This window comes from Callorhinchus milii, unplaced genomic scaffold (assembly GCF_018977255.1).
Source record: "Callorhinchus milii isolate IMCB2004 unplaced genomic scaffold, IMCB_Cmil_1.0 Scaffold31, whole genome shotgun sequence".
Classification (NCBI taxonomy): domain Eukaryota; kingdom Metazoa; phylum Chordata; class Chondrichthyes; order Chimaeriformes; family Callorhinchidae; genus Callorhinchus; species Callorhinchus milii.
Genome location: NW_024704772.1, coordinates 2,344,916 through 2,408,018, shown reverse-complemented (window position 1 = coordinate 2,408,018; position 63,103 = coordinate 2,344,916). Strand labels below are relative to the sequence as shown.

Below are 63,103 nucleotides of genomic sequence, written 5' to 3'. Positions count from 1 at the left end.
TACACCGTAAAGTGAATTGACTGAATATTTTCTGGGCGAAAAAAGCGTCTGAAAAAGCAACTTAAAGCAGAGTGAGTGACCAAAGAACGTCGGCAGTGTCAGCGTAGGTGGGAAGGAAAATAGGAAGGAGCTTCAATGCTGGTTGCAGCTGCTTTGATTCAGATTGAGTCCGGCCCTCCGCTAATGCAGCAGATCCAACTCATCAGGCTTTTGATATACGGTTCCATCAATGGTCAATCCTCCTCTGCAACTAATCCGTGAAAATGATCCTCTGGGATGAGCGAAATTTACATGCTGTGAAAACGTAGCGGATTAGATTGAAGTCAGCATTCCTTCAGAGTAATTTTAACAAGACGCAACACGATATGTTTGCGCCGACTTTCGACGTAGTGCAATTCCTTGGGGCTGATTGAAAGTCGTGTAAGCGCTCAGGAAAATGCAAATATAGCGCTGGAATGTACCCTTCATTTTTTTAACGTCGCCTCGAGTTTGTTTGAAGGGTTGAGAGGTGCTTTCAAGAGAACAGAGGGGTCGGAGGGGGTAATAATAATCCTCGCATTTGATACAGCGCCTTATCACATCTTCGAGACGTCTCAAAGCGCTTCACAGGATATACTGCAAAGTGAATTGACTGTGTATTTTGTGGGCGAAACACGGCAGCCAATTGCACACAGCTGTGTCGCACCGACAATCGTGGATTGAGTGTCCAATTACTTTTTTTTTGAAGGAATTATTACCCCCAGAGAAGCGATCCACCAATCGATTAACAACCGTAAACATGTGTGTGGAGTAAGGAAACTTGCCCAACGTTTCGTGCTGCCCAGGAATCGAACCCCGGTCCTCTCGCTTGCGAGGCGAGTGCTCTAATCACTCAGCTACAAGACTGCACATAATTCTCCTTGCATTTGAGGCATATCACGTTGAGGTCTCAAAGTGCATCACCCTGTTTCTGCAAAGGGTAGTAACTTGGTGTTTCTCACAAACTGCTATCTGGAGGATCACTGGTCAGGACACAAGGAGAAATTTCCCTCTGTAATAGTGCGGTGAGATCTATAACATCCACCTGAACAGGCAGATGGTGCAGCGTCTTGTTTGAAGGACGGCACCTCTGATAACACAGGGCTTACACCCCCACCACACACCCCCCCAATGTTGAATTGGAATGTCAGTGCAGACCGTGAGATCAAATGAAGTCCTGTAACTTGGTGGTGAGAGCACTCACCTCACAAGCGAGAGGACCCAGGTTCGTTGCCGCTTGTTAGTCAAGTGGGGGAATCTCTTTTCCGGGGCAAATAATCCCTTAAGAATAACTAACTAACTAAATAATTAGTCACTCAATCCAGTATGTGGGACGCTGCTATGTGGAATTGACTGCCGCGTTTTGCCCACAAAACGCACAATCAATTCACTTTGCAGTGTATTCTGTGAAGCGCTTTGAGACGTCTCAACGAACGTGACAAGGGGGTGCATCAAATGCGAGGATTATTATTATTATCATTAAACTTCTGTTTGGGGGAATTGAACCTCACAACCTTCTGACACAGAGCAGAGCAGAGAGCGTGATTAACAGACACATAATTCCAAGACGGAGGAGTGGAAGGGTTACACTGAACTCCAGAGATTAAATGTGACACAGGCAGTTTATCAGTACCTATTTACTGTAATAACATAATTATATGATCGAATGCAAAGCCTCCCAATCGCTTGGCTTGAGGCCAGTTTACGTTTTGCCTGTTCTCCCTGGGCAGGCTTAAATGCGGCTGCCAACAGTGAATCATCTATTGTTACGACTACGAAGCCTGCTAATTATTTCTTACAGCTCTTGCTTGCTGCGATAATGCAACTACGGGCCAACGCTCCAGATTTGCGGAGTCCCGTAGCTCAGTGGTTGGCGCGCTCGCCTTGCAAGCAAGTGGACCCGGGTTCGATTCCCGGGCAGGGCGAAACTTTAGGCACGTTTCCTTACTCCACACACACACACACACACATACACGCCTCTGTTTAGCAGTAAGTAGGAACCAGGTTGCTAGTCGATTGGCGGATTACTTTTCTGGGCGTAATAATCCCTTTAAAAACAATAATAATCCATGACTGTTTGGGGGACGCTGCTGTGCGCAATTGGCTGCTGCGTTTCGCCCCCAAAGCATACAGTCATTACACTTTACGGTATATTCGGTGAAGCGCCTTCAGACGTCTCGAAGACGCGGTAAAGCACTATATCAAATGCAAGGATTATTATTATGAACAACGTAAAATCTTGGGATTTGACCATTCGCCCCATTATGCCTATGCTGGGTCTCAGAAACAGCTTGGTTTCATCTCACTCCACAGTCCTTTAACCCCCACCCTCCCGCAAATCCCCCCGACCCCACCCCACCCCACCAACACCCCATTGCACTAACCCTCTTTACAGTTTTCCCTTTCAAATACTTGTCCAATTCCATTTGGAGGAACTATTGTATCTGGCCTTGGCCTTGAAGTGGTTTAATTGCAGTGTCAGACCTCGCTGCAGAGTTCCAAGAACTCGTTTGATAGGAAGCAACTATTCATAAATGGGTAGGTCTAAACTAACTATGTTTAACCCTTTGTGTGCTGGTATGTAGTCCAAGGTTGCTGGCAATCGTTCCATTGACTCAGGATATTTGGCCTCTCCCACTTTGCAGACAACCAGATTTTTTAACCTCGTGGTTGGCGCGCTCAATCCAAGACTGTTTGTGGGACGCTGCTGTACGGGATTGTCTGCCGCGTTTTGCCCACAAAACATACGGTCACTCCACTTCCCAGTGTGTCTTGTGAAGCGCTTTGAGAAGTCTCGACGACGCGATAAGGCGCTACGATCAAATGCAAGGATTACTGTGAGTCGATTGCCGGATCGCTTTCCGGGGTGGGGTAACAATCCCTCCGAAAAAAAGTATCGCCGCGTGCAAGGTTACAGCGGCGAAGAGAGAGAGAGAGAAAACACAGCGGCAACAGAAAGAGACGGGGAGAGTGGGCGTGAGATGCAACAGGGTAGTGGGGGCGGGTGGGGGGAGGGGGGTTAATGTGCTGCTGTGTGAAAATGGGTCACTGTGGGCTGTGTGAAACAGGAGCTGATCTGTGCATCTCTCTGGGGATTGAGCCTGACATCACAACCAGTAATTTCCATGGGGTGTGACAGACGAACCAGGTGCACTTTGCAATTCATTATTATTTAGTGAAATATCAGCGCTGCTGACCAGTGCCCTCGCCTCCGAGGCTCGAGAAACATCCAGTGGATCGTCTTCAAATCCGCGACTTTGTGGGGACGCTGCCGTGCGCAATTGGCTGCCGCGTTTCGCCCACAAAATACACAGCCGATTCACTTTACAGCGTGTCCTGCGAAGCGCTTTGAGGCGTCTCGAAGATATGATGAGGCGCTACATCAAATACAGGGATTAATGTTGATTATCTGGTTAGAAGTTAGCCACAAGCAAGCAGTAAGGAGAATTACTGTCCTGCCTATTGTCTCCTCTGTCTCCTCTCCTATCCCCTGTAACCCAGGCCTTGCCTAGTCTGTCCACCTCTCTGATCTCCTTTCCTCTCCACACTCCTATTTGAGCCTGCACTACCCTGCCCTCTCCGAGCAGAGATACAGAGGCAGGTACGAGACAGCAGCATTCACCCAATCATGTGTTTATACAATGCCATTTGCGTTTAAAGAGTAATACTAATAAACCTTGCATTTGATATAGCGCCTTATTAACTTGTTGAGACAACTAGCATTTATGTAGCGCCCCGTCATGCAGGGTAGCGTCCCAGATCGCTTGACAGTAGCGGATCACGACTCCAAGCCAGGGGGAGGGAGGTGGCCATGTTCGTGGTCGAAGAGGAAGTGGTCGGGCACAACCTGAAGATGGGGAAGGAGGGGGCAAGGCGGAGCGAAGCGATAGAGGGAGAGTGTTCTAGAGATTCGGGGCATAATGGCTGAAAGTGCGGCCACTGATGGTGGAACGGAGGGCACGAGGGACAGGCAGGAGGCCGGAGCCAGCCTGGCGGAGGCAACGGGGAATGAAGTGGGGAGTGAGCAGGTCGAAGAGCTAGGGAGGTGCTCGGGAGAAAAGGGATTTGAAGACGAGTGCGAGAGGCTCTTGAAACGAAATATAATGGTATTTTACATGAAAGGTGTTAAATGAATGCATGTTGTTGTTGGATGGGTTCATGTCATTTGTCCAAAGGCAGGTGAGAATGTGACTTCACTTTGTTCCCCCCCACCCAGTCCGCAAAAGGAGCATGATCTGCCGAGCTTTTCCGCTGCTCGTCCAGCTGGGACCACCCTACCTATTAGGGCTTTGGCTTACAGGGTTAACAGGAGCTGAGTGGGAGTAAGTCTCTTCATAGAGGTAATATAACCGAGTGGGAGGATTCCCTGTCCCCAGTGACTGGTCGGCCTTTCCAGGTCCTGCTGATGGGCTGGGCTGCAACCAACAGTGAGGGCCCTGGAATACTGTGGACCCTCCTGGCTCAGGAACCTGGCTAGAGACCGTCATAGAGCGGGGGGGGCGCGGGCGCGGGCTCGATTCCGAAAGGTACGTCACCTTGGAGCCAATTCAGCTTCGAGGAGACCCCGCTTACCTCCCACCCCCCACTCCGGCCTCCCCCACCCCCTAAGACTGATAGTCGGTCACTAGTTGGTCGTTCGACATCCGACAAGCTCGAGTCCGTCGCCCACACTGACATGTCAGACAGATAATTACAGGCCAATCTCCTGCTAATCGAGCCATCTGTCACCGCTGAAGAGTATTGATTGCCTGGCTCTCCAGCCCGCTGACAGTTTATGTGCCTCACTGTCATTACTGCATAAGATCGAGTGTCAGACAGGCATCAGGTGCCCAGGCCCTTGGCAGATGCTGTCTTGTTTGATCAGGGTGGGGGGAGGGGGGTTGGGGGAAGAGGGAGGGGGGGTGTGGGCAAAAGGGGAGGGGGATGGGACTGAGGTAGGGTGAGAATTTGACTCGTTCCAGTCCTTAATTACCTGCTGCGTAAAATAATTGCTTCCTTGTGTGCGCTCTTCAAATGGCAACTTCACACCCCTGAACCTGTGGCCATGGGGTCAGGAATATCATGGCCATGGGAAACATGGGAAGAGGACCTTGACCTAGGAACCCTGTGAACTTCCTGCTCAATTCCCTCCCCCAAGGCTCTCCATTCCCTTCTCCCAGCCTTTGGAACCCTCCCCCGGAGGAGTCATTGGGTTAGCGCTCTCGCCTCGCAAGCGAGAGAACCCGGGTTCAATTCCCGAGCAGGGCGAAACCTTAGTCTCCTTACTCCACACACGCCTCTGTTTAACTAGTAGTAAGTGGGAACCCCGTTGTTAATTGATTCGCGGATCATTTTCCAGGGGGTAATAATTGCTCCCCCAAAAAATAATATTTCGGTCACTGAATCCACGACTGTTTGTGGGACAATTGCTGTGCGCAATTGGCTGCCGCGTTTCACCCACAACATACACAAGTCAATCCACTTTACAGTATATCCTGTGAAGCACTTGATATCGCGTCTTTGAGACGCCTCAAAGACATAAGACGCTATATCAAATGCAAGGATTATTAGTTTTATTACTCTCCATTCCCTTCCCCCAGACCGCTTAATCTTCCTTCCTGGTAGTCCGTTCCAGTCATTATTTACCCTCCGCATAAAATAATTGCTTCCTTATGTTTGTTCTTCCATTTTTGCCCTTCACACTCCTGGACCTGTGCCCACTTATATCTGAGAATATTTCTCAATAACATGTTATATTACTTCTACGAAGTCTCTTTTCAAGACCAAAGTGCCCTGCCATATCCGTATATATTCCTCATAGCTCATCCATGTCACTGGGGGCAGGGAATTCTCCCACTCAGCTTCCATTGACCCTGCAAGCCAAAGCCCCAACGGATAAGGTGGTCCTAGCTGGACAAGCAGCGGGAAAGCTTGCCAGACAGCGATATCAATGTGGTTTTAGCCGGTTAGATTCCAGCATTTACCCTCAACGTACACTCCGGAATCTGTAGGTGGAAGGCATGGAAATCTCAGTTTGGATTGGAGTCTCATAAGCACGGTGATGGGTTTCCGCATGGGTCAGACACCCGGCTGACCAACACAAAAATCACTGGACTGTACAGATCAACAATAATATCTGGGGATATTAACGCAACTGAATTTGTTCTGGTATTGTGCACCATTGGATGGCGCTCTATCTCTCACCGGCTCACTCTACTGCTGATGTTCCCATCGGCTCGCATCTGGAGTCCTGCAGGCACTGTATCAAATGTATTATTGCTGTTGCACAAGCTGGAATGTGTGTTAGTCTCTGGTGGACATTCAAGTACATCGCCCTCTGTCGTCAATTAAGCGCTCCGAGACCCTGCCCCACATGAACGGCGGGCGCTGTGCGAATCCCCACTGTTTGTGGAGGATCTGCAGGTGATGATACTCAACTGGATTACCTGCAGAATCTAAGAGGGTAATAAAAATGGCAATCCTTGCCCTTGACACCTGTGTCATCGTTGAGACGTCTCAAAGCGCTTCACAGGATACGCGGTGAAGAGTAGTGATTTGTGTATTTTGTGGGCGAAACGCGGCAGCCCATTGCTCACAGCAGCGTCCCGCAAACAGTCGTGGATTGAGTGACCAAATAATTATAATCTTTTTTAAGGGATTGTTACCCCCGGAAAGCGATCGGCCAATCGACTAACAACCGGGTCCCCACTTACCGCTGGGGAAACACAGGCGTGTGCGTGTGTGCGTGTGTGTGTGGACTAAGGAAACTGGCCTCAGCCTTCGCCCTGCCGGAAATCGAATAGAGATGCTTTGCGATTGCTAACTTTCCTCTAACTCTCTCTATCGCTCCCTCGCTCAGATCTGGCCCGGGTCCAGTGAGGAAGAGCTTTATCCTGGCCCAGGATGGAGCAAGCCCACAGAAACCCTGGCCCCGGGCTGACGGCCTGACCTCGGTGATGCTCGTGGACCCTTGGCAAGCAAAGGGGATGTGCAGTCGGTAGCTCCTCAATCTGCAGGCTGGTCGAGGGGTGGAAATCGCTTAATCGCAGGACGGTAAGTTACGGATTTTATTGCCAAAGGCTTTCTGATCCCAGTGACTGTTCCGACCCATCACCGGCTCATGAATTAGATAAGACATCTGTTCGTGGGACACTGCCTTCGCGACGTCTCAAAGCGCTTCAGCGAATATACGGTGGAGTGGGGCGACTGCGGAGTTTGTGGGCCAAAACGCGGCAGCCAATTCCGCACAGCAGTCGTGGATTGAAATAGTAACAGCAATAATCCTCGCGTTTGACACGGCGCCCTTTTACCACACGTCGTCGAGACGTCTCAAAAGCGCTTCGCAGGACCCACCGCGTCTGCGTTGGGGGTTCGGTTCGAGTTCGGAGTCCTCGCTTTCTTGCGCGCGAGAGATTCTTTTTACAACTTAAAAGAACATTTTTATCTTCTATTCTCTACAGTGGTGGGGGGGGGGGGGGGAATGAGAAAAAAAATGTCTCTTTTGATGTGCAAACACACACACACACCCCTTTCCTTGGATGTTGAGAGCTTTTCACAGTATCTCCTCTCAGCTGAAATCGATCCGTTTCTATCTCATCTCTCTCTCTCTGTGTGTGTGTGTGTGTGTATTTGTCTGTCTCCCCACAACACAACAGCCACTTCTGAAGATGTGATCACACACACACACACAGGAGAGAGAGAGAGAGAGACGCCCTCTGTGTTTCCTCCAAAGCGATAGCACACAGGCAAAATAAGTCGAGACTATCTCACTCACTCTTTCTCAACCACAAACCACTTCACTCTACTGGGAGACACAGACAGAGAGAGAGAGAGAGAGAGACAGACACACACACACACACACACACAGACAGACACAGAGACAGACAGACACAGAGAGAAAGAGAGAGACAGACAGACACACAGAGAGAGAGACAGACACACACACAGAGACAGAGACACACACACAGAGACAGACAGACAGAGAGAGAGAGAGACAGACACACACACACACAGAGACAGACAGACACACAGAGAGAGAGAGGAGAAACAGACACACACACACACAGAGACAGACAGACACACACACACAGAGACAGACAGACAGACAGACAGAGAGAGAGAGGGAGCCCAGCCATCCAAACCAATTACCTGGGCTCAAACATGTCAGACAGACAGAGAACACCTTCCTAAAGGGATCGAGCAGAAAGAACAAACTTGTGGGGATTAACCTGAGCGAAAGGGAATGACTGAAGAAAGCAACTTGCAAGGTTTGCACACACACACAGACACAGACACACGCCCTCTGCTCAACCAGACACCGACACCACCACAGCCAGAGACCGATCTCTTTAAAAGCCACTCAGGTGAGCCCAAATACTTAGCAAATGCACATATTTTTTTTGGGTGCCTATCCATTGAGGCATTTGCTGTGTGAGTGTGAGTGTGTGTGTGTGTGTGTGACTTGTTGGCTGATGCTCCTACTGCTTGGATTTATTTTTTTGGAGCTGTTAAAAGCTTTTTTTCCCCCCCCCCCTTCTGTGTGTAAAAAAAACTGTGTGAGTTTCTAACCTATTTCGAGGTGTCTTTTGTATGGGTTGATAACCTGGGGGTTGTAGAGAGAGAGGGAGGGAGGGAGGGAGGAAGGGGGAGAGAAAGAGAAAGAATGAGAAGAGAGATAAAGAAAGAATGAGAGAGAGAGAGAGAGTGAAATAATTCTGACTTCACAAGTTTCCAAACTCCTGCTATTTGCAGTTTGCAAACTCACTTTTGCCCCAGGGATGGCTGTGGAATTATTTAAGTTGCTTTAAGTCATATTTCCACCCTTCCCTACCCAGTCACACCCCCCCCCCCATCCTCTCTCTCTTATACCCCCATTTCTTTCTCATTCCCCCACTTTCTCTCTCTCTATCCCTCTCTCGCTCCATCCCCTTCTCTCCCTTCCCTTCTCTCTATATAGACATCTGTCTCTTTCTCTCCCCCCTCTCTATTCCCCTCATCCCCCCTCTCTATCCTCCCCCTCTCTATCCTCCCCCCCTCTCCCTCTCTCTATCCCCTTACCCCCAAATATTTATGCCCTTGTGGTCAGATCAGTTTGAAGTTTGGGGAAAAATGTGGGGGGAGAGGAGGCGAATCATATATTTTATTTATGTCCCTGTAACAGTCTGCACTTGAGGGGTCAGTATCCCCTCTCTCGCCCCCCCGTTCCTTGTTTTTTCCCCCTTACAATAAACTTTTCATTGAGAGCAGAAGTTGGTCACAAACAAAAAGTGGAGAGAGAGAGAGGGAGAGAGATAAGAGAACGAGTTACTCCCCAATTAAAACACCTCCCCAACCCCCTCTTTCCCTCTTCACCTCCTCTCTCATCCCCTCTCCTCTCTCTATTCCCCTTTTCTCTCTCTCTCTTCCCCTCCTCTTGCTCTCCTTTCCCCTTTTTTTTCTCTCTCTCTCTCTCTCTCCCACCTCTCTCTCTCTCTCTCCCCCTTCTCTGCCTCTCTCTCTCTCTTCCCCTCCTCTCCCTCTCTCAAAAAAGAAACGCAACGTTTTGGGTTGGAAAGAGGCAGATTTGACTTTTCTGTCTGAACAGTGGGTGTGTGGATTGAATAAAAGGGGAGAAAGGGGGGGTGGGAGGGAGAGAGAGAGAGAGACTGAACAGGAAGCATAAACAGCTCTCTCTCTCTCTCTCTCTGTGATATGTGGGCAGTTGGATTTGCTATAGTACTGACATGTGTGGACTTTAACCCACGAAGTTTGCACAAGTCTCTTTTTTCCCCCCATATCACATCCCCACAACAACTTGTGTTCGCACGGCACCCTCCGCGCGGGGTCTCATAGCAGAGTGCTTGACAGCGGTGGAGCACGATGCCCAAGAGGAAGGGGCAAGGAGGCGGGGTGGTGGCGGCGGTGGCGGCGGCGGTGGTGGTGGGGGGGGTTGAGGGCGAATGTTACAGAGATTCGGGGCGTAGCGGCTGAAAGTGCGGTCGCCGACGGTGGAGGGCGAGGGATATGCAGGAGCAAGACAGCTTTAGTCTTGTTGTTTTTTTTAAAAAAATACCTTTTTAAAACGCACGGGTTTCGCCCACGACACACACACACACACACACACACAGTCATTCCACTTTACAATACATTCCGTGAGGCGTCCCTTGAGACGTCTCGACGACCTGCTCTCGCCAACCCGCGCCTGATACTTTCTGGAATTGGGTAAGCGGGATGGGTCCTTCCAGGGAAAGAGAGAAGAGAGAGAGAGAGAGAGAGAGAGAGAGAGAGAGGTCGAGAGAGAGAGAGAGAGAGCTCATTCCATTCCAACAATCTATCTCTGGGATTTCCATGTGTAGGTCGGATGCTTGGAATTCTCAGTTTAATTTGGAGACTCTAACGCAACGGTGAAGGGTCTCCGCATGTGTCGGACACCCGGCTGACCCCCAAAAAAACACACAGCAGTCGTTCCTTCAAAGTACCTGCGGGAAACCCAGCTTCGAAATTGGAAGCACCTTTTTTTTCCCCCCAGGTTGAAGGACAAGGGTACAAGTCACCGGTGGGAGACGTTGCACCCGGGTTCTAGATTGATTCCAGTCTGGGGTCTGGATCGACGTTTCAGAGGATTCAGACTTTAGTGAATTGTTGAATTCAGTCTGGACTGCGCAGCTGATTTTCTACAGTCCTGAAAAGTGACTTTATGGGACTAAACGACTTCATAACTGAAAGCTGTGCACAAGGAATCGAAGTGGGATTGATTTAGAACCAGGTAGATTATGGGTTTCGCCCACTAAAAACATACCGTCAATTCATTTTACAGTGTATCCTGCAAAGCGCTTTGAGGCGTCTCGAAGATGTGATAAGGTGCCGTGTCAAACACAAGGATTATTATTATTATTATTGCCAACTGCATCCACAGAGGCAGATCTCCATCTTGTTACACCATCTCTATCTGGGAATGGTCCTTAGACAGAGATCAGGATGGCGAAATCCGGGCTGAATTTTCCCGGGAGCGCTGAGTAAAGCCAATTATAGCCCCCCGGGTGCAATCAATTAGGTGGTCAGCCTGGTTCAGTTGGTAGCACTCTCGCCTCTGATTCAGAAGATTGCGGGTTAAAGCCATAGATCGGGACTTTGAGCTCTCAGTCTAAGCTGACGCTCGGTGTTAGGGGAATACTGTGTTGTTGGAGACGCTGTCCTTTGGATCAGACAGGAACCTGGTCCTGCTCCCTGTGCCTCAACACCTGAGACACAAACAGCTGTGGATTGAGTGACCGAACTATTATTTATTGATGTATTTATTTGAAAGGATTATTATTCCTCCCCCGGAAAGCGATCCGTCAATCGACTAACAACCGGGTTCCTACTTGTGTGCGTGCGCGTGTGTGTGCGTGCGCGTGTTTGGAGTAAGGAAAGTTGCCGAAGGTTAAATTCCGACCAGGAATCGAACCCGGGTCCTCTCGCTTGCGAGGCGAGCGCTCCAAGCACTTCGCCTCAGGACTCCGCAGATTGACTGCACTCGTCTAGGTGCACGATAACGTTCTCGTGCCATTATTTGAGAAAGGGTCATGATGTCCCAGCCAGCAATCCTCCAGATAAATTCATTATTGCCTTTGTGTGCTAAGGGCTACGATTGATTAATGACTGAGCCACAGCTGCTAACCTGTGCTACAGATGCAAATGGACTCGGTTCTGTTACCGAGGTATGAAGCTAAAACAAATACGACAGACCACACAATCGAAAGCTCGGTCACCAATCTACTTAGTACGTCCGTTCTGAGAAGAAAAGATTAGCATTTTTATCGCATCTGATCACGACCAAACATCTCAAAGCCCTAAACAGGTAATTACTGTCGAATCCAGCGACGTTTTTGAAGGTAATTTGCAGCGGCAGTGTGCAAGCACCAGGTTCCTGCACACAGCCATGTGGTCAATGATTAATTTATCTGCACACTGGGATAAACTCCCTACCCCTTTCCAATTGGAGTCCTGTAGCTCAGAGGTTAGAGCTCTCGCCTCGCAAGCGAAAGGACCCTGGTTTGATTCCCAGACAGGGCAAAACCTCAGGCAAGTTTCCTCACTCCACACACAGCCGATTGGCGGATCACTTTTCCAGGGGTAATGATCCCTTCCTAAAAAAAAAATGTGGTCACTTGTGGGGACGCTGCTGTGAGCAATTGGCTGCCGAGTTTCGCCCACAAAATACACAGTCAATTCACACTACAGTATATCCTGTGAAGTGCTTTGAGACGTCTCGAAGGAGTGATAAGGCGCCGTATCAAATACAACTGAATCGTGGGCTGATTCAAAGCTTAACTAAAGCCAGCGGGAGCAGGAGAATCTGGGAGCTGCTTGAATCCTGGCTTCGGATGAGTTGTTGACGGGGAATATTCATTCCCGTTGGAAGCATTTCTGTTCTCTTCAGTGAGACAGATGTCTTCGGGTTTACTGACTGGATGGCGGTGCAGGACGGAATAATAGCAATATTATTCACGGCTGTAAAGGCATGTTAAGGCGCTGTATCGAAAGCAAGGACTTTCAAAGCGCTCCGCAGGATTTTCTGCAAAGAGGAGTGACTGTGCATTTTGCGGGCGTAGGGCAGCAACCAATTACGCACAGGTGTCTCACAAGAGTCGTGGATTGCGTGACCAAATAATATTTTTTTAAAAGGGATAATTGCCCTTGGAAAACCGATCCGCCAATCGACTAACAGAGTTCCTACTTACTGCGAGGTAAACAGAGGTGTGGAGTAAGGAAACTTGCCCAAAGTTTCGCCCTGCCTGCCCGGGAATCGAACCCGGTTGCTCTCGCTTGCGGGGCGAGTGCTCTAAGCCATAAGCCATAAGACTCCTTGCATTTGATACAGTGCCTTCGAGACGTCTCAAAGCCCTTCGCAGGATTATACTGTAAATCGGAGTGACCCCGCGTATTTTATGGGCGAAACGCGGCAGCCAGTTTGATGTCCCACAAACAGCGATGGAGCAAATTGTCAGCCTGGACAGACACCAGGTGTCCAACAGCACCGAGGGACCTTTAACATCCACCTGCACCGGCTCAGACGGAGAGTGAGATTTTATGTCTCATCCAAAGGACTGCAATTGGCTTTTCCAGCAAAGGAATATAACTTGTTTGCTCCCCTCTCTCATATCCCACACCCCATAAAAAAACGTAACTTGGAGGTTGCATTCGACAGCTATGACTCAGGCACCTGGTTACCTTAGTGCGGTTACCGAAATAATAATAATATAATTATAATAATCCTTGCTTTCGTTATAGTGTCTTACCACATCGTCGAGACGTCTCAAAGCGCTTCGCAGGATATATTGTACAGGGAATTGACTGTATATTTTGTGGGTGAAACGCGGCAGCCAATTGCGCACAGCAGCGTCCCACAAACAAACTCAATCGAGTGGCCGCATTATTATTTCTTTGAAGAGATTATTATTACCCCTGGAAAAGCGATACGCCAATCGACTAACGACCGGGTTCCTACTTACTGCTGTAAACAGAGGTGTGTGTGTGGAGTGAGGAAACTTGCCTAAGGTTTCGTCCTGTCCAGGAATCAAACCTGGGTCCTCTCGCTCGCGAGGCAAGCGCTCTAACCCCTACGCCACAGGACTCCATAATCGAGCGAGTAAGGAGAGATGATTTCCACTGGTCAGCGAGTCAGTATCGAGAGGGAAATCGATTTAAGATAGACGACTAACAACTACACTCCACTGAAACGACGGGATTCTGGAGCAGGGAGGGAAGCTGTGAGCCGCGGATGCCGAGCTCGAGAAGCAATCACACGGAGCTGCTTTGCGTTACAGCCAGATCCGGGGGAAGTGGCGCGAGAGAGAGAGAGAGAGAGAGAGCGCGCGAGCGGCCACTTGTTTTCGTTCTCGTTCCTTGACGTTCTCCAGAGAACCTCGGGAGGACTCGAAGCAGGGGATTGGCTCCTGCTTGAACGAACGCAACGCGCGCGAGGGGATAAAGATTGTTTATAGCTGATCGATTCCCCAGGCACTGTGCAGAGCTGTGCGGAATCGGGCCGTGCCAGGAATGTTAAGCAGAGGGTGGCCCTGGATGTAAATCTTATTGCGTGGCACACGGCCACACACATTCCAGGTTAATGCCAGCACCGAGCTTTGCTACGTCAAGATCAGCTGGAGACGCAGCGAATGTAATAACAATAATAATCCTCGCCTTTGATACAGCGCCTCATCCCGTCTTCGAGACGTCTCAAAGCGCTTCACGGGATACGCCGTAAAGTCAGTTGATCGCGTAGTTCATCATTTCGCTAAACTCTCCCAAGAGCTTCTACGTGTCCGGTGCAGTGACTGTGTATCAGTCAGTTCAGTGTAGTGACTGTGTATTGGTGGGGAGCAAGTCCTTTGCAATGTTACAAGGGGAGTTCTGTGGCTCAGTGGTTAGAGAGCACTCGCCTCGCGGGTGAGAGGACCAGGTTCGGAGGGCGAAATGTTAGACAACTGTCCTTACTCCACACTCCTCTGTTTACCGGCAGTACGTAGGAACCCGGTTGTTAGTCGATTGGCGGATTGCTTTCCTGGGGGTTAATAATCCCTTCACATTTTTTAAAAAAAAATACTAATGTGACCACTCAATCCACGACTGGATGTGTGGGACGCTGCTGTGTGCAATTGGCTGCCATTTCTCGCCCACAAAAAAACACCCGCCCGCTTTACTTTGAGATGTCTGAACGATGTCATAAGGCGTTATATCAAATAACATAACGTAAGAAATGCAAGACGAGAAAAGGCCACGGTCCATCGAGTTCACCTTCCACTTTCCTGCACATATGTCCCAAACTATCTATGTCCAAGTTCAAGGATTATTATTATAACGGCACTGACGGTGTGTGTGTGTGTGTGTGTGTGTGCGCTGTGTCCGGTTACCTACATATGCTTCGTTTTGTTTTGATTCATTCTGCTAAGGTGACATCCCCAGAATAGTGCTGGATTGATTGTCAGCCTTCAGATGGGAAGGTACTTCCAACGTTCGTTACAGAACCCGATGACAATTTTAATAATAATAATTCTCGCATTTGACTCAGCGCCTTATCAGGTCTTCCAGACGCCTCGAAGCGCTTCACAGGATACACCGCGAAGTGCAGTGGCTGTGTAATTTGGCAAAATACTGAAAAGGTGAAAGCAGTTTCTCTTTTCCTCACATTCTTGGCCAACAATCCTTCAGTTTGTCATTCACCCAGTGGCTGCGCACAAGTTGGCTGCGGTGTTTGCCTATGAATACAATCACTGCACTTGATAGCAATTGTGGAATCCTGTAGCTCAGTGGTTAGAGCTCTCGCCTCGCAAGCGAGAGGACCCGGGCAGGTCAGGTCGGGGCGAAACCTTAGGCATGTTTCCTTACTCCGCACGTACGCGCACACACACACACACACACACACATGCCTCTGTTTGCCCAGCAGTAAGTAGGAATTCACTTTCCAGCATAATCTGTGAAGCGCTTTGAGACGTCTCGAAGATGTGATAAGGCGCCGTATCAAATACAAGGAGTATGACTGTTATATTGAGCTCACAGTCTGAGAGAGAGAGTGCACATTCCAGTTTGGTTTGGAGACTCTTTTAAGCACGGTGATGGGTTTCCGCATGCGTCAGACACCCGGCTCACCCCCTAAAAATCCAGCCGATTCTCCAGATGATAATAATAATAATCCTTGCGTTTCATACAGCGTCTTTGAGACGTCTCAAAGCGCTTCACAGAATATACTGTAAAGTGGAGTGATTGTGTGTTTTGTGGGCGAAAACCAATCCCCAGAGGATCGAATTCAAGATCCTCATCCTCACCTACAAGGCCATTCCCGGCCTCGCTCCCTCCTACTGTCCCCCTACCTACCTGCCCGTACCCTCCGTTCCTCTGGCTCCGGTCTGCTCCACATCCCCCGCCCCAACCGCCCTACCATCGGTGGCCTTCAGCCTCTCAGCCCCGAGGCTCTGGAACTCTATCCCCAGTGCCTTCGCCGCTTCCTCCCTTTCCTCCTTCAAGGCCGGTCTCAAGTCCTTTCTCTTTGACCTTCAGCCTTCAGCTCTCGACTCTCTACCCCCTCCTCGCTCCCTCCCTTCCCTCCCCTCACCCTGACCATTTCCCCCCAATGCTCGGGTCCCGACCCAACTGTACAGCGCCCTGGGACGTCCTCCCGACGTGAAAGGCGCTCTATAAATGGAATCTTGTTGTCGTTGTTGTTGAAACAGGCACTTGTTGGCTTTATAGCCATTGGTGGGAACGTTGTTGCGTGTGTATAATTTAACTGCCAGGTTTGCCTACAAAAACACAACACTTGTTATAATTACATTGCGAAGCACTTTCAAACGTTCCACTGTTTCAAGCAGGGTCGTACAAAATCCCCCCCCCCCCTCCCACACACACCCCCCCCCCCAGCCATGACTTTAGAGACGCGAGTAAACAAGACGTTATAGAAAAAAAGGAAATGAAATTCTCGTCTCCTCTTTGACGGACACGAAGGCGAGGAAGCAATCTTGGATTTATACGTTGGCTGTAGTTGGGAGCATTTGACCCAATTTTGAGCGCCTCGTTATATATATAGAGGGCATCATGTCATAGCACTACATGTGTGTGTGTATAAAGCACTGACTGTGTGTGTATGTATGTGTGTGTTTAAAATAGCACTGACTGTGTAACAACTTGCGTTTATATAGCTCCCCTCACACAGGGTAGCGTCTCAGAGTGGTTAACAGCACCGACCGCGTGTATAATTGCACAGTGAGTATGAACACGTATATAATGATTATAATCCTTGCATTTGATGAAGCGCCTGATCACGTATTTGAGGCGTCTCAAAGGGCTTCACAGGACGCACTGTAAAGTGGAGTGACTGCGTATTTGGTGGAAGAAACATAATACATTTGATTTGCATCTCCTGGACAGTTTGGGACTCCGAGACATGGTAACCCGAAGGCTACATAACACCCACAGCCCTCCGCGCAGCGATCCGGGTTCGATTCCCAGCCGGGTCAAGGGAAATTTCCTTACTCCGACACGCACGCCTCTGCTTACCCGGCAATAGGTATCCAGTAAGGATCCACAAGGGTGCGATGTCAGTGCAAGCCGTGTTGCTGCTGTTGTGTAGTGACTGGGTGGTGGCGGGCGAAAGACGCAGAGGCCGTTTGGGTTGCCCGAAGCAGGAAATTCCCGACGACAAAGTGGCCCCAAACTGAGAGGGGATTCAAAACCCCTTTGAAAAATGTTAATAACGTTTTTTTAAAAAATAACGTCGGTCGCTCGATCCACCAGTGTGTGTGTGTGTGTGGGTGTCTGTGTGGGGGGGGGGGACGTCGCCGGGCGCCATTGGCTGCCGCGTTGCGCCCACAAAAGACACAGTCACTCCGCTTTGCAGTGTATCCTGCGAAGCGCTTTGAGACGTCCCGAAGGCGGGATGGGGCTTATTATGGTGATGTACATTGTCCGAACCCGCAGTCACGGCTGTCGTGGGGAGATATTGTAGGCAGCACTGCCACCCAGTGGAGCTCAGGCTGCCTTTAATCAACCGAGGACAATAACTCTTTCCTATCAGGGATTTGCACCTCATGTGTCTTCCGAGAAGGCATCACTGGGGCAGAGGGGGGGGGGGGTGTGGGGAAGGGGAAGGGGGGAAACAAACACACACACGCGCGCACACACACGTGCGCCTCCGTTTACCCGCAGTAGGTTGTTAGTCGACTGGTGGATCGCTTTTCCGGGGGTAATAATCCCGTCAGAAAAAAAGAAATAGAATCAATAATAATAATAATAATATTAATGTGGTCGCATCAACCCGCCGCTGTTTGTGGGGACGCTGCTGTGCGCAATTGGCTGCCGCTTTTCGCCCACACGACACGCGGTCAATTCGCTTTGCGGCGCATCCTGTCGAGCGCTTTGAGACGTCTCGCAGACGTGATCGGGCGCTGCACCAAATGCCAGGATTATTATTATCAATGATAGTAATTATTAAGCGTTAACACTGCTCTCCTCCCCCCCCCCCCTCCCCGCCTCCCCCACGCAGGTTGCCGCAGTCCGTAGAGTAATGATCATCCTCCTTTACGCCATGGCTGTTTCCTATTTCGGAGGCGTCGAGACCGCTCCTGTGAACCTCAGCGTGGCGATGCCAGGGCCCCAGGCCGAGCAGCGGGCAGCGGGCACCAACGACTCCCTGGGGAGCGACTTCCAGCACGTCAGCCCGGAGTCGTGGGAGAAGGAGTGGGATCTGTACTCTCCGCGGGTCATGTTAGCCTCCGAGCCGCCCGGGATTCCTCCGCTGCTCTTCATCATGGAAGCTTCGCTGAGCCAGGCCGAGGTGGCCAACAGGACAGAGCGGGCCAGGCGGCAGGCGGGGGGGGAGCAGGTCAAACCCACCCGCAGGGGCGAGCTCTCGGTCTGCGACAGCATCAACTTCTGGGTGACGGACAAGCGGACGGCTGTGGACATCAACGGGTGGGTGGTGTCGGTGCTGAACGAGGTGCCCACCTCCAAGGGACCCATGAAACAGTTCTTCTACGAGACAAAGTGCAACAACAACACCAGCACAGCCAGAAGCGGCTGCCGAGGGGTAGACAAGAGGCACTGGGTCTCCGAGTGCAAAACCAAACAGTCCTTTGTCCGGGCGCTGACTGTGGACCACAGGAAACAAGCGGGGTGGCGGTGGATAAGGATAGACACCGCGTGTGTCTGTGCCCTGAACAACAGAACTACAAGGACGTGACCCACATCCCTCCTCCCTCCCTCCCTCCCCCATCCCTCCCTCCGCTGTTTATCTATTCGCGTTGTAAATAGATATAAATATATAAATTATTTTGAGTTTTACGGTTTGCATGTACAGAATCATGACGTTTATACAATGAACTTATTTCGTATTTATTATCCCACTCTCCCCCCCCCACCACCCCACCCCTTCCCCCGAATTTACAGGGCTGCTGATGTTTGTATTAACTTATTGTATCGGAAAATATATTATTCTCTACTTAAGATGCTCTCCTAATGTACTGGGTTCCACGCCGAGGTATGAGAGGCGCACCTCACCCCCCTCCCCACCCAAACACACACACACACGCGCACGCACTGAGATACACACCACCTACACACAGATAATAATAATAACAGGAAAGAGTTAACAAATCGCAGTCAGTCACAGTTAAGAAGCAAATGCACGTTCCACCAACCCAGAACTCAACCAATTGGCCTAATGCAAGTGTTGCCCAATTGGATATTGCCTCGTGAGAGTTTAGCTCAGGGATTGCAATTGAGGGGGAAATGAACTCACCTGTTGGTTTGTGTGAGGTCAGGGGGAGGTGGGTGGGGGGGAGAAGAGTGGGGGTGCAATAGGTGGCAGGTGATGATGGTTCCGGTGTATAAAGTTTGCCGGGTGGGTGAGAGAGCCAGAGAGGTGATGGTGCAGTTGGGAAGAGATATGGCTGGCTGCTTAGTGATGATGGCTTGGCTGCTCTGCGCTGGAGGTGTTGGTGGCTCGAGGCTGTGGCCACGGTTGAACAAGGAGCAGTTTGAGTGGAGAAGCGGTAACGCAGTACCTCCCGGCGTTGTCAGGCACAAAGCTGGGGCGCTTGTGCACACTGTGCGGGTGCAGTGCTATGAGCCCAACCTGGTGGTGACTGTCAGCAGGGACTTGTTTGGTAGTGGCCACCGGGTGAGACCCTCACAGCTGATGCTGGGACCCACCGGCTGCCCATTGACCAGAGTGGATGATCCATCTGACAGCATCATCTTCAACATCTCACTGACTGACTGTGGGATTGAGAGAAAGGTAAGGGGTTCCTATAGCCTCGTATACCCTTACATATCAGCCACTGCCTTCCTATAGCTTCTTAACCTCTTAAATTACTAACCACCGGCTTCCTATAACTTCCTAAACTATTCATTGCTCGTCACTGCCTTCCTATAGCTTCTTAAAAGGATTGAGATAAAGGTAGGGGGTTCCTATAGCTTTTTTTTACCTCTTGAATGCGAGTCACTGTCTTGTTAACTCTGAAACTGATGTACTTTTTCACATTACACCAAATGACCAAATTTTCCCATCTAGAAAATACTGTATTAAAAGCTTCTAATGTCCACAGTCACTCCACTTTACAATATATTCCCGCGAACCACTTTTGAGACCTCTCAATATCGTGATCAGGTGCTACAGCAAGTCCCAAGTATTATCATGATTCATATTTATCATTAGTTCTGCCAATCCTTCGTTAGTGCAGGATGCAAACTTCTGGTTTACATTTTGTGGACGATTTATTTTCCTTTCCCCTCGATGTACATCGCTGTACACGATGACTTTGCCTGTGACGAATGCTGCATTAACTGAGCTGTTCGCCTCTCTTGCAGATGACTGACGAGGCTCTGATTTACAGCACCTACATCAACTACAAGCCTCAACTCACCACCAGACCCATCATCAGAACCAACAAAGTGACTGTCCCCATTGAGTGTCACTTTCCCAGGTAACAGGAGCCTTTTTCTTTTTCTCTCTCTCTCTCTCTCTATATATATATATGTATATTTGCTGATGAGATGTGGCAGGGCATTTTGATAAGGAATTGTCACTGCCAAAGGGGCGCTTTTATCCCGAAACATCCAGAAACATTCAACGCGGATGTCTGCAGGTGAAATAATACACCGTGTATTTGATAAGGAGTTAATACGAGAATGTTCCGCCTTCAAAGCCCTCTCCACGGCTTTGCCTCCTCCCTAACTGTGTGACCTGCTAACTTCACCTTGACCTCTCTGCCTAAACAGTGACCACTTGGCGACAAACGATGCAATGGCCATTAACTCTATAATATTATTATTATTATTATTATTATTCTGGTGAGACAGTTTACTGCTGGGGAAATCCTTAGGGGCTCGAAGGGATTTTCCTACCGCTTTATTTTTTTTAAAAAAAAGAAATACTGCCCCGAGATCTGTGTGTGGGTTAGTGACGCGTTCTTTGTCTCTCCACAGACGGGGTAATGTGAGCAGCAACGCCATCAAACCCACCTGGATCCCTTTCACCTCCACCAAGTGGGGAGAGGAGCATCTGTCCTTCTTGCTCCGCCTCATGAACGGTAACGGGTGACTGACCGAGTCGGGCTCCTGAGCCCGGGGCTGGAACTCGCCCTCTCTGTCCGCTCTCTCAGTGTCCTCCCTCCCGCCCTCCTCACTCCCCCTCCCCAATCCACACCCCCACCCCACACCGGCCAGCGCCTCCGCTCGATCAGCACCAACCTCCCCACGCGCCCTCCGCCCCCACCTTTGCGAGGCTTTGCGCTTATCACACTCTCCCTCAATCCCGCCGCCTCTCTATCCTTTTCCAAGTCCTGCCTGAAGACCTTCCTCGTTGACCGTGCTTATGGCCACAAACCCTCCCCCTCCCTCCCTGGCTCGGAGAAGTTGCCTGTGGAGGGCCCCGATGCAAGTGCAACTTGTTGTCGTCGTTTCAGATGACTGGAGTGCAGAGCGGGGCTCCAATGTCTACCACCTCGGGGATCTCATCCACATCCAGGCCTCGGTTTTGACCCAGAACCATATGCCGTTGAGGGTCTTCATCGAGCGCTGTGTGGCCACTCTGAGCCCAGACAAGGACTCCAAACCCAGCTATTCCATCGTTGACTTCAAAGGGTGAGTGAGTGACCGATCTCCCACACGTTTCGCCCACAAAACGCACAGTCACTACACTTTACAATATATCCTGCGAAGCGTTTTGAGACGTCGCTGTATCAAATGCAAGGGTTATTATTATTATTATTCGCCGACTCCAATTCTCTGCGCAGTTGCCTGATGGACAGCAAAGTGGACGATTCATTCTCCTCGTTCGTGACGCCGCGACTCGAGGAGGACGAGCTGCGGTTTAAACTGGATGCCTTCCGCTTCTTTGAGGATTCTCGAGACTCGGTGAGCGACACGAGGGCATTGGGCAGCGACTCGTAATGGCCGAGGCAGGGGAGAGGTTTGGAGTCGTGGAGCGTCGGGGTGAGAGCGCTCGTCTCGCAAGCTGGAGGCCCCCGGGTGTGCTTAATCCACACGCCTCCAGCAGTCAGTAGTCGATTGATCGCTTTTACGGGAGTAATAATCCGCACAAAAATAATAAAAATGTGGTCAATCAGTCACTCAATCCACGACTGTTTGCGGGACGCTCCTGTGTGTAATCGGCTCACAAGATATACAGTCCGTTCACTTCACAGCGTATCCTATGAAGCGCTTTGAGACGTCTCGAAGACGTGATAAGGCGCTGTATCGAATGCCAGGATTATTATTGGAAGGAGGGAAGGCATTGATCGGTCTGTTTTGTGTCTGCCAGATCTTTATTAAATGCGAGCTGAAAGCGGTGGCATTAGATGCGAAGCTCGATTCCAGCAACAAAGCTTGTTTCTTCGACAAACTACTCCAGCGGTGAGTGAAATAACTTCTAGACGGGGATAGACGACTTGTCCGCCTGGATTTTGCAGCCCAATTTCCTTGCGCCGATCTAATCCTCTTGCTCGCTTGTCTAGGAATCCCTTCACCCTACCTCTCTGGCCTGCTTTTCCCCCCCCGCAACTCCACTACCCGCTAGTCTGGCCTCCGTACTTGTCCCTCGTCCCCTCCGCCCCATCACTACGCCCTGAAATCTTGGAACACTCGCCCTCAAATCCCTCTCTCCGTCTCGGTGTCAGGCTCCGCCACCGTTGAGCGCTAATTGTGATGATGGTAAATGGGGGGGGGGGGAGGGGTTACAAATGGTTGCCCGCAATGCAATGACTTCTTTGTTGCAGGTGGAACGCAGTGGAAGGTACGAACGACTTGTGCAGCTGCTGCGATGCCCACCACTGCAACGATGAAAGAGCGAGGGGACATCTTTGGAACAGGAGAAAGAGGGCGTCTCAACCCGGAGCAGGTACTGATCGACCAACGACAGCAGCTCCCGCAGCGCCTTATCACCTCGTTGAGACGACGTCTCAAAGCGCTTCACAGAATAGGTTGGAAAGTCAATTATTTTATTTTTTTGCGGGGAGTGGGGGGGGGGGCAAAGGTGGCAGCCAATTGCGCACAGCAACGTCTCACAACCGGGTCGGGGGTTGAGTAACCTTAATTGTTTTTTTGAAGGGGTTATTACCACAGGTAAGTGACCCCCCCCCCCCCCCCCAATCGACTAAGAGCCGGGTTCCTATTTACTGGTGTGTTTGTATAGTTAGGAAGTAGCCTAAGGTTTTGCCCTGGAATCGAACCCAGGTCCACTCGCTTGGGAGGTGAGCTCTCTAACCCCTGAGCTACAGGGACACCTTGACCACACGAGGGGCTATAATCTGTTGCTCGGATATTTGCAGAGGTCGGTGCTGGTCTCCAGTGGGAAGGTGTGGTCAGTCTGAGGCCTATTGTGGTGCTGGACGTTGAGCTGCGAGACTTTGACCAGCTCATGGCGGTCGAACCCTCTGTTGGCAGTGGAAACAGCCGCTCATCATCTTCAGACAGTAAGTCAGTCTCTCTCTATGTCGGGCCGTTCAACCTTTTGGCCGCTGGGGTTTGAGAAAGGTCTGTGGGCCGTGTTACAAGCAATATTTTTATCCGGATTGGCCAGAGCCTGAGCCACCCGGCGACCACCTCCAGATTGGTTCTGTGGCCGGCCGGGTGGGTTTGGGGGTGTCACCTCTATTTGCTCGTTGGTCAGTGAAGTAGGAAATTGTTTGGTGAGCCGGAGGAAATTCCACCCCCACCCGGGGGGCCGGTTGCGGCCCACGGGCCACCAGTTGGTCCGCCCTCTGTTCTACACAACAGAAGCTGCCTGTCTGCCTCAACCGCTAACTCTTGGCTTCTCCTGTCCGTGCAGGTGGTGTGGCGATGGCCTTGGCTGGCTCGGTGGTGCTCGGAGCTCTGATTTGTGCAGCGCTGGTGACCTATTACCACCTGAACAGGAAGCACCTGTCAATCGCGCCGTGAAAAGCCCAGGAATATATTGTCTTAAATAAAATCCACAATGTTACTTGCAGCTCTTTTGTGTCTGTCTGTCTGCTTCACTATTGGCTTTAGAAAATAGCAGCGGGTAAGCTTGCCGGACGCTGATATCGATGGGCAAGCTGGGCGGTTTCGGCTCGTTAGAATAGCCTCGTCTGGGCTCAGAGTGGCCACACAGCCCTCGAGGAAGACCCTCAAAGACCTGTATGGTTCTGGGTCAAAACCGAGGGCTGGATGTGGATGAGATTTCCCAGAAGGGATTATTACCCCTGGAAGGCGATCTGCCAATGAACCTGGTTCCTCCTCACTGCTTGGTAAACTTGCCTAAGGTTTTGTCCTGCCCGGGAATCGAACCCGGGTCCTCTCGCTTGCGAGGTGAGGGCTCGAACCCCTACGGCTCCACCTTTTGGCAAACAGTCCCTCGCTCCCCTGAATGAAAGAAATCAAGACCATTTGAGGCAACGGACATGTGTTTTTTTTTTTACTTCTGTATCCCTTATTGATTGCATTGATACCTGCATAGACATTGACAATGAAACAATAGTCGAGAGTGAAGGAATAATGAACAAACAATGTGATCTAACGCGACTTTAGAAACAGAAACCGTTCTTGTAACGACATTTTTTTTTAAAAAAAAGACATCTCTCTCTCGTTCAGCTCTGGATTTGAAAGGAATGGGGCAACGTTCAACACGTTTCGCGTATCTAACTGTGATTGAAACCGATAATTCTGTTCGTCCCATTTCCTTCTAAACGGTACAGAGATTCACACCCACTGAAAACACTCGTGGAAGCGTAAACAGGAAGGAATTTGGGATGGGAGGAGGGACGAGAGGACGAGCATCAAACTGAGCTGAAGTTTCACAAAAAATAAAACAACCCCTGAAATGATTTCCCTCGGTCTGGGAATCCCAATTACACTTTTAAAACACAAATGACTTTTGAAGGACTTTCACTGTTTTTTTTCCGCCCCTCCACCCCAAGCAGTCGGCCCTCCAGAATAAGAGCTCGTCTCTCTCTCTCTCTCTCTCTCTCGGGGAGGTTTGAGCTGTAGGTAAAACATTGCAGCTATTTGGATCCTTGATGCTCACGTAATGGAGAGGGAAGGAGGGATGGGGGTGAGTAGAGAGAGAGAGAGCAGGGGGAGGGGGAAGAAGGAGAAAGAGTGTGTCTCTCATTCTTTCCAGCTGCGTTCAATCCTAACGCTCCAGAGTGCCCCAAGTTCCATCTAGTCTCAGCCCGTATAGCCTGTAAACACTTGAGGCCAAATTGTGGTAATGCTAAGCAAGAAACAGTGGAGAATTCCCAACTTCACTCAGATTTTGGTAAATTATAGTCTCAATCACACGTGCGTTGTTGCGCCAACTTAAAAAAAATAATTCGGTCTTAGCTGAAGAAGCCGACTTGGAAGTAAGAAATAGTTCTTTTACTTTGAAGATTTAAGAAGTATTTCCTTTTTAAAAGCGCGAGCAGCGGCTTTTTTTTTAGACAAAGTGGTCTTTAAAAACTCCAGTTGGTAAAATCGTGCTTCGGGTTCGCTCAAAAACCCTCTCTCCGCCGATTTAGGAGATATATCAGCATTAGAAAATGCTCCTGAGAAAGCCCAACACCTAAACAAAAGGCTGAATGTAAGTGCTGTCGTTGGAAATTCAGAACACGAATAGATAGTTAAGGAATCTTCCAGTAAAATATCTCTGGCCATCTGGTTGCACCTCTCAGCTTGCACGCAAAGTCAACGCAACCGAGACAAAGTGCTTAAGCAACAGCAAACGATGTATCTTAAACTAAGTGCTCTTAAACGATCGGTCGCACCTTCCCCAAATAATAATAATAATAATAATCCTTGCGTTTGTGGTAACCCATTTTGACATCGCAGGATGTCGAGTGGTTCGACCGTGAAGTGGGTGAAACGCAGCAGCCAATTAATTGTGCACACCACAAACGGCAGTGGATTGAGCGCTCCGCATTATTACTATTATTTTACGGGGAAGGGATTATTAACACCGGGAAAAGCGATGCAACAAATCCCCTGGCGATTTGAACTCTCATTTTGTGCCCTGGGGGACAGTCAAGTGGTTGGCTGTTTGGCTTCAGTTTAGTAACTACACAGGAATTAAAAGCCCTGAAACACATATATATATTTTTTTAGGGGGGGGGGGTGGAGAACTTTGGGGGGAAAAAGTCTGATAAAACAGGAATGCTCGCAATTACTGCACTTAGAAGCGCTTTGGTATATTGTTGTCTCCGACCCGTCACCTAAATCATTCGCAAATGAGCTTTGTCGTTGGCCTTAAAGGAACCCCGAAGCTCATTACGTCTCACATAGAACCTTCACATACAAATTCCTATCCAGATCTGTGGCTAATTCTTTCCTTTAATAATAATAATAATAGTAATAAAAATCCTTGCATTTGATGCAGCGACTGATCGCGTGGTCGCGACGTCTCAAAGCGCTACGCCTTAAAGTGGATCGAACGCGTATTTTTGTGGCTCGAACGCAGCCGCCAACGGCGCACATCAGCGTCCCCACAAACCGTTGTCGGCCGAAATTATCGTTATTATTATTACTATTATTGTCGGTGCATCACCTACGATTTTTAAAAAAAAACGCAAACGTATCACGATAATTATCTCTTCTCTTTTTTTTCTTAAAAATACGATTGTCACTTATTCTGTCTCAATGGCTTTGCTGGTGGCAGAGTTCTCGCCTGCCTCACGTATCAACAGGCCCAAGTCAAGAGGTTTAGCGTCTGGTTTCACTTTGACTGGTTCCCTTCTGAAGGGAGGATTCTCTCTCTCTCTCTCTCTCTCTCTCACTCTCTTCCCCATCCATCCTCCCTCCCAACAGCAAAGGTGTCGCCGGATTGTTAGTGTAATATATTACATACAAATATAGTATAAATAGCAATGGCGTAAATCTAACCTGCTCCTTCCAGCTAGTCAGGCACAGTTGGTTTGCCTCTGGTGAAGCACTCCCGAGCCTGCCTGCCGCCAAAGGACAGGATGGATTTGGTTTGCACTGCAATCGATTGAATCTGCCGCAGTGCAAACCGGATCTCATCCTGTCCTTTGATGTCGGGCTTGGGAGTCAAGGGGGTCTATCTTAAGAGCTAAGCAGAGGTGTGTAACACGCTACACATACACACACACGCACACACACGCACGCACGCACGCACGCACGCACGGTCTCACCGCAGTCCTCGTCCAATCTAACCGAATCGTATTAAAAAGTAGTGTGCAATGTATTGAGGAGATGTCCCACTTCTGCCCCCCCACACCCCCAAGAAATTGACACCAGAATTTTCCTTCAAGCCCTGGTGAACTTTGAAGGGGTGGGGCGGCGGGACGGGGCAGGGGGGTAAAGGAAGGAAGGAAGCGCGTTTCCATGGGACGACTGGGAAACAGCAGTCAGTCAGAATGACAGCGACCGTCTTGGCAGACGCTTAATGCACCGATTCGCCCGAAGGCCGGTTCGATGACACCGAAACTACTCACTTTGTATCTTGAAATAACTGCATTTTTAAGGCACCAACTTCAACAGTCGGGGCTTGAATTGAACCTCTTCCAACAAACAGGGTCAGGGCGGGGGAGAAGATAAAGGGGGGGAATTGTCGTTCCATTCCATACTATGCCCTCTGAAGAAAGACGACGGGAAACAGGGAGAGATTTGGATGAAGAAGGCCCTTCGGTTCTAGTTAACAACACACCTGCGTCTGTGCTAAGCTCTTTCGCGCTCGAAAAACAAATGGACGGCCTCAATTTGGACAACGTGTCTGCCCGCCTGTTCCCTTGGTTTGGTTTGGTTTGGTGGTGGGCCGTTACATTTTAGCCGAAGTGGCTTTGCACCAGGCGGCCTTTGCTTGTCCAGCACCCTGGGTCGTCCTGCCGGTGCGAGAGGCACCGCACAAGTGTAATCTGTCGCCGTCGTTGTGGTGACCACGAGCTCCATATAAAAAAAACAGATTGGAAACGGTCACGGGGTCGTGTCGCCATGTAAAACGCCCACCCCCACCACCCCCGGAAAACATCGGGCGGGGGAAGCGTCCAATGCAATGCGATATCCTTGCGTGCGTACGTGTGTGTGTGGGGGGGGGGGAGAGGGTAGGTAGGGGTAGCGAGAGAGAGAGAGAAAGGAAATTGTTTGATAGTCAGTGCTGAATCCAAGCCCCGTCTCTCCTCTATAAACACGCGCACACGCACGCACACACACACACACATATACACGCGTCAGAACTCACACTTTGCATTTCCGTCCCTTTGCATTGTTGTTGCATTTTTGCTCTCTCTCTCTCTCTCTCTCTCTCTCTCGCTTTTTTCCTTTTTAATTTAAAACCGGCCCCCACACACAAGCGCAAATCAATAAATATCAAAACGCTGACGAAACGAGACAGGAGAAAAACAGACAAACAAACAAAAAAAACCTAACAAAACAAGTGCGTTGGCACCTGAGGTCCTTCACACACGCGCGCTGGCGGGAACAAGCGAGACATTTTCATCGCCTCGTGTGCGTGCCGGACTTCCGAGTGCACTGTGTTTTCTTCTCCCCCTTCCCTCGGCTTCCGTGTCGGGCACATTCGTCGGAAGGACTACTTGTGGGACTTTTCATCCAGTTTGAAGAGAGCCAGGATGTCCATCAGTGCCTCCACAATGTGTTTCCCGAAACGATGAGCGTCCTTCACACGCACACACACACAGAAATAAAAAAAAATGTCAGCCGCGATCATAGAAACAGGAGGAGGCCATTCAGCCCCTCAAGCCTGTTTCACCATTTTATAAGATCATGGTTGATCTGTACCTCAAGTCCAATGACACCCCCCCCCCCCCCTTGCCCCTGACCTAACAAATATCTATCTACCTCCGTCCTGAAAATGTGAATGGATCCAGCCATAATCCACAGCCTTTTTTGGGGGGGGGGGGGGGGAGAGAATTCCAGATTCCCACTACCCTTTGGGTGAAAAACTGCCCCCGATTTCACTCCTAAATGGCCTGGCTCTAATTTTAAGATGTTGCCCCCCCCCCCACCTCCTTGTTCTGGATTACCCCCACCCACCGGAGGAAATAGTTTCTCTGTAGTTACCCTATCGAATCCCTTTATTATTTTAAATGGAGGTGGGTGGGGGAGGGCGGGGAGAGATAGGGTTACAATCAAACACATCACAGAGTCTTCCTCCCCCCCACCCCAAACCCCCTCCACCACAAAGGGAGGTAATTGGCACTATACCGTGTATTGACTGGAGACTTTGCAGGAGATGTGAAAATTGATGAGGTTTTCTCCCACGATGAAGTAGGAGACACCATAACCATCATCTGCCACCTAAATGGGAGAGAGAGAGAGCGAGAGAGAGGTCACTGGGATAAAAATAATAATAATAATACAATATAGAGTCTCAAAGCGCTTCACAGAATCTACTGTAATGTGGATTGACTTCTTTTTTATTTTGTGGGCGAAACCCGGCAGCCAATTGCACACCTCAGTGTCCCACAAACAGTCGTGGATTAAGTGACTAAATCGTTCATTTATTTATTCTCACTGTTACCCACTATCACAGGCTCCCGAAGCTCCTTGTTGGGTGGTGGGGGGGGAGTAGGAGACAGAGAGAGAGAGAGAGAGAGAGAGAGAGAGAAAGGGACATAGTTAACAGAAACCACACACAGAATGAAGATGCCACGTGGTCACTTACAGGGCCAAATCCACCTCCACAGGAGATGTATTCCGGATGGTTCAAGAGGTCAAACAGTTCAACCTGTTGTAACGGTGTCTGGCTCGTGGAGAGGCTCCAGGGCTCTGAAAGTACCTGCCAAAAGGAACGTTGCACTATAAATAATAACAATGATAATAATAATCCTTGCATCTTATATAGCGGATAATTTCATCCGTTCCTCCAACCATTCCCAACTTTGCCCTACGAGTAAATACAGGGGACACACAGGAAGGCCCCGAGTCAATCAGGAGGGGCGGTGGGAGCGTTGGGGTAGGATGTGCGGTCGAAGAGGAGAGTCTCGAGGCTCTCCTCTACACGGCGGCGTTGCTCTTACCTCCTGCAGGAATGGCGAGTGAACTCCCAGGTACTTGGAAACCACGTAGAGGCAGAAGAGATGTCGATCGATCCCGCACCCGGCCATGGAAAGGCGGCTTATGTGCTGGTGAGTTTTGGCAGCGAGGTGGAAGAGCTTCAGGCATTCGCTGGCCTGTGACGCGCCCGAGAGAATTATTTTTTTCCCAATGAGAAAGCATTTAAACAACAACAACAATTCAGAGTCATATAGCGTCCTTTATGCGGGTCGTGTCTCGGTGGGGGGTTTCACAGTGGCGGAGTCTGGCTCAGAGCCAGGCGGGAGAGGAAGGGAGGGATGGGGGAAGGTGACCGTAAGCACGGTCAAAAAGGAAGGTCTTTTAGGCGGGACTTGAAAGTGCGGAGGGAAGCAGGGGGCAAGGCGGGCGGGGGCGAGGGATTGAGGGAGAGAGTCCCAGGGCTTCGGGGCAGAGAGGCTGACAGCACAGTTAAAACAACTTATCAACAATAATCCTTCTTCCCAAAAACTCCTTGTTCTCCTCTCTCCTCCCCACCACACCCAACCCCCCCCAACCCCTCACCGATAAGTGGTCCTCCATGGCCCTGACGAAGTTGGAGGATTGGATGGTGCACGAGCGGACAGTCTCCGTCCTCCCCTCTCGGAACAGCCGAGTCATGGAGGATTCGTACGTCAGGCAGAATTTCCCTTTGTCCTGTAATAGCAGAGAAAATAACAATAATAATAATAACTCCTCGCATTTTATACAGCGCCTTATCACGTCGTCGAGACGTCTCAAAAGCGCTTCACAGAACATACAGGAAAAGTGATCTGACTGCATATTCTGTGCTAATACACGAATCTCAGGGAGCCTACGCCTCGGCTTACCCTGAAGTTGGCGAGCTGCAGGGCGAGCTGGATGAAGGCATCGGGGCTTGTGCGGCATTTCTTAATCAAACCTTTGCCGAACTTGGTGAAGGGGAAGGTGTGGAAATCCACATCGTTGGCCAGGGACTGCGCCACCTTCAGCGAACCCGAGATGACTTCCTGACACTGAAGGCGGTGAGAGGAAAAGAACATCAGCTTTTTAACACAGTTCACACAACCTTTACCAGGGCCCATTCACAAACAGCCGTGGAATTGAGTCACCAAATTATTATTTACTTATTGTTTTGAATGGGACTATATCCTTGCATATGATGTAGCGTCTTTCACATCAGGAGGAAGGCTCAAAGCGCTTCACTGGGTAGATTCACTGGGGGAAAGGCAGCCGACTTGAGCCCAGCAACATCCCACAAACACACATCAGGGGCAGAAACGACCCATTTCTTTTCCAAGAGTTGAACCAACAACAACTAATGACATTTACACGGCGTCTTTCGAAGTCAGGAGGACGTCCAAAGGGGCTGGACAGCCAGGGATCCGCACCTGAGCCGGTGGTTGGGATCAGGAGCGGTGGAGGACGGGGTGGGTAGATTGAAGAGGAGGGTCTTGAGACGGGTGTTGGAAGAGGCAGTGGAGGGGGTAAACTCACCACACAGTGAGCTGACTCACTCCAGCCGTCGGCTATAGCGCATTTAACGCAGCTTCTGTGCTGCACGTTTGCCTATCGATAGAGCGACAGCAGCGACAAAAAACAATACAGGTCTTACCGCCTCTGGGATGTCCCATTGAAGCCTCTGTGGGGACAGAACGGTGCTCTCCGCATCCCCTTTACAGTGGCCTTGGTCATTGTAGCCCAGCTGGAAGCTGTCTGTAGCCAACACGTACTGGAGGAGAACAATAGGCAAAAATGTGACGACGACTATTTATTCAGCTCCTTTCACACTGGGCAGTGTCTCGGAGCGCAGGTTGGGTTGGAGAGGAGCGGGAAAGATGGTGGAAAGCTCGGTCAAGGAGGGAGGTCTTAACTGGTCCACAATCCACCCAAGCACATAAGTTTGTAAGACTTTCAAAGAATAAAATTGATTCCATATGGTAGCTACAGAGGAACGATTTGCTCTGGTGGGTGGGGGAACCCAGAATCATCTTAAAATTAGAACTCAAGACACTTAAAGAGTGAAATCAGGAAGCATTTTTTCTCACACACAGACAAATGGTAGTGGAGCTCTCTTCCTCCCGCAAAAGGGCTGTGGATTATGGCTGGATCCATTCATCGTTTCAAGACTGAGGTGGACAGATTTCTGTTAGGTCAGGGTATCAAGGGATATGGGGCAAGGGCTGTTAATTGGACTTGAGGTACAGATCACCCACGTTCTTGTAGGATGGCAAGAACAGGCTCAAGGGGCTGAATGGCCTCCTCCTGTTTCTATGTTCAAAACAGCAGATGCCGGGTGGTGAATTGTGAAAATAATGTATTGATACGACTCTCGAAGCAGCGATATTCAAGGCCGGACTCCAAACGCTCTGATACACGAGTTGCACATCGAGATGGGAATTCATGCCCAGGTCAGAAGGGTATTTGGTTCGGCCACTGCCTGCTCCTACCCCCTTGGTGATCTGAAGGGGATCGTACATTACCTCCCAGAGGTGTCCTATGATGGGCGCATCAGCCCAGGAATGCTCGGCGTTCAACCCCACTTTGCCGTTCTCGAAGACGATCAAAGTGAACGACTTATCGAACCACCTGCGGGAGCGAAAACGGGGCAATGAAAGGAAGGTGACCGAAGGCGCTGTCGAAGATGAGGGCCTTGAAGGAGGCAAGGGAGAGACGGGGGGGGAGGGGGGGGAGCGAGGTGAAGGGACTATGGGATGGACTTCCACAGGGTGGTGGGGGGGTGGTCCGTCCGGCGATGGCAGGGGACGGGTAGCAAGTCAGAGTCCGCCGAGCGGAGGGACTGTTTGTGGGGGGGGGTTAGCAGGTCGCAGAGATAGCGAGGAGCAAGGCCGTGGAGGGCTTTGAAGGCCATGACAAAGATTTCGAACAGGGGGGCAAAAGGGGGGACGGGGAGCCAGTGGTGGAAACCACAACGCACCCGGGAGCGTAAAGAACCCCACAGCAACTTGCCTGTCGTAGCACTTGCCGTGCAGCAGTAACTTGGCGTAGGCGTCCAGTGATTTTACAGGGTCCTCGACCTGCAGCCCCGGTTTATCGCCGTCCAGAGTCAGGAAGAAAGCCGCCTTCTCCACGCAGTCCAGCGAGGACCTGTTCTTCCCGTTGCTGAAGAACGATTTCCGCGCCTTTCCCCAGGGAATTCTGCTCGGCACAAGGGCAGGTCAATCAGCGAGGCTCCTTGCAGGTGATGCAGCGCGCCCCCCCCCTCAACATCAAAACGCCCCTGCGACGCTTCACGGGGAATTGCAATAAGTGTGTGATAACACCCTTTGGAACTCCATCGCACAGTTCCCCACCACCACCACGGCCGCCTCGGTCCCCTCCCTCGCCTCCTTCAAGGCCTCCTCATCGACCAACCGCGCCCAGAGGGGGAGGCACTAGTCGAATGGGAAGCTCTTGAGGCACGACCTGAAGAGGGATAAGAGGATTTTATATAGCGTCCCGGAGCGCTCACGGAGATGGGGTGTGACGATTCTCACCTGTTTCCTGCAGTGAGCGCAGCGAGGTGCTCCTCGCCGGGCTGAGGGAGAGAGGTGTCGGCGAGAATGCGCTGGAACTGAACCTCCAGCTCGCGAGGCCTGAGAAGCCGGCCGCCTTGATACACCCACACCTTGAAGTAACGGCCCTTGTGATACACCACGATGTGCTTGCTGTCCGTCTGGTGCTGCAAGTGGTCTGCAAAGCCCACACAGGTCGACCGGTCAACACAGGCCTACGCTAACGTTACCGGCTTTAGACTAGAATACAGTTCACACGAACACGAGCTTCGAAAGGAAACCGAGCGAGCGAGCGAGCGAGCAAGCGAAGGCTGGCTGTTCCTTGGGAGTTAGGCTACTGATCACCCGGGATCTAATAGAGTGTCGGAACAAGCTCCAGGGGCTGAATGGCCTCCTCCTGTGCCTGTGTGCTGAGGGGGGGGGGGGGGGGGCTATTTGTTATCCTGTAGAAAGGATGTACCTGACAAATCACCGCAAAGTGCCTGAGAAGAAACAGCTCACGGGTACTGCAGAATCCTGCCATCTCAGGGGTAATCCTTGCTACTACCACAAGATGGCTGTCTCTGGACTCTAATATTATAATAATCTTTGCATTTGATACGGCGCCTTATCACGTCGTCGAGACGTCTCAAAGCGCTTCACGGGATACACAGTAAAGCGAATCGACTGTGTACTTGGTGCTGAAATCTGGCAGCCAATTGCGCCCAGCAACGTCCCCCGCAAACAGCTGTGGGACCCGCACACAGCCGTGGATTGATTGACCGAATTGTTATTATTTTGGGGGGAGAGATTACCCCGAGAAAAGCGACCTACCGATCGACTAACAACAGAGTTCCTCGTTACCGCTGGCTAAACAGAGGCATGGGCGCGTGCGTGTGTGGAATAAGGAAACTTGCCCGGGAATCGAACCCAGGTCCTCTCGCTTGCGAGGCGAGTGCTCTAACCAATGAGCTACAGAACTCTCATGGCAGGCCATGAGCCAAGTCTCCAGCCACCTTTTGCCCATCTGCTTGCTGCCAAAGCTCAGCAGCAGCCCAGCGCACAGGAAAAATGATCCGCAAACAAAGAACTCACACCGTACCTGTGTCTACGTCTGGGACGCGAGTGGTATTGAATATATTCTCAAATTGGTTAGAGCACATGGGGACAACGGCTTGAATCAAGAGCTGGAGAAGACAGGCAGAGAGAGAGAGAGAGAGGAAAAAAAAAGAGGAAAGAGTAACGCACAGACATGCAAAAAGGAACGGCAGGCATATTCATAATACACAGCAGAGAGAGCCAGAGAGAGCGAGCGAGCGAGCGAGAGAGAGAGAGAGAGAGCGAGAGAGACGGTAACTCGGTAGTCTTCCGACCCAGGGTTAGCGGGATTTAACACATCCCGACTCAAGTCGATCGAGATGCTCGGGAACGTGGGCGGAAAGTGGAACGGTTACCTACCCCCCCCCCCCCCGTGGGCTGGTGTGAGTGGAATCCTGGTGAGGCACTGAGGGAGGAAACCATAACACGACCCACCCCACCCGCTTCCGCCAAGCTTGAAGCTTCTCCTCGAGCCAAACGTTGACTCGCTCTCCCCTCTCCCTGACCTGCTGAGTGTTCCCGGCCAGGTCTGTGTTTTACATCAGACTTCCGGCATCTGCAGTATTTTGCCTTTAGCTTTTCCCAGGACGGTGGAGCTACATATATAACCCGTTTGTCTTTGCTTTTGCAAGCAAATCCCCTTCAGCCACCTCCAACCCATAGCGGCTGAGGACCCATCCTTCGCTCTGTTCCATCCTTACCCTATCTACACTACCCCCTTCTCCTGAGCTACCCTCTTGCTTGCCCCTGTGCTCAATTAACCACCCTCTCTGCGCCACAAACAATGCCTTCACTTCCTAACCCCCATCGCTTGCTGTCTGCTTTTAAGTCAAATCCTACCTCTTCAAACGTGTCTACAGCCACCTCCCAATTCCCCACCTCCACCGCCCCCCCCCCAAATCTTGGCGGCCTTGTTAAGCGTACCGAGACGTGACGAGCGCTATGTAAATGTTAAGTGGTTGTTGTTCGTTGCCTCTCAAAAAGTGCCCCGGTTAAAGCACGTGGGGTGTTCCAAGTTCCTGCGTTTACGACCCAACAAGTGGGAGAAATGCAATGGAAAAGGAACCCGAGCTGGAGATTTGCGTTAACAATTACACTGCACAGCGCATTAGTGAGTACAAGAGGATAATATCAAACACAGGAGGGATGCCCTTCAATGGCCCCTACACCAGGTTAGCAGGACAGACGTGGATCAACTCAGAGACGTAAAGCTACGACTGTTCAACATTGACTTGCTTGCGAAGGTAGAAATGGGAGGAAAACGAGAGAAAGGCACTTCAGGTTATCTCCCCAAACGAGGGCGCTCAGATCCGCGGTAGAAGAAAGCTTTCAGTCGGCTATGTTTTTTTTTAAATTAAAAAAGATATAAATAAAATTAAAAAAGCAGGAGGCGAGAGAAAGAGAGAGAGAGAGAGAGGGGGGGGGAGCTGGTGGGGACAGTTCCCACGGGGCTGCGGAGAAGATTGGTTGCAATACGCCGCTGTGGGGATAAGCGAGTGTCAAAGCTTAAGCAACCCAGACATGCCACACGACGCAAGATTCAAACAGCCGCCCTCCAACACCGTGAGCGAGGGAGAAATCTAAACAAACCCCCCTCCGTGTGAATGGCTTCAAGGACATCATTTTTGTTAGGTAAAGGCATCGAGGGATATTGATAGCAGCATCACCATCAATAACCCTTGCAGCGGCTTATCACGCCTTCGAGACGTCTCGAAGCGCTTGGCAGCGTATTCTGCGAAGTGACTGTGTATGTGGTGGGCGGCGGCAGCCAATTGCGCACAGCAGTGTCCCGCAGATAGTCGTGGATTGAGTGACCAAATTATTCTTTTTATGAAGGGAGTATTACCCCCCCCACCGCCACCACCCCGGACAATCGACTAACAAGGGGATCCCTACTGACTGCTGGGTATACAGAGGCGCGCGTGCGTGTGAGGAGAGTAAGGAAACTTGCTTATGGTTTTGCCCTGCCCGGGAATCGAACCCAGGTCCTCTCTTACTACAGAACTGCACGTGGGTGACGGATGGGGAGGGGGAGTCTGTCTTGGGGAGAGAGGGAGGGAGGGGGGCAGGAGCTGCTAGGGTGGAGGAGGGAGCTGCCCTGTACGAGCTGTGAGCTTCCCTCTGCTTTGCCACTCGCACAACCGCACTCCCCCCACACTATAGGAGCGTGGCTACAGGCTCCTCGTCACTCCGACGTGTCTCTTCCTCGAAGGGTCAAGTGTTTAGTAAGGCAGCTGTCAAACCTCGGGTCACGTGGCATATAGGAGCAGCAATTTCCCCGGACGGACAAGTGTGCTGTCTTACCTGTCTCCTGCCCTGGCGTCCGAGTTGAGTTGAACATTCTTTCCCACTGTGAGGAGCACAGAGGTACTGGCAACCCTGGCAGTGTACTCTACACCCAAATCAGGTTGCGTTGGGTGAGAGAGAGAGGGGGAGAGAGAAAGAGCGGTGTGCGTGTGTGTGCACACATGTGTGTATGTGTGTGTGTGTGTGTGTGTGTGTGAATGAGAATCATGCGCGACCCAAAAGAAATAGGGTCAAGAGGGTTGCAAGGGAATTGAGAAGGTGTAGGTTGGATTCGAGAGGAGAAAAAAAAAATGTAAGAAAAATTAAGAATTAGTTGATCCTCAATTTTTTCGCAACAACAACAACCAAACCTTTTTTATCCCCCCCCTCCCCCCCCCAAAAAAAAATCACGTCTAACTGATAATAAAGATTTTTTTTCTCGAGAGAATAATACCCCCCTGGAAAGCGATCCACCGATCGAATAACAACCGAGGAGCGCGGAGTAAGGCTTCTCCCCGTCCGGGAATCGAACCCTGGTCTCTAATAACAGTGTTTAAAAAGGGGGGAAATTGGGCAACAGTCGGGTAACAAATTATTCTTTTTATGAAGGGATTATTACCAACCCCCCCCCACCCCCCCGGACAATCGACTAACAGTTGATGAGGAAAAATAAAATGAACAAAGTGCCTTTTGCTCGCTAAAAAAGGGGTCGCAGTAGAAGGGTTCCTAAATGTACACTCCTGCAAGTTTCCTGTCCTCCATGATAGCACACACTCTCTCTCGTTCCCTCCCTCTGCACCCCCATTCCTCCCCCACACAAGACAGCCAGGCCACAAGTCTGCTATAATGCCAGTTACTTGATCTCTTTTACGGCCCCCCCCCCCCCCACCCTCCACCTCGAGATGACACTTTCACTCTTTGGCTGCAGCACAAGTCAAGGGTGCCCTAAAATTTATAATAATCCTTACATTCAATATGGGGTCTTTCACATCAGTGGGACGCCTCAACGCGGGCGCTTCGCAGGGTTTACTGTGAAGTGTAGTGACTGTGTGTTTTGCAAGCCGACCCAGCAGCCAATTTGCGCAAAAAAAAGCTATGACGGATTTTATCTCGGGAATCGTAGGCTGAGACAGGAGAGAGAGAGAGGGGGAGAGAGAAAGAAAGACAGAGAGAGAGAGAAAAACTCCCTTCTCTTTTCGAGTAGCACAACAGTATGTTTTTAATGTCCACCTGAACAGGCAGACGGGCATTCGGTATAGAGCCTTCACACGTCTTCGAGACGTCTCAAAGCGCTTCACAGAAGATGCTGTGAAGTGAAGCCACTGTGTGCAGTTTGTGGGTGAAAAGCGGCTGCCGATTGCGCACAGCAGTGACCAAATTATTAATTGTTTTAAAAAAAACGTATTCAACGACTCATCCGAAGGGCATTCAACGATGCGGCTTTTCCCCTAGCACTGCGCTGATGTGTCAGCGTAGATGACACCGGTTTCACTTGACCCCACAACCGTCCGATTTAGGAGGCGAAAACGCTACCGACTGAGCCGAGCCGACTCTCAAATTGGGATACTAAACAGAGCACGTTTCCAGTTGGCGTTAAGAAATACTCCCAAGTTCCCGCACTGACTCGCTCCCAAATCATTCTGCTGCCTATTTCAAGCAATTTTCCTTGTGGGCGAAACACGGCAGCCACTCGCGTCCCACAGCAGTGTTCCAAACCAGATTGAGCGATCAAATTATTATTTTTCTGAGGAATTATTACCCCCGGAAAAGCGATCCACCAATCGACTAACTACCGGATTCCTACTTACTGCTGTGTAAACAGATTTAACACCACAGACTGTACACACAGTCTCCCCCTGGCCCACCGCCCCACTCCTCCCCTCGATCCGGTCTCAAAAAAGGACTACATGTTAACAGAAAAGTATGAACCGAACAGTTTCTGCAACTCTCCTTCCACACGACTGCAAACTAAAGCTTGCGACACTCTGTCCTACTGAAGGTTTACAAGTTAATATTTCACAGGTTTTTTTTTATATATAACCCAGAACATTCTCAGAGAAATGTAGGGATTGTCCAATGTTCAAAATGGTAAACACGCTCACGGGGTCAGAGTGAGCCAGAGCACTGTGTGCGTGCGGTGTGTTCATTCTATGTGGTATTCACATTATCCTTCTGCTTTTACTTCACCCTCTCACCCGCCCCAACCACCTTCTGCTCTTCCTTCTCCATCAACCCTTTCTCACTCTCTCCCCCCCCACTCACCCCAACACACACTACAGTAGCAATCCTGAGTAACAAGGCACAAGTTATTCCCGCTCAGGAACCTCTCCTGTCGCTGTGTGAGTGAGAATAAGTGACTGAATGAGTGAGTGCGGGAGTTAGTGAGCGAGAGAGTGTGTGAACAAACTAACTTGTGGATTATTCCCTGCAGTTACTGCGAAGTGCCAGCACTTACCGGTTTGATTTCCTCTCGGGTGAGCTTACGCCTGTACAGCAGGAGAGCGTGGGTCAGATTCCCGGCCCGGGCGGCCTGAATTGGAGTCGGGGTCACGTACAAGAAGTCCTGAAAGGGAGTGCAGCAGCAAGTCACTCACTCACTCACGGTTACCCGCTGTCCTGCCAGGTGGCATTCCAACAGTAAGGGAAGCAGCGACAGCATGGCTTGCTCACAGGGGAGTTCTGACACGAGCTGAAGCTTCCCTTACCCCAGAGGATATGCCGAAACTGTATAGCTTCTGGGCGAAACGTGGCAGCCGATTGCGCACAGCAGTGTCCCCGCAAACAGTCGTAGGTTGAGTGACTAAATTATTATCATTATTTAGACTGTGGTGGATAGATGTTTGCTAGGTCAGGGTATCAAGGGATGATGGGGCTAAGGCGGGTGATTGGGAGCTGAGATACAGATCAGCCATGATCTAATAGAATGGCGGAACAGACTCGAGGGGCTGAATGGCCTCCTCCTGTTCCTTTGTTCAGGTGGGACGGTGGAGGAATTCTCCTTGTTTTACCAGCTCCCTCACCATGGCATAATAGTTGCTGTTGACCATGATCGGCTCCCGCCCTCGCAGATAGACGTATTCTTCCCACCAGTCGCTCACCTGGAACAGGAAGAGAGACACACCTTAAACAACCGCACTCCCATGTCTCTGCCAGCCCGATACCTTACTTAAATCAGCAGGCCAGCAAGTGTGTCAATAATAATAATAATAATTATAATAATCCTTGCATTTGATACAGAGTCTTGTCACGGCGTTGAAACGACTCAAAGCGCTTCACTGGAAAACACTGTAAAGTGGAGTGACTGTGTGCTTTTGAGTGCTAAAGCAGTCGGACCTTGTTTGTAGTGCAGTGGTCCACTCTCTCGCATACGTGCACACACTTTCTCTCATTCTGTCCTTTACACACACACACACACTGGGATACAAGAAGCACAGCATACTGTAAAGTGACTATATTTTCTGAAACATATTGGGGGAAATCATCATTATTATTTATTTAATCCTGCTGTCACATGCACCATTGACTTCTTAGTTGTATAGTATTGCCTCCACGACCTTTAATAAGTATAAAATACAAAAAGGCAAAGTGCAAGACTCTGATCAACCTTACACATTAGTCATGATCCTTTATCACTCAGCCAGGAGTTTTATTTAAGACAGTATCTAATCTGACACTCTGAACGGTCATTAAAATCTTCTTTTGAGCTATTGAACTCTTTCCATTGAATACAGCGTACCCAATGGTCTTGTTCAGAAAACTTCTATCTACAGATTTACAGGGTACGGTTGCAATTTACATTACTTTTCTGCTTCCGTACAGATCAGAAATTCAACAGAAAAGGTAATTATTAGTTGGTAGAGCTATTAGTTGAGGCCTTAGCTTTCAGTGTCAGAGAGAAAGACAGAGAGAGAAAGAGAGACAAAGAAGGGGGGAAGAAAAGAGAGAGTGTGTGGGGTTTTAAGTGTTAGTGAGACATCTGCATTTGATATAGCGCCGTACCAAGTTGCTGAAAGTGCTTCACGTAATATACTGCGAAGTGTAGTGACTGTATATTTTGGGGGCGAAACCCGGCAGCGTCCCACAAACAGTCGTGGATTGAATGACCACTTTATTATATTTTTTTTGAAGGGATTGTTACCCCTGGAAAAGTGACCCGCCAATCGTCGAACAGCCTCCTTACTGCTGGGTAAACAGAGGCTCGCAGAGTAAGGAAACTTGGCTAACTTTTCGCCCTGCCTGGGAATCGAACCAAGGTCCTCTCGCTTGCGAGGCGAGCACTCTAAACCACTACGTTATACGGCTCCACAAAGGACTCACCGCAATGAGTGGTAAACGTGCATTTGTTTTGTTGTTAAAAAGGCAAGAGTGTCAGCAGCTTCGGCAGACGGGAAGCGAAGGAAAATATAACCTAAAGATTCGCTGTGCAGCGAGCTGAGCGCAGCGACAGGTAACTCACGTAGTTGGTAGCCCACCACGACTTCAGCTTCAGGTACCACTGCAACCGGGGGCCTAGTTTCACCTCAAAGTCCTTGGCCAGGGCTTCCATTCGGTGGAATTCCTCGTCGTTCATCAGGGGCCTCACCGATTCCAAATACTAGAACATCCACAACAACCAGAAGATTAACACAAGTCCCAAAAGCACTGAGCTCCGCCAGTTATTAAGCCACGAGATGGGAGGGCTTCATCCAACATAATGCTTCTTGAGACTTACTGTGACGCTTTGGGACGTTTCGAAGACATGATAATAATAATCCTTGCGTTTGATATAGAGCCTTACCACGTCTTCGTTTGACTGTGTATATTGTGGGCCAAACGGGGCAGCCAATTGCATGCAGCAAACATTCGTGGATTGAGTCACTAAGTTATTATTATTATTATTACGATTTGATGTAGTGATAAGGAGCTATATCAATGCAAGGACTATTATTAATAGGCAATCACTCCACTTAACACTGTGTATTTTGTGGGCAAAACACCGCAGCCAATTTTCAGTGAGAGAGAGAGACAACTTCTGGCACAATCTAGATCACAGCCTAAAACAGACTGGCTCATGTCGTCTCACTTCTCAAACGTCACCCAAATATTGTAGCCTCCACTTACCCTCTGCATGGTGTCTTGGATGGTAGGGACGGGAAGTCGAGGGAGAGAGGCCTGGAAGCTGTACAGCATGGGTTTACGCCCTGAAAAGATCTTCACCATAGTCTGTGATTCAAATACAACACATCAGTTACCCAAAACAGAGAGGAGACAGAAATAATTATAATAATAATCCCTGCATTCGATACAGCGCCTTATCACTTCGTCGAGATGTCTGAAAGCTCTTCACAGAATATACTGCAAAGCGAATTGACTGTATATTTTGTGGGCGAAACGCGGCAGCCAATTACACACAGCAATTTGGATGATTGTTGACTAGGACACCGGGAGAGAAAGAGAGAGAGAGAGAGAGAGAAACTCCCTTCTTTTTTTTGAATAGCACTGCAGGATCTTTAACGTCAGAGGCAGGGGCTGGAGGTCGAGCAGATATTTCAGCACTTACAAACCAGATTCTGGTCATGTTGGACGCTTTGCCATGCTCCTCAAACATCCAGCCGTGGTAGGAGAGCAGAGTCTTGAGAATCTGTCTCATCATGTAGATCAACGCCAGCCAGAGTACCGTGGCAAACAGTAACGCACTCATGATGTTTTGCCCCTGGTGTGACAGGCATCTCCTACAAACCCAAAGGACCAGGCATTAAAGACAGCACACTCAAAACAAGGTTTATCCTAATAATATATAATAATCCTTGCATTTGATACAGTGTCTTATCACTTCTTCGACGGGCCAGTCATACATTCGAGAGTCTGCCATGCCCTCGTAAATACCTACAACAATCCTAACACTTGAATATAGTGCCTTAAAAAATAATATAAGTTTGATCACTTAATCCACGCCTGTTTGTGGGACACTGCAGTGCGCAATTTGCTGTCGTGTTTCGCCCACAAAACATAGGGTCAATTCATTTGACAGTCTCTCCTGTGAAGCGATTTGAGACGTCTAGAAGATGTGATAATGCGCTTTATCAAATGCAAGGATTATTATTATTATTATTATTAATCAAAACTAATCAAAGCGCCACACAGGTAACTGCTGCCAAGTGCAACCTTCTCTTTTGAATGCGGAGTCCCGAAGCATAGTGGTTAGAGCACTTGCCTCACAAGCGAGTTCGATTCCTGGGTGGGGCGAACCCTGAGGCAAGCTTCCTTACTCCACAACTACGCCACGAGCAACATGTAGGAAGCTGGCTGTTAGTGGATTGGCAAATCGCTTTCTGTGGTTAATAATCCCTCCCCAAAACTAAATAATACAGTCAATGACTGTTTGTGGGGCATTGTTGTGTGAAATTGGCTGCTGTTACAAAGATCTACAACAACTTGGATTTATACAGCGCCCTCCACGCCGGACGGCGTCTCAGAGCGCTTTACAGTTTGGGATCCCGGGACCGAGCCGGAGGGAGGGAGGGGGGGGGAAGGTGACCAAAGGCGCGGTCGAAAAGAAAGGAAAAGAAAAGAACATCTACCATCAAGCAGACTGAACAAGGGATTGTTTTTCATCAACTTAGAATATATTGGGTGGTTTCAAGGCAGTTTTGGCCAGGACAGTGTGGAAACGTGCCAGAGATTACAAAACCCACCAAATTCCTTTTGCAAACAAGTGCAGGCCAAATTGTTTGCAGTGGCAAGCTGCTGTGCACAATTTTTTTTCTGTTTGAGCAGCTATTGGGGAGCACATACATTTGCCAAAGGGCAGAGTACAATAACAGAGCGGACAGGCAGAGGTTATCAAATGCACAATAAAGCCAACACGACTTTGAAACTTCTCTATCCAGTCCACTTGAACACTTTACCTCATTGCCCCATAATAATAATTTGGTCACTCAATCCACGGCTGTTTGTGGGATACTGCTGTGCGCAACTGACAGCCAGATTTCGCCCGCAAAAGATAGTCGATTCATTTCACAATCTGTTCTGTGAAGCGCTTTGAGACGTCTCGAAGAAGACGTGAGAAGGCGCTGTATCAAATGCAAGGATCATTATTATTTACTGTTATAATTCTCAGAAGGTCAAGTACTCACTTTACGGGGAGGTGTTCCTTAATCTTGCCGATCATTCCCATTGAGGGATCTACCCGGGTGTACATTGTGCCGACAACAGTCAAGGCCACAAACAGCCAGCTGGACGGGCTGGCAGGGTACACTCCTGTCACAATATTGTTCTGCCAAGAGAAAGAGTGGGGGGGGGGGGGAAAAAACAGAAGAGTTATAATTCCACTTGCCCAAGGCTGGAATACCATGCCGTACTGTGGAGACCGGTAGCGTAGTGGTTATCATGCTCGCCTCGCAAGTGAGAGGACATGGGTTTGATTCCCTGGGCGGAACGAAACTATCAGCAAGTTTCCTTACTCCACACACGCACACGCACGGGCGCGCGCCTCTGTTTACCCAGCAGTAAGCAGCAACCCGGCTAGTCGATGGACCGGTTGCTTTCTGGGGGGGTAATAATCCCTCAAAAATAAAAATGCGGTCACTCAGTCCACAGCTGTTTGTGGGAACGCCGCTGTGCACAATTGGCTGCCGCATTTCGCTTACGAAATACAGTCAATTCACTTTTTACGGTACATTCTGTGAAGCGCTTTGAGACGTCTTTGAGAGGTGATAAGGCACTATACGGAACTCAAGGATTATTATTGTTGTTATACACGTTCACGTCAAGGTTTTGACCACTTTGGGATAGATAGTAATAACAATCGTTGCATTTGATACAGGGCTATATAACGTCTTCCGGACGTCTCAAAGCGCTTCACAGAATACACTGTAAAGTGTAGTGACTGTGTAGATTGTGGGCGAACCGCGGAAGCCAATTGCGCACAGCAGCGTCCCACGAACGGTCGTTGGATTGAGTGACCAATCTGTTATTTTTTTTAATGGCTTGGAACACGAGCTCCCGGCTTACCCTGATTCTGGCACATCTCTTCTTCCAAGCTCGGACCCCCGAGAGGTAGATCTCTTTTAATGCCTGGTGACTGAGCTGGAGGTCGATGCCCTCTGGAGTGACAGTGAACTGAAATGCCACGGCCTGATGAGCTTCCGCCATGGTCTCACGCTACCCAATCACCTGCAGACGGGCAGGGGGAGTAAAGGGAAGAGGGGGAAAAGGAACATACATAAGAACTGCTGGACAAAAAAAAGTCCATCTCGTTGGCCTTCCTGGCGGTCACTTGCACAAATGTCCCGAACTACCTATGTCCTATATCCCATCATGTTAATTAGCTAAAAGAACACGGTTTAACCTGTGTCTGAGAGGAATCAACACTTCCTACTTCAACCGTCTCCTACGGGAGCCTGTTCCACAGGTTTGGGGTTCGACAGATTTGCATCGAAATCGTCCACAAAATACACAGTCAATTCACTTTACAGCAGATTCTATTGTCCAGCTAAGACCCCCCCTTACCCATTAGAGCTTTGACTTGCAGGGTGAGTTAACACGAGCTGAGCGGAATGACTCCGTGCCCCTAGAAAACTAAACAGGACTGCAATAGGCACCGGGGGTTTACGAAATCCGGCAGCCGTTCGCTACTGGGTACTTAGGCACCATTTCGTTTGACTTCTTGGCGGTAAAAATGAGTTCGGAGCAGAGAAAGTAGAAGACAAGAAGGACAAACTCCTCCCTTTTGTCACCAGCGGGTCTTCAATTGTGTGGGTGCAAGTACACACACACGCACACACACACGCATCGCGCCATAACACTCCCCAGAATATGTCACAAACAGTCCAGTCTCGCTCAGAGGCCACGGGGAAGGAAGGCTCGCGAAGGTGGGGAAATGGGAAACATGAGGTTTCGGGAATTAGAAAGTGCTACGATTTGACGCAAATCACTAAGCCGGATAATAACAACAATAATGAGAATATTCTTTGCATTTGATATAGCGCCTTATCGCATCGTTGAGACGTCTCAAAGCGCTCCACAGAATACACTGGCAAAGGGAACTGACTGTATACTTTGACCTACTTACTGCTAGGCAAGGAGGTGTGTGGAGTAAGGAAATTTGCCTAAGGTTTTGCCCCGCCCAGACATCAAACCCAGGTCCTTTCGCTTGCGAGGCGAGTGCTCTCACCACTACAGACTTCCTTTACCGGTAGTTTCACCCTCACCTCTACGAGGACACGAATGATTGAAAGGAGTCAATCGTCGAGTCCTGTAGCTCAGTGGTTAGAGCACTCGCTTTGCAAGCGAGAGACCTGAGTTCAATTCCAGGCAGAGGGCGAAACCTTGGGCAAGTTTCCTTACCCCACACAGAGCCTAATAATAATCCTCCAAAACCCAAAACAATAATAAATTGGTCATTTTCAATCTACGACTGTTTGTGGGACATTGCTGTGCGCAATCGGCCGCCGCGTTCGCCCACAAATATACAGTCAATTCACTTTACAGTATATTCTGTGAAGCGCTTTGGGACGTCCTCCCGACGTGAAAAGCGCTATATCAAATGCAAGGATTATTATTATTATTATCATTATTATTATAAAGACAACGAGAAGAGTCAACTTTCATTAGTTTCCACCCATCGGAGAACAACCCTAACAAGTCCAGCCTGGTTTACTCGCTCGCTCACTCATGTTTTGTTTCGTTTTAACAACGGCAGACCTGACCTCTATATCGTGCACATACACGAACACAAAAGATTATATTATGCCACGGTTCACAATATCAGTTGACCACAGCCGTTTTTTCCAGATCAACTGAACTTTTTCACGTGTGCGTGTGCATATGTGTGTGTGTGTGGGGGGGGGGGGGGGGGGCAGTGGGGTGGAGAGGAGGAAAGGGTTGTGTATTAAGAATGACGAAAGAATTTAAGACAAGCAGCAAATCGACCGGCCTGTGCCTCAAGCTGGCAGAAGAACATAGGAAACCAGGAACAGAGGGGAGGTTTTGCAGCAAAAGTTGTATGAAAATATTCTATTAGGGACAGAATTTAAAACTGCCCCCACCCCCCGACACTCGTGCGAGTGAGCGTGTGTGTATGTATGTGTCTGTGTGCGCGTCTCGGTTTCTCTGTGCACGTGTTGTGCTGAGGATGGAATGGGGAACGGGTTGCTGTGTGTGCACGCGTGCCTTTGAATGTTCTGATGGGTTTCCGCATGCGTCGTACTCCCTCGGCTGACCCCCCCCCCCACCAAAAAATGTTCAACAGTCTTTTTATAGCGACGTCAACTGCGCCTGACAACATTCCTGCTTTGATTGCATGACTCAACCTTCTTCCATCGAAGACGAGTGCGGTTGGAGAGTCTTTTCCTGCTGAACAGCCCCAAGCCCTACTAAGGAGTATAATAATAATCCTTTCATCTGACACAGCGCCCTATCACGTCTTCAAGACGTCTCAAAGCGCTTCACGGGATGTACTGCAAAATGAACTGACTGTATGTCGAGTGGGTGAAACGCGTCAGCCAATTACTCACAGCAGCGTCCCCACAAACAGCCGCGGATTGAGCGATCGCAAAACCTCTTCTGAAAGACAGAGACACAAAGACTGCTGTCAGTCATTGCTTTCCCTGCAACGTTACCACACACCCTGACCGCACAGCACAATATGTTCAGAACATCCCACATGACTGCGGGTCACAAGGTTTTATTTTGGGCAACGATAGCCACAGAAAACAAGGCCACAAATCATGTCCTTCTTTGAAAAAAAACAACACGTCAGATCGATTCGTGGGGGTCTTGCTATAAACAGCGTGATCCTGCGAGACGACCTGGGTTCGATTCCCGCGCAGAGCAAAATACTGGCGCGACCTGATGATGATGGGGAAAGTAGGAAGGGGAAAGGCGGAGGGATAGAGGAAGAATTTCGGGGCGTAGAGGTTGAAAGCACAGCCACCGAGGGTGGGACGGAGGGCACGGGAGACGAGCAGGAGGCCAGAGCCCGTCGAGCGGAGGCAGCAGGCAGTGATTTTAAACCCTATCTAAGCCCCTGATCATCTTATACACCTCCATCATATCCTAATTTATCTATTTTACTCTTAAGTGGTGATCAGCAATGGTTCATTTAGCAGCAGGAACTCTGACCTTGCTAATCTTGCCTCGTCCCAGAACAACGTCCCACAAGCAGAATCGCACGTGTGCTGGTAATTAAATTACCATCAGAAATCCCCCCTCTCCCACCCTCACATTCGACAGAGCATTTCATGTTTGGGTGGCTTCTCAAAGCGCCCATAAGCTATACCGCAAAGTGGTCGAGCGCGGCAGCCAAATTGGACACCGCACTGACCTTCAAACAACCATGAGGCGAATGACCAGTGTTATCTGGGGAAATTGTTGGCCAGGGTACAGTTCTCTTTTGCTCCTATCAGTACGTTCTGATCAGTACAAACCCCTCATGGTATTATAAATATGATGGTGGATGGTGGAAGGCGAACTGGATGGACCTGGGTCTTCCTTCAGCAAATTCTTTTCGAATAGTTCCGAATAGGATCTCAAACTTCCGCCCGTACAGGCAGACGGTTAATGCTCGACCGAAGGATGGCGCCTCCAACAACGCAGCGTTCCCCAGCATTGCATCGGAATGTCAGCCTACGCTATGTGAGTTTCCTGTTGCTGTACTCTCGTCTGCAAACATTCGCAGCCGTTATGCCAGACCAAACACCCTCAGTAAACGAAATGCGGTAAAGGGTTGGGTTTCAAAGTCCATGGCTTGGTTGTGAAGCAACTGCTGCTCCTTATTTTCTCCCCCGAGATGAGTAGATTAACAGATTACCAATACCACCTCAGAGATCAATCCATCCATCTTCCAAGGATTAAACATTAAGCGGAACTGTGGAATGATTAACATTGCCCTGCACAAGCAAAGCAAACCTTCCAGGAGCAATGTTAATGCCATCTCCTGAACCACACACACAAGCCATCCTCAGAGCGCAACAACAAAGGGGTATAACACTACATTTGTTCTGGTGCATTTCACATCAGAAGGATGTGTCAAAGTGCTTTGCAGGAATTACTGTCAAGCGTAGGTTTACCAGGCAGGCAGTGCAAAACCTTAGGCAAATGTTCTTACTCCACACGCACACGCACACGCACGCACACACTCACCTCTGTTTACCTGGCAGTAAGTAGGGAAACTGGTTGTTAACCAATTGGCGGATCGCTTTCCGGAGAGTAATAATAATCCCTCCAAACTAAAAATAATTGGGGCCACTCCATCCACCACAGTTTCTGGGTCACTGCTGTGCGCAACTGACTGCCCACAAAATACACAGTCAAAATCTCTTTCCAATACATTACATCACATCCTGAGGTGTCTCAACGACGTGAAAAGGCACTGTATCAAATGCAAGGATTATTATGGTTATTATTATTATTATTATTAATAATTAATTATTATTTCAGCGCCTTGGGATGTCCTCCTGACGTGAAAGGCGCTTTATAAATGGAATCTTGTTGTTGTTGTATTATTATTATTATTATTATTATTATAACATAACCGTGCCTCAGGCTGCAGTGAAGTTAACTACACCCCATCGTTCTGCAGCTCAAAACCACAGCACTGAAAAGACTTTGCTTGCCAAAAGGGCAGGGCCAGTCAGCTATGCACGAAAGACACACACACACACACACACTATAACGTTGACACAGCAGATGACGCCAAAACTAGGTGAGAGTTCGCCGCGAGAGCCGGGGAAGAGAGAGAGAGAAAAAAAAAAGCACTTACTTTGAAGAGGAAACCAGAAGGCTTTTTTTTTTAAAAAAAAAGTATAAACCGCAGATGCTACTGGGACGCAGCTGCACTTTGCGCGACTTGTCGCTACCACGAAACAAGCAAAGAGGGAAAGGGGTTGTCTTTCCACACAACCGCCTCCCAGGCCCACAATCTACTGTACAAAAATACAGCTTAATAAATCCACACACACACACACACACACGCGCACACGCACGCAACTCGAATCTGCCGGCAGCTTCCACGTTTCCGGAGCTATCTCGCCCGCCGCAAACACAACTCGATAGGTAGTGTAACGCGTTACTAACGCACTACTCCCTCCCTCCCTCCCTCCCTCTCTCTCTCTCTCTCTCTCCCCCCTTCGAGCCCAAGCTTGGTATTTCTCTCAGCAGGATCACAGCGCAGTTCGGAGTAAAGTGTGGGTGTACAGCGGAGAGATGGCCTGTGAGCACATACACACACACACACACACACACACACGCGCGCACTACCCCCACCTCACTCACTCACTCACTCACACACACACACACCCCTCAGAGGTATTTTCCGTCTATATTTTGCAACGAGCAGCGACCTACTGAAAACCGTATCGACCTCTCTTGCACGAGCTCTCTGCGGCTCTGTTCTAAATCAAGCTCGTGGTGAACTTTGGGCAAATATTTTTAGCCCCGGGGCACACCCGAGAGAAGGTGGAACCACATCGCTCCTCCGCGCGCAAAGGCCACCGCCAAGTTCACTTGCGTTTTTTATTTATAATCTACATCTATATCTACATCTAAATAAATGTTTTTTTAAAAAAAAAAAAACCTCCCTGCTGCAAGCAAGCAAAACTTTCCTCGGAATGCATCACTTTTTCCTGGTGGAGTCGAGAGCTAGGACTTTTGTGGGTTTTTTTTTTTTTTTTCCTTCGCGTGGGTTTTTCGGGCTAAACCACATAGCTCTTGCGCTGGAGAAATTAATCTGTCGCCAGGCATGAAAAAGCCTGTACTTAGCAACTCCCTCCCTCTTAGACACACGCACAGACAGACAGACAACAGAGACACACACAATAGACACAGAAACACACACACACACACACACTCGGAACGACTTGGCTGCGAGCGGAAAGAGAGGAATTAGTGGGAGAAACGCTTAAATTCCACCACTTCAACAAGGATCAGTGTTCACTTCGTTAAAGAAAAAAACAACACAACCGCCCAAACCCAAATTGCTGCTTATTGCACAACCAGGGCCGGCAGATTGTTCATCGTAGAACTCTCTCTCCTCCAAACTCTGCCCCCAAAATGCGGCACGCAGACCGGACCGTGCAGGAGAGCGGTCCACGTGGCTCAAGTTTGACTGCCTGGTCTCGAAACAAATCCGTGCTATAAGCGCAAGTTTCCTTACTCCACACAGAGCCCTAATAATAATCCCTCCGAAACCCAAAACAGTAATAAATTGGGTCATTTTCAATCTGCGGCTGTTTGTGGGACATTGCTGTGCGCGATCGGCCGCCGCGTTCGCCCACAAATATACAGTCGATTCACTTTACAGTGTGTTCTGTGAAGCGCTTTGGGACGTCCTCTCCCGACGTGAAAAGCGCTATATCAAATGCAAGGATTATTATTATCATTAACAGGCAGAAGCGGTCAGGTTTGCGCAATAAGACCACAGCATACAATTTCCCTCCCTCCAAGAGACATATTCTACCTGGCGTGACGCTTCCTCTTACCTCCGCCTCGCCTCGCCTCGCCTGGGTGCGCGCTCTCGGGAGAAGTAAAACACGGCAGCAAAAGGGATAGGATGAGGCAGGCACACAGTGAACACAAAACCGTGCCTCCCTCAAGTCAGGTTTAACCTGTATGAGATGAGAACGCTTCGCTGTCAAACTGGGCGGCCCGGGACCAAGGAGAAACGGCAGAGGCTCGGCAGGAAGGAGTGGCAGAGCCGACTTAATAACCTCGTTCCCTGAATTCCACGTTGAAGCCACTTTGTTTGACAATAAAAGTGAAATCACTTTCGCTGCAGGTGACTGTAGCGGCACACAGAGTCGCTCATGACCTGGGCTGGGAGAATGTTTCACAACTCTCAAGGTCAGGTTGTTTGCTGTCGGCATACGCACACCCCACACAATCACCCACCCACACAGCCGGACGGCACAGTAGCAGTGCAAAGCTATTGATTTGAAAATAGCTTCTGTTACCCATTTACGGCACACGGAAGGCAATTGCTGGTTTAACTATTCAGTGGCTGCTTCAACTCCAGGCAATCTATCCAGTGAGTGGGAAATGATTGTCACAGCAACCCGGAGCCCCTCACGCACCGTAGCAACCTGGAGCGCCGCTCCGAACCGAGGGGTTAGGGAGCTGACCGTAGGCACGGTCGAAGGGGAAGGTCTTCAGACACGGTCTGAAGATGGGGAAGAAAGGGGGCGAGGCGGAGGGGATCAGAGAAAGTGCGAGAGAGTTTCGGGCTGTAGTGGCTGAAAGCGGGGCCACCGATGTTGGGGGGTAAGCAGGTCGGAGAGTTGGGACGTGCCAGGGCATGAAGGAGCTTGAAGACGAGCGCGATTACACCCCAATCCTGGATCTACAGAGTAATAAACCGTCTAATAGATCTCAGCATCAGATTTTTATCACATATTTTAAGCTCTGGACTCCAGCGAAGATTCCCTCTATCCATTGGTTCCTCCACACTCCTACAAACCCACAGCTCAAGCACATGAATCGCAAGACGACCCATTGCCAACAGCAATACACTCCCTGGGTAGATGATTGACTGAAACCTGTAAACTGACACTTACTGATACGATTACTTCCTTTACACCAATTATATTGGATGTTTATTTGAATAGAGTCGTTAACTTTCTAGAGTAAAGATCACCGAAAACCTTTTGAGTCATTCTACATCTTATACCTCCTCCAACGCGCTCAAAAGTGATAGGGAGACCGCTTTTCTGATGGGCTTTTTTGCTTAGTGAATGAGGTGCTGTACATGACATTAACTAACGGCAAGTTACCTGCGCAGGTGAGCAGTAAGAAGGAATATCACAATTTAACATTTAGGCGCTCTATAAATGTAATATTGTTGTTACAGCTCCTTATCACATCTTCAAGACGTCTCCAAGCGCTTCACAGAATATACCCTAAAGCAAATTAACTGTATATTTTGTAGGCGAAACGCAGCAACCAATCGCACACAGCAGTACCTCGAAGATATGATAAGGTGATATATCAAATGCAACGATTATTATTCTCTCCCCTTCCATTCCTTCTCAACAACCTCCTCCGCACATTGGCCACCTACGTTCCCTTACAAGTTTTGCGGTGGATTCCATTCCCTTTCCAATCTCATATCAATGTAAATGTCTAATCGTATCTCACAGACTCCGAGAACTCTTCCAATGTAAAAAACCGAGTCATTCAGCCTTGATCTCTCTCCACTGTGACCTTCGATAAGACGGGGTAGATAAATGTAAGGGAGTGCGTATTGAACAGGAAATAGCAATATCGGAAACATGATAAGTCAATGCCTAATACGGTTGCACAGGTTAAGGTTTCCAAACATTGAAGGGAGTGGAGCGTCAGCTTGTTTTGGTCGGACTCAGGCGGAAACCCATCACTGTTGCTTAAGGGTATCCAAACCAAGCTGAGAATTCCCTGCATCCCACTTACACGTGGAAATCCCAGAGACAGATTGTTGGAATGGAATACGCTCTCTCTCTCTCTCCCTGGAGGGACGCCCTCTGCTTACCTAATCCCGGAAAGTATTAGGCACAGAGTCAAGGCTTGGTGGGGGGGGGGGGAGCCCAGAGTTTGGGTTGGGGTAACTGCTGGTGTCTAACCAGCTAAAACCACACAGCTTGGCCATTGAGACCGCTGTCTGGCCAAGCTTTCCTGCTGCTTGTCCAGCTAGGACCACCGTCCCTGTTAGGGTTTTGGCTTGCAGGGTTAACAGGAGCTGAGTGGGAGGAATTCCTGCCTCAGTGACCATTAATAAATGTATTAATTATTAATAAATGTACACCTTTATTACTGCCCCAAGCAAGTGATAAGATAGGTAGATGATTTGCTCTTCATTGTAAATGCCAGAATTAGGGAAATTAGGGGAAGTAGATTTAAGATTAAGAGAGAGAGAGATCTGCAAGAAAATTTTCACTCAGCATCTCTCAAGGAACAGTGGAGATATTACAATACAAAATACAGTGTAAAATTACATTTACACAGATCCTTTCACATCAGGAGGACATCCCAAGGAGCTGGACAATCAGGGGTTTGGACCCAAGTGGGGTGGCGGTGAGGGTGGGGGGGTGGGACAGAGAACCAAGGAGGGTGGAGGTAAGAGGGTGATCGAAGGCAAGGTCGATGAGGACGCTCTTGAGATGTGGCTTGAAGGAGGCAAGGGAGGGAGCAAGGCGAAGCCAATGTGGGCAGAGGTTCCAGAAGGTGGGTGTAGAGAGGCTGAAAGCCCGACCACCGATGGTGTAGTGGGCAGGGCAGGGGACGTGGAGTGGAGCGGACTTGACGATATTGGAACAGAAGCCCAATGAATGTGTTCGTGTTGTAATGATAGCCTTTAGTAAGGATGCACATGAATATCTACTTCAGAATGCAGTTAGATTCCAGGAATAGATAGGATAAATAGGACTAAATGGTCTGCAGGCTTTGTCAGTGCTTAGCTACTAGCAAGAGAGGATAGGAATGTTAGGGCAATTGGCCAGGGATGAATGACAGAAATGTGAAGCTGCACAAAGCTTCAGAGGTTGGTATGATTTTTTTTCAGTGATTGCTCCAGAGTTTCCCCTAGAACTTTCCCATTTTAGGAAATTAAAGTAATAAAAAATAATAATAATCCTTGCATTTGATACAGCACCTCATCACGTCTTCAAGACATCTCAAAGCGCTTCACAGAATATACAGTAAAGTGAATTGACTGTATATTTTGTGGGTGAAATGCGGCAGCCAATTGAGCACACCAACGTCGCGCAAACAGTCATGGATTAAGTGACCAAATTATTTTAATTTATTTTGAAGGAATTATTACCCCAGAAAAGCGATCCACCAATCTACTAACAACCGGGTTCCTACTTATTGCTAGGTAAACAGAAGTGTGTGTGTGTGTGTGTGTGTGTGTGTGGAGTTAAGAAAACTTGTCCACAGTCACTTCAGTTTACAGTGCATTACGTGGAGAGCTTTAAGATATCTTAACAACGTGAGAAGGCGCTATATCAAATGCAAGGATTATTACTATTGTAAGATCTATAATTTCACTATTGAGTGCTGCTACAAACAGCTCACAAACACAATCCGCTGGATTAAACCCCAGTGTGGGAGGTGAAATGCCTGCAATTCATATGCACAAATAATTCACACGCCTTGTTACGACATTCAAGTGACAACAAAACCGGGCAGAAAGAATGTTTGCCCTCTCCACCCACGGTCACTAATTATTAGACAATGACAATTCCTGAATGGCCCCACGGCAACTAATGCATTCAGCTGTAATGCTTTCTGGGAATCTTGGAAGGGGGATGGCGGAGGGAATGACAGTACTTTGTACTGATGTCTCTGTGCAAACACAGAGCCAATGCGTTCCACATTGCACTGACATTTGCATAGCAAACGTACTTTAATAAGCTTCTTCTCCATCTTCCATAGGGGGTGGTAGGGTGGAATTTCCTGAAAGTAGATCTTATTTCTCTCTACTCAAAGCTACGCGTGAATAACCACTTCACAGAATATACTAGAAAGGGAATTGACTGTATATTTTGTGGGCGACGCGCGGCAGCCAATTGCGCACAGCAGTGTGCCACAAACAGTCGTGGATTGAGTGACCCAATTTTATTTTTGGAGGGATTATTATCCCCGGAAAAAGCGATCCGCCAATCAACTAACAACCAGGCTAGGTAACTTACTGCTAGGTGTGTTGAATAAGGAAACTTGCCTACGGTTTTGTTCCGCCCGGGAATCAAACCCAGGTCCTCTCGATTTCCGGGCGAGGCAAAGAAGGGGGAAAAAAGACAGAGAATAAGAGTCATGTTTTACAACAATCTGCATTTACTAGCAGATTATTATTTGTTATGCGCTGATTGTTCCTGTTTATATCACTGCGGCCAATGGAGGACAGTGCGCACAATGAGGTTTTTACTTGAGGTGCAAAGAATATTGGCATCCAACCCTGACAGCATTCCAGAACAAAATTCCTCTACTACCGCTTAGTGGAGGGCTGAGATTCACAGAAGGTACAGCTCAGGAGTAGGCCGTTCGATCCACAAAATACACAGTCGATTCGCTTTACAGTATGTTCGGCGAAGCGCTTTGAGACACCTCAACGACACAATAAGACGCTGTGTTATATCAGAGCAATCGGATTTGATTTTCTGGGCTGGGTGAAACCTCAGGCAAGTTTCCTCGCTCCACATACCTCTGTTTACTTAGCAGTAAGTCTGTTGGCAATCGCTTTCCGGAGGTAAAAAAAATCTCTTCAAAAATAATAATAATTGGGGCACTCAATCCACAACTGTTTGTGGGACACTGCTGTGCACAATTGGTCTCCGCATTTCGCTCACAAAAAAACAGTCACCTCATTTTACAGTGTAATCCACAAAGCGCTTTGAGACGTCTCTCAACGACATGATAAAGCGCTATGCCAAATAAATACAAGGATGATGAGTATTATTGTAAAATAAAAACTCAAACTTCAACCTGCAGAGTGGAAAATCTCCCTTCTCCGACATCGAACAGTAGCACTTGGAATTTTGCAGGAAGCTATCCCAAGGAGAATGGCACAGTTGCTATCATTCGCTAACAATAACACTTGGCTATCGTTCCTCGCATGGGATCGTGTGTTTCAGGAAGGCAGTCTTTGCCTTTCTAGGTCACTGCATCAACAACCTGCCCCTACACTTCATTAAAGTGGGACAGGATTCCCATCTGACTCGCGTAACTGATTTAAAGACAGTTTAAAGACACCCTCGTCCTACATAGAATCAAGTACACGGCAGGAGGACCTGCAAGACGGGGGCCGAGCATTTGATTCTTCAATTAACTTCCTCACCACAATTCAAATATTCCAAGGTTATCACCTTTATTAATTTATATTCTTCCTCCTTATCCCACTTGAACATTGGCTCCTCTCTGCTTGTCTTTCTTTACACCAACTTTGCGCATATATGTGTGTGTATATATATATATACACACACACACATTGTACATACATATAGCTCCCTTCAAGCAAGATTGAATCCCAGAGCGCTTTAAGGGCTACTTTAAAAAACGATCTCTTCAACCGCGGCTATGGGCACTCCACCTACTCCCCCTACCCCGTGTCTGCTTAAATCACTCTCGAGATGTTATCAAACAAGATGCCGCTATATCAATGCAAAGTAGTGTATTGTTGTTGCCACTTTGTCTGCTGTAACGCTGTAAAGAATTGGCCTTGAGACGGCTTCAGCTTGAAATCACTCACACACAACAAAATTACGTTTGTATAGCGCCTTTCACGTCGGGAGGATGTCCTAACACAGACATTCAGTGGAGTCCTGATAGCGTAATGGTTAGCTCGCTTGTCTCGCAAGCGAGAGGTCCCGAGTTCAATTCCCAGGCACGGGTGAAACATTAGGCAAATCTCCGTCCTCCGCACACATCTGCTTACCTAGCAGTACTTTACAGTTTACCTAGCACTTTACAGTTCATCCTGTGAAGCACTTTGAGACGACGTGTTAAGGCACTCTATCAAATGCCAGGATTATTATTATTGTTCTAATGGTTTTGGCGGGCGCGAGAGAGCACGAGGGGCAGATCTTTACTTTGAGTCATCGCAAAAGGCTCTCGATAAACAGGATGCATACCTCAATTCAGAGTGAAGTCTTCCTCTCTCAGAACCAGACTCGACACCTCACATCCTGTTAAGATCCAGAACAGTCATTTGATTACCGGTCTAACTACTCGGTGCATTAACCCCGTCAACTTCGTAACAACAACAATAAATTACAGACGATTTAGAGTCCGACAGCTCATGAAACTTTTTCTCTTATTAATGTTAACGACCCGCGCATTTGCTGCGGTGCCTTATCACGTTTTCGACAAAGCGCTTCACGGAAGATACTACACAATCGGTGACACTCATCGATGATCTCCCCACCGGAGATTACTCTACCTCTCTCTCCCCTCCACCCCCAAACCCACTTATATCATCTCATTTCCAGTCTCACCTCTCTTCTCTCTCTCTCTCTCTCTCTCTCTGCTCTGTGACCCGCTGGTCATTATGGATTGTGACGCGTATCCCGATCACAAACCACTGTTACGATGACATCGCTTCACCACAACGCCCACCAATTAGGGCGTTTCCAACAACTCCTCGTCCTGTGCGCGGGTGTGCGCGGGCGCGGGCGACAGGCACGACCGGCCCCCCGCGTGCCGCGCTTCCGTTCGCGTGGGCTCGCGTGGGCGTGAATGGCGCTATATAAATGCAAGTCGTTGTTGGGGGCTCTCCCTCAGCCTCACTGACCCCCGGTGCACAATCTCGGCGTCCGGTTCAACCCCCAGCTGTCCTCCCTCCCCGTACGTTTTGTCGGTCCCTGACCAGGACCGCCTTCTTCTACCGCCGCCACATTGCCCGCCGCCGAACGTACCTTACCCCCCACCCGCCCGCCCGCCCGCGCCCACCACCCACAAATGCGGCCGAAACTCTCTCGTCACCTCCCGGTCACTCCAACCCACTCCCCGGCTCCGCTATTCGCAAGATCCAGCTCATCCGGAACCTCTGCCGCCCGCGATGCCAACCCCGACCAAACTCCGGACCCCGCGCCCGGGGCAGTCCTGGCTCCCCGTCGCCGAACGGGTCGACTTCGAGACCCTCTCCCGCACGTGTTCCGAGTCCCCCCCCGTTCCCTCCCTCCCTCCCCGACCTCCTCACTCGCCCCAATCCACCGCACCTGGTCAGCGCCCCTCTCTGCTCGTCCCCTCCCGCCCTCCGCCCCCCAGACCATCGGAGGTCGAGCTTTCTGCCACCGCCCCCTGTGTTTGTGTGTGCGACACCGTACCCCCCCCCCCCCCCCCCGTGTGCACGTGTGTCACACTGTCCCCGAATGTGTGTGTGAGCGAGTGTGTCCCGTGTGTCTGTGACACACTCACTCTCATACACTCACTCTCTCTCACTCACTCCCTCGCTCTCTGTCACTCATTGTCACTCACTGTCACACTCACACACTCTGTCACACTCTCTCTCACTATCACTCTCTCACACTTCCCTCTTTCACTTCTCTCTCTCACTATCACTCTCTCACTATCACTCTCTCACTATCTTTCTCTCACTATCACTCTCTCTCACTCTCTCACTATCACTCTCTCACTATCACTCTCTCACTATCACTCTCTCACTCTCTCACTCTCTTTCACTATCACAATCTCTCTCTCACTATCACTCTCTCTCTCACTATCACTCTCTCTCACTCTCTCACTATCACTCTCTCACTCTCTCACTATCACTCTCTCACTATCACTCTCTCACTATCACTCACTATCACTCTCTCACTATCACTCTCTCACTATCACTCTCTCACTATCACTCACTATCACTCTCTCTCACACTCTCTCTCTCACTATCTCACTCTCTCACTATCACTCTCTCACTATCACTCACTCTCTCTCTCACTATCACTCACTATCACTCTCTCTCACACTCTCTCTCTCACTATCTCACTCTCTCACTATCACTCTCTCACTATCTCTCTCTCACTATCTCTCTCTCATTATCACTCACTATCACTATCACTCTCTCACTATCACTCTCTCACTATCACTCACTCTCTCTCTCACTATCACTCACTATCACTTTCTCTCTCTCTCACTATCTCTCTCTCTCACTATCACTCTCTCACTATCACTGTCTCACTATCACTCTCTCACTATCACTCACTATCACTCTGTCTCACTATCACTCTCTCTCACACTCTCTCTCAATCTCTCTCTCTCACTATCACTCACTATCACTATCACTCTCACACACACACACACACACACAGAGAGAGAGAGAGAGACGACAAACAACGGCAATACCCCCAACGGCAGTAATGACGGAGCATTAAAAAAAAAACCGCAGAGAATTAATCACAATAACGACAACAACGACGACAATCACCTCGCGGTGTCTTCCCGCCGCCGCCGCTCCCGCCTCGCGCTCTCCCCCCACTGTGTACACACATTCCCGGTGACGCGCCGCCAACGTGCGCTCACGTCACGCGGAAGCCGCGCTGACACTCGGCACGTGACCGGGGGGGAGGAGGGAGAAGGAGGGGGCGGGGCCAGCGCCACACGTGACCCCCCCCCCCCCCACAGCTGGTGTCAAAATACTCAATGGGGTGGAAATGTGTGTGTGTACAGTGACGCCCTCTGTTGGTCACAGTGGAGAACTGCAGCTATGTGTGTGTGGTCAATGGTAACAACAGCAGCAAATAATGACAATAAAAATAATAATAATAATAATAATGATGATCCTTCCATTTGATACAGCGCCTGATCTTGTTTGAACCCCCCACCCCCACCCCCCCCCCCCCCCCCCCCCCCCTACCCCCCCACCCCCACCCCTACGCCCCCCACCCCGGCTCGGGTACGAACCTCTTGACCTGTCCGACGTGCCCTCGAGGTGTCCTCCCGGCGTGAAAGGCGCCGTCCTCGTGCCGTTGTCTCAAAGCGCGTGACGGAGAGCGAGTTGACGGCACGTTTTGTTGGGGCGAAACGCGGCCGCCGAGAGCGACCCCCCCCCCCCCGACACGTCTCACGACCGCTTTACCCAACCCGCGACCTTCTGACTGTGGAGTACTCTGAGTGTGAGTCGCACACTGTCCCGCTGTAGGGCAGTGGAATGTCTATCGTACAGATATCACTCCTTGCGTTTGATACAGTGCCTTAACACGTCCTCGGGAAGGCCTCAAAGAGCTGCTTCACAGGATACCACTGTAGAGTGGAGTGACTGTGTAAAACTGGATGACGATCAGGTCATACATTCAAGGTGACAGGGAAAGCGATTGCTTCTTAAACTCATGGGGCGGCAAGCGGGCGAGAGTGTGGATGTTTTGGGTCATCGGGTCCTAACCCAATGATCGTCCTGTCTGTCACGCTCACCCCTTTTATTTTCTACACCCGTCTGTTGTTTAAATATATTGAGTCGCACTTTTTAATGAACAAAAAAATTATGTGGTTATACTTATGGTGCCATTAGGGCTGATTCTCGCGTCAATTGCACAATTTGGTGGGGCAACAGACTATCTATAATTTGCCTAAGTGGATAGGAAGGGTCACTGTTTCCCTATTGGGACACTTAATGAATGATTTTGTTGGCACCCGAAGAAAGGTACCAATTACATCAAGTAATTGGTGTTATACAATTAATATTGGGCACCCTCATTGACCATAAAATAATGAGCGCCATGTTGCTCAGGGTCACTATTTTTCTACGTGATGACAACAAAGGTACGTCCTCTGACTATTGATAAGTCGTAGTCAGGGTTTGGTTCTTCATGCACTTTACATTTACTTCATTAGAAGTGGCTGCTGGTGTGTGTAGTTTAAGTGTGATTCATGTTTGTGATCTCTTAGTTGTATTAATCGATATTTACGGTGTTGTTTAAGATTTAATGCCGAGGGTTGTGGATTTCATCGAAGTTATAATAAAATTCCACTGAGCTAACTTAACCGTGCTTAACACAGGCTTTCTGTGGAAATCAAAGGAGGAGGGAAGAGACAAACGCGTTCAGCCTCGGTCGTGGCGATGTAAAATAAGCCTCTGAATGACTGAAGCCTCCCAATTTGAGTTAAATAGCAATTTAAGTCACACCTAGTTATAGAAACTTGCACTCATTAGTGAGGATTAAACACGGAGGCCACCCAGCAGACGGCGAGGGAGAGCGAGCCATATCGTGGGTGTACACACAAGGGTGTGAGAAGTCCTTGAGGTGACAGTGAGGTGAGAGAGCGACGTCTCCTGCCGTAGCTGGTGGGAATCACAGGGGTCTTTGTGGGGATATGGCTTCTTTGCCTTGGCTCTCTCCTCTCTCTCGCTCTCTCTCTCTCTCTCTCTCTCTCTCGCGGAAGGGTACAGCCTGTCGGCCAGGTTCGGGCTCCGGCACAGATCGTCATCTGCCCTCTCTCAATAACAACTTGGCAAAACATAATCAGAAGTGAAAGCGCTGTGTTTTATTTTAGGATCTCTTTCAGATCTCTCTCTCTCTCTCTCTCTCTTTCTCCAGAGTGAAAACAAATGAACTCCCTATCATCACACAGTGCTATTCTTTACGCAAAAACATCAGATTTAAATATCAACACACACACACACATATATATACATATATATATATTAAAAAGGTGTATAAAACAGTTAACACAACATCAACAGGTAAATACGAACGTCTACATTCAGTGCAATTCAACGGCGATCCTTCTAACTCAGGGCGGTCCAACCGGTGGCCTTCGGGAGGCATTGGGTTCTCGGGCCCATTTTAGCCCTCCCCCCCCCCCACCCCCCCCCCCCATTTCATCTGGCCCACCCGCTCCGAAACACTAAAATATTCCTTGTTCGGCCCACCCAGGAACGTTTCTCAAACAGGGCATCCGGCCCTCAGCAGCCAAAAAGGTTGGACACCGCCCCCCCACCCCACTACACCCCCCACACCCCCCACCCCACCCCACCACCGCTTTAATCTATCGCTTCTCGTATTCTTCAAGTATTATTTTGTCCGCTGAAAGTTTCAGTGCAAAGATGCTGTGTTTCCAACCCCCCACCCCACCCACCCCCAGGCCCCCACCCATCCCACCCCGGCCCACCCCTCCCGCCCCCCCACGCGCTTTCGAGGCAAACAAACCCACTCAAAAAAAAAAAAAGAGACTCTCCTCCCGTCCCTCCACCTCGCCCCCTCCTTAGATCACGACTGGAGACCTTCCCCTTTGACCGTGCTTACAGTCACCCCCTCCCTCCCTCCCTCCCTCCCTCTGTCTCGGCATCAGGTTCCGCCACTGTTAAGCGCTCCAGGACGCCGCCCTGCGTGAAGGGCGCTCTATAAATGCAAGTTATTGTTGTTCAAACGCAGAGGGGAATGTTCAACGGGTTTCCTGCTCAAAAAACAGTTCGAAATATAAGTGTCAAATTCCGTATCAGAAGGAAAAGACAGAAATATAGCTGTCCCGATGTTGATTCATTTATTCCCCACGCTCTTTTTAAGGAACGTAGGAACATAGGAATTAGGAGCAGGAGAAGGCCATTCGGCCCCTCGAGCCGGCCCCGCCATTCAATAAGATCATGGCTGATCTTCTAACGTAACTCCATCTGCCGGCCTTATCCCCATATCCCTTAATTGCTCTATCCTTTAGAAATCTATCAATCTCAGTCTTGTATATGGTCAAGGACTGACTGACTGAGCATCTACACCCTCTTGGGGTAGGGAATTCCATAAATTCACTACCCTCTGAGTGAAGAAATCTTTCCTCAACTCTGTTCGAAAAGCCTCTCCCTTAATCTTAAGACTGTGACGCCTCGGTCTAGATCCTCCTAC

The 63,103-nt window shown here is 49.4% G+C and overlaps 3 protein-coding genes across 9 annotated transcripts; 2 read left to right on the top strand and 1 right to left on the bottom strand.

The window, feature by feature from the left end:
- Window positions 1–7,015: 7,015 nt before the first annotated feature.
- ntf4 (neurotrophin 4) lies at window positions 7,016–18,725 on the top strand. Of its 3 annotated transcripts, none has more exons than XM_007909861.1 (2): window positions 7,016–7,050; window positions 17,996–18,725. In XM_007909861.1, exon 2 carries the CDS (start codon window positions 18,017–18,019, stop codon window positions 18,689–18,691), a length of 675 nt encoding a protein of 224 aa, XP_007908052.1. In that variant the 5' UTR covers window positions 7,016–7,050; window positions 17,996–18,016; the 3' UTR covers window positions 18,692–18,725. The 3 variants fall into 3 exon arrangements, with proteins under 3 accessions (XP_007908052.1, XP_007908053.1, NP_001280081.1); XM_007909862.2 differs by lacking the exon at window positions 7,016–7,050 and adding an exon at window positions 8,258–8,360; NM_001293152.1 differs by lacking the exon at window positions 7,016–7,050 and having other exon boundaries at window positions 18,017–18,691.
- A 947-nt stretch (window positions 18,726–19,672) lies between these two features.
- LOC103189453 (zona pellucida sperm-binding protein 3) lies at window positions 19,673–23,893 on the top strand. Its single transcript, XM_042345038.1, has 9 exons — window positions 19,673–19,747; window positions 20,320–20,435; window positions 20,938–21,041; window positions 21,417–21,594; window positions 21,747–21,867; window positions 22,274–22,365; window positions 22,728–22,849; window positions 23,280–23,423; window positions 23,780–23,893. Exons 2-9 carry the CDS (start codon window positions 20,320–20,322, stop codon window positions 23,887–23,889), a joined length of 987 nt encoding a protein of 328 aa, XP_042200972.1. The 5' UTR covers window positions 19,673–19,747; the 3' UTR covers window positions 23,890–23,893.
- Window positions 23,894–28,186: 4,293 nt separating this feature from the next.
- LOC103189456 (carnitine O-palmitoyltransferase 1, liver isoform) lies at window positions 28,187–59,728 on the bottom strand. Of its 5 annotated transcripts, XM_042345026.1 has the most exons (21): window positions 59,698–59,728; window positions 57,407–57,460; window positions 47,327–47,375; window positions 44,823–44,984; window positions 43,946–44,085; window positions 42,370–42,541; window positions 41,931–42,032; window positions 41,287–41,424; window positions 39,851–39,928; window positions 39,286–39,393; window positions 36,849–36,936; window positions 33,450–33,645; window positions 32,923–33,111; window positions 32,436–32,541; window positions 31,568–31,684; window positions 30,804–30,968; window positions 30,499–30,630; window positions 29,940–30,092; window positions 29,585–29,698; window positions 29,125–29,217; window positions 28,187–28,576 (listed from the first exon to the last, which is right to left on the bottom strand). In XM_042345026.1, exons 4-21 carry the CDS (start codon window positions 44,961–44,963, stop codon window positions 28,490–28,492), a joined length of 2,319 nt encoding a protein of 772 aa, XP_042200960.1. In that variant the 5' UTR covers window positions 44,964–44,984; window positions 47,327–47,375; window positions 57,407–57,460; window positions 59,698–59,728; the 3' UTR covers window positions 28,187–28,489. The 5 variants fall into 5 exon arrangements, with proteins under 5 accessions (XP_042200960.1, XP_042200959.1, XP_042200963.1 ...); XM_042345025.1 differs by lacking the exon at window positions 47,327–47,375; XM_042345029.1 differs by lacking the exons at window positions 36,849–36,936; window positions 47,327–47,375 and adding an exon at window positions 34,549–34,633.
- Between the last annotated feature and the right edge of the window lie 3,375 nt (window positions 59,729–63,103).

Bases quoted from the DNA above. Each gene is read 5' to 3' on its own strand.
- ntf4 (XM_007909861.1), top strand. From the start codon at position 18,017: ATGATCATCCTCCTTTACGCCATGGCTGTTTCCTATTTCGGAGGCGTC.
- LOC103189453 (XM_042345038.1), top strand. From the start codon at position 20,320: ATGACTGACGAGGCTCTGATTTACAGCACCTACATCAACTACAAGCCT. The intron at 22,850-23,279 runs GTACTGATCGAC...GGATATTTGCAG, and splicing joins GGCGTCTCAACCCGGAGCAG to AGGTCGGTGCTGGTCTCCAG. The intron at 23,424-23,779 runs GTAAGTCAGTCT...CTGTCCGTGCAG, and splicing joins CCGCTCATCATCTTCAGACA to GTGGTGTGGCGATGGCCTTG.
- LOC103189456 (XM_042345026.1), bottom strand. From the start codon at position 44,963: ATGGCGGAAGCTCATCAGGCCGTGGCATTTCAGTTCACTGTCACTCCA. The intron at 44,086-44,822 runs GTAAGCCGGGAG...TTCTCTTGGCAG, and splicing joins AGAGATGTGCCAGAATCAGG to AACAATATTGTGACAGGAGT. The intron at 42,033-42,369 runs GTAAGTGCTGAA...TTTGAATCACAG, and splicing joins ACATGACCAGAATCTGGTTT to ACTATGGTGAAGATCTTTTC.